The sequence below is a fragment of the Zea mays genome, chromosome 1, assembly GCF_902167145.1.
Source record: "Zea mays cultivar B73 chromosome 1, Zm-B73-REFERENCE-NAM-5.0, whole genome shotgun sequence".
NCBI classification, from domain to species: Eukaryota; Viridiplantae; Streptophyta; class Magnoliopsida; order Poales; family Poaceae; genus Zea; species Zea mays.
Window position 1 is genome coordinate 159,254,445 of NC_050096.1, and position 70,723 is coordinate 159,325,167.

General features: G+C 47.8%; 3 protein-coding genes and 2 long non-coding RNA genes across 13 annotated transcripts; 4 read left to right on the plus strand and 1 right to left on the minus strand.

Annotated features, from left to right (window-relative positions):
- The first annotated feature begins 21,778 nt into the window (after window positions 1-21,778).
- LOC100274710 (uncharacterized) lies at window positions 21,779-42,170 on the plus strand. 7 transcript variants are annotated; one of them, XM_035965262.1, is made up of 9 exons: window positions 21,824-21,962; window positions 25,129-25,540; window positions 32,703-33,008; window positions 33,091-33,184; window positions 34,004-34,122; window positions 34,194-34,286; window positions 35,658-35,717; window positions 40,845-40,930; window positions 41,514-42,169. In XM_035965262.1, exons 3-8 carry the CDS (start codon window positions 32,703-32,705, stop codon window positions 40,902-40,904), a joined length of 732 nt encoding a protein of 243 aa, XP_035821155.1. In that variant the 5' UTR covers window positions 21,824-21,962; window positions 25,129-25,540; the 3' UTR covers window positions 40,905-40,930; window positions 41,514-42,169. The 7 variants fall into 7 exon arrangements, with proteins under 7 accessions (XP_023157435.1, XP_035821159.1, XP_035821155.1 ...); XM_023301667.2 differs by lacking the exon at window positions 25,129-25,540 and having other exon boundaries at window positions 21,779-21,962; window positions 40,845-40,910; window positions 41,514-42,170; XM_035965264.1 differs by lacking the exon at window positions 25,129-25,540 and having other exon boundaries at window positions 32,684-33,008.
- On the minus strand, window positions 34,110-40,565 carry LOC118476065 (uncharacterized). Its single transcript, XR_004855368.1, has 2 exons — window positions 39,970-40,565; window positions 34,110-34,650 (listed from the first exon to the last, which is right to left on the minus strand). It is a non-coding gene; the product is annotated as an uncharacterized lncRNA (long non-coding RNA).
- Window positions 42,171-43,340: 1,170 nt separating the features above from the next.
- Window positions 43,341-45,510, plus strand: LOC103640013 (uncharacterized). The gene is made up of 3 exons (XM_008662682.3): window positions 43,341-44,004; window positions 44,566-44,871; window positions 44,953-45,510. Exons 1-3 carry the CDS (start codon window positions 43,498-43,500, stop codon window positions 45,508-45,510), a joined length of 1,371 nt encoding a protein of 456 aa, XP_008660904.1. The 5' UTR covers window positions 43,341-43,497.
- On the plus strand, window positions 45,316-47,290 carry LOC109943453 (uncharacterized). The gene has a single exon (XM_020546500.3). The coding sequence runs from the start codon at window positions 45,776-45,778 to the stop codon at window positions 46,994-46,996; it is 1,221 nt and encodes a 406-aa protein (XP_020402089.1). The 5' UTR covers window positions 45,316-45,775; the 3' UTR covers window positions 46,997-47,290.
- Window positions 47,291-50,943: 3,653 nt separating this feature from the next.
- Window positions 50,944-52,808, plus strand: LOC103640031 (uncharacterized). Of its 3 annotated transcripts, XR_559601.2 has the most exons (4): window positions 50,944-51,240; window positions 51,905-51,977; window positions 52,428-52,507; window positions 52,725-52,808. It is a non-coding gene; the product is annotated as an uncharacterized lncRNA (long non-coding RNA). The 3 variants fall into 3 exon arrangements; XR_559600.2 differs by lacking the exon at window positions 50,944-51,240 and having other exon boundaries at window positions 51,659-51,977; XR_559602.2 differs by lacking the exon at window positions 50,944-51,240 and having other exon boundaries at window positions 51,659-51,977; window positions 52,697-52,751.
- Window positions 52,809-70,723: the final 17,915 nt, after the last annotated feature.

A 70,723-nucleotide genomic window follows, 5' to 3' on the forward strand; every position in this document is an offset into this window, starting at 1 on the left:
TTCCCCTTGTTGTGGGACTCTCCCGATGGAGCTTTCCCGTGGCTTGTAGCGGGCTTCTCGCCGGTCACCATCTCCTTCTTGGCGTGATCTCCCGACATCACTTCGAGCGATAGGCTCTAATGAAGCACCATGCTCTGATAGAAATTGAAAGTCGCCTAGAGGGGGGTGAATAGGGCGAATCTGAAATTTATAAACTTAAGCACAACTACAAGCTGGGTTAGCGTTAGAAATATAAACGAGTCCGAGAGAGAGGGTGCAAAACAAATCGTGAGCAAATGAAGAGCGAGACACGATGATTTGTTTTACCGAGGTTCGATTCTTGCAAACTGTTGGGGGCCTTCGGCTTCCGAAGGTCCTCAAAAGTATGATTTAACAATGTTTCTGGAGTACAATGTGTGAACGGGTATCTTCGGACCTGAGTTAAAACCACAACGAAGCACAGAATGGGTATGGAGGATGGCACGGAGCCGAAGCTGTTTGTAGAAGAGCTTCGGCATGATAGCGGAAAGAGGAAACCGACTTAAAGAGGAAAAGACTATCTAGACCCCGATAGATTACTATAGAGTTATTATCAAAAGCAAAGGGCCTGGATGTAATTTTACATGGGCTGCGACCCGTGTCTATAAATAGGTGAACAGTACTCCCGTACTGCTCACGCTGACTTGGCATTCGCTTTTGCGTCATGCTTATACTTTTGCTTTCCTTCAAGCCGAAGGTACATTTGTAACTTGTTATCTTTTCTATAATAATAATTCATAGAAATGAGTTAACAATAATATTTAAATGTTTATGTTATTTCTCATACTTTATGTGAATCCTTTCTCGTTGTTTGTTGTACTGATGAAGGTTTGTCCTTCATAACCTTCGTCCGGAACTCAATATATCCTAAGGGAAATAATGCTTCGAAGGATGAAGGACTTTAACGTTTAACAATTTCTGTGTTGCCTTGTTCTTAATTCATAGTATTTGAGAACTAGTCCACAACACAAACCTACTCCCCATTGAGGTGGTCACAAAGACTGGGTCTCTTTCAACCCTTTCCCTCTCTCAAACGGTCACTTAGACCGAGTGAGCTTCTCTTCTCAATCAAACGGAACACGAAGTTCCCGCAAGGACCACCACACAATTGGTGTCTCTTGCCTTGGTTACAATTGAGTATGATCACAAGAAGAATGAGAAAGAAAAGAAGCAATCCAAGCGCAAGAGCTCAAATGAACACAACAAATCTCTCTCTCTAATCACTAAAGCTTTGTGTGGAGTTGGGAGAGGATTTGATCTCTGTCGGCGTTTCGACCCCGGGGGGTCCCTGGACCGACGAGTAAATTGTCGCCGCGTGTCCCAGCCCAGATGGGTCGGCGCGAGACGGAGCACGAAGGGGGGAAAAGGGAGACAGACAAAAGGGGAAACCCGCGACCTTCGTGTTGTCCTGCGCCCAGGTCGGGTGCGCTTGCAGTAGGGGGTTACAAGCGTCCGCGTGGGAGAGAGCGAGAGCCTTATACGCGCCGGCCCGTCCTCCCGCGCGACCAACCTTCTCGTACGAGAGCCCTGGACCTTCCTTTTATAGGCGTAAGGAGAGGGCCCAGGTGTACAATGGGGGATGTAGCAGTGTGCTAACGTGTCTAGCAGAGAGGAGCTAGAGCCCTAAGTACATGCCGTTGTGGCAGCCGGAGAGGTTTCAGCACCCTGTTCATGTGATGTCGTGGCCGTCGGAGGAGCGCTGGAGCCTTGCGGAAGGACAGCTGTCGGGGCTGTCAAGTCCTTGCTGACATCTCCTTGCTTCCGTAAGGGGTTGAGAGCCGCCGTCGTCATGGAGCACGCGGGGCGCCATCATTATTTGTTTACCGGGGTGAGCCAGATGGGACGCCGGTCTTGTTCCCCGTAGCCTGAGCTAGCTAGGGGTAGGGTAATGATGCCCCCCTGCGACGTGGTTGGTCCGAGCCCTAGGTCGGGCGAGGCGGAGGCTCCTCCGAGGTCGAGGTCGAGTCTGTCTTCTGGGGTCGAGGTCGAGTCCGAGCCCCGGGTCGGGCGAGGCGGAGTTCGTCGTCTTCCGGAGCCGAGGCTGAGTCCGAGCCCTGGGGTCGGGCGAGGCGGAGTTCGTCATCTTCCGGAGCCGAGGCTGAGTCCGAGCCCTGGGGTCGGGCGAGGCGGAGTTCGTCGTCTTCCGGAGCCGAGGCTGAGTCCGAGCCCTGGGGTCGGGCGAGGCGGAGTTCGTCGTCTTCCGGAGCCGAGGCTGAGTCCGAGCCCTGGGGTCGGGCGCGGCGGAGTTCGTCGTCTTCTGGAGCCGAGGCTGAGTCCGAGCCCTAGGATCGGGCGAGGCGGAGTTCGTCGTCTTCCGGAGCCGAGGCTGAGTCCGAGCCCTGGGGTCGGGCAAGGCGGAGTTCGTCGTCTTCCGGAGCCGAGGCTGAGCCTGAGCCCTGGGGTCGGGCAAGGCGGAGTCCATCGTCCGAGGCCGAGTCGGGGGCCGAGCCCTGGGATCGGGCGAGGCGGAACTTCCTATGGCACCCGAGGCCTGACTTGGCTGCTGTCAGCCTCACTCTGTCGAGTGGCACAACAGTCGGAGCGACGCAGGCGGCGCTGTCTTCTTGTCAGGTCGGTCGGTGGAGCGGCGAAGTGACTGCAGTCACTTCAGCTCTGTCGACTGAAGAGCGCACGTCAGGATAAGGTGTCAGGCCATCCTTGCATTAAATGCTCCTGCGATACGGTCGGTCGGCGTGGCGATCTGGCCAAGGTTGCTTCTCGGCGAAGACTGGGCCTCGGGCGAGCCGAAGGTGTGTCCGTTGCTTGAGGGGGCCCTCGGGCGAGACGTGAATCCTCCGGGGTCGGCTGCCCTTGCCCGAGGCTGGGCTCGGGCGAGGCGAGATCGTGTCCCTTGAGTGGACTGAGCCTTGACTTAATCGCACCCATCAGGCCTTTGCAGCTTTGTGCTGATGGGGGTTACCAGCTGAGATTAGGAGTCTTGGGGGTACCCCTAATTATGGTCCCCGACAGTAGCCCCCGAGCCTCGAAGGGAGTGTTGATACTCGCTTGGAGGCTTTTGTCGCACTTTTTTGCAAGGGGACCAGCCTTTCTCGGTTGCGTTTCGTTCCGGTGGGTGCGCGCGAGCGCACCCGCCGGGTGTAGCCCCCGAGGCCTCGGAGGAGTGATTTGACTCCTTCGAGGTCTTAGCGCGTTTCGTGATGCTTCAGCCGGTCTGGTTGTTCCCTCATGCAAACTGGTCGTAGCCCGGGTGCATAGTCGGGTCCCAAGTTCTCGGGCTGGTATGTTGACGTTGTCAACGATTTGGCCGGAGCCGGGTTTGCGAGAGCAGCCCCCGAGCCTCCGCACAGAGCGAGAGGACGGTCAAGGACAGACTCGGCTTTTTTACATATGCCCCTGCGTTGCCTTTCCGCAAGGAGGAGGGGGGAAGGCGCCATGTTGCCCTCGGAGGGCGCCGAACATGGTGTTTCCAGTGAGTTGCTAACGGGTAATCCGAGTGGACGCCCGTGCCCCGTTCGTTAGGGGTCGGCTAGTGGCCCGGAGGCGCGCTCCAAAAGTACCTGCGGGTGATTTGCCGGACCCGGTCCCCTTTTGACGGGGTCCGAGGGCTCGATGCCTCCCTCTGGTGGGATTCCGTTACAAAATCGTTCCCGTTGGTCTCGGAAATGTCCTAGGGTACCTCAGGAGCGTAGCCCGAGCCTTGGTTATGTATCGAACGTACCCAGGGTCATCCCTCACTCTGCGTCTGAGGCGGCTGTCGAACCCTTCGGGGGCCAGCCTACGAACCCCTGATCAGTAGTGGGCGCGGAGCCCGAGTGGCCTGAGGCGGCTGTTGAACCCTTCCGAGGGGCCAGCCTTCGAACCTCTGACCAGTAGTGGGCGCGGAGCCCGAGTGCTCTGAGGCGGCTGTTGAACCCTTCCGAGGGGCCAGCCTTCGAACCTCTGATCAGTAGGGGGGCTCGGGGCCCGTTTCCTTCGCGGAGAAGGATCCCTTTCGGAGTATCCCCTTTCCCGGTCCCTGTAGCAAGAGAGGGAAGGAGGAAGTGGAAAAGGATATGAAATCGAACGACGTGGCGCACCTTTTTTGACGCGCTCATCATGGCAGAGGTGAAGCGTCGCCTGCTTCGCCTACCAAAGGTGCCGCCTGTCCTGCCGCAGAGTTAATGCGACAGGACGAGTGGTTCGTGGGGCAGCCGTTGTGCGTGCGCGAGACGTTCAAGGAACGGGCGTCTCGCTTTGAGTTTTGAATCTCGCGGCGGGTTCGGGCGAAGTGTTGAATGGGTCTCGCCTGGGCCTTTATATATTTGGGAGAGGGACCGGTGACGGTTCTTTACTCTGCTGCTCGCCTCCCACTTAGGTTTTCGCAACCCGAGGGAATAGCTAGAGAAAGGAAACCGCGCACCCAGTCCTTTCCGCCACCACCTCTTCTGCTTGGTTGTAACGCCCCGAATTTTGCAGTTGAATTTTTTTCTTTTCTTTACTCGCCAAAATTCGGGCGTTACCTTTTCCTTTTCTTTTTCCCTTCGCTAAACCTTGACCTTTTCCAAAGTTCTAAGCGGGATTCGGTTTGGAATTCCCGTACGTATAAAAACCCTAAATACTTTATGTTGTTTGATGCACCATGCCGCCCTTGCATTTCTTTTGATTGCTTTGAAAGCGCAATTGCATTCATGTAGAAAGATCGGATTTCGAAAATGTGGAGAAGATCTTTTCTTTCTTTTTTTTCTCCCTCTCTTTTTCTCTCCTCTTTTCCTCTCTCTCCCGCGCCGTGGGCCGACCCCGGCCGGCCCAGGCCCCTGCGCGCCCCCCCCCCTTGGGCCCAATAGGCCCAGCCGCCCCCCCCCTCTTTCCCTTATTCCCTAACCCTCTCCCTCTCCCCCCCTCATTTTCTCCCTCCCCACCTAAGCCGCCGCCCCTACCCCCTACCCGCCCCCTGCCCTAGGTCGCCGCGCCGCCCCCTGCCGCCGGCCGCCCCTCGCCGTCGATCCCCGACACCGGTGAGCCCCCCCCCCCCTCCTCCCTCTCTCCCTCCTCCCCCTCTCCTCCCTCCCCTTCCCCTCGCCGCTCGGCCCCATGGCCGGTTCGGCCGCCCGCCCCACCCCGCCGGCTCGGCCGCTCGGCCGCCCCGCCCCCCTGCTCGGCCGGCTCGGCCGCCCCCTGCGCCGCCCGCCCTCGCCAGCCCGGCCGCCCGCCGCCGGCTCAGCCGCCCCGGCTCGGCCGCCCCTGCGCGCCCCGCCTAGGGCCGGTTCAACCGCCCTAGGGCCGGTTCAACCGCCCCCCCCCCCTTCTTTTTTTTATTATTTTTTTATTTTATTTTATTTACTTTCTGTGATCATAATTACTGTATTTTAAGTAGGCTAATCACTGTTCATGCTATGGGAAAATAGGAAGTTTAGTTTAAAATTCCGTTATGTTATTGATTCACGTAGTTAATTGTTTACCCTGTGCAATGTTGATCAACTAAAAGTGATTAGGTTTCCATCAGTATATATAAATATATATAACAGAATTATTTTGTTAAAAACCAATTGTGTCATTAGTGCATAAGATTTAACCCCCTGCGAGACCTTTCCCGTTTCTTTCTAACCATAACAAATGCGTTATCGAATGTCATACTTGATGCATATTCGCTTTATTTGTTATCTTGTATGGTGTACTGTTCTTTTGTATTAAATATGTGGATGTATGTATGTATGTTTGCGCTCGCATAGAGAACGATCCGGTCGAAGAGCCCGAGGAATTCGCAGGAGAAGCCCCTGAGCAGCAGTCGGTTGGTGGAGGCAAGTGTCCTTTGACCTATCTATGTCCTATTCATTCTTTAATTCACCTCCCGCATTACACATTTATACCTAAGGATTGACTAGCTTTTGTTATCCATGTCCTTGTTTACCTATTTGGGTCGGATTATTACTACTTAGTCGGATGCTATTGCTCAACTCTAATCAATGAACATGATGTGATTATCTATGATACGCTGTTTTCCCGTTCTTCTTTATGATTATACTTGTGGTTTTCAAGGGGGCTCGAGCGGTTTCTCGAGTGCCTCTCCGTAAGGACCTGTTCTATGGATGACCGCCCGGGAAAACAGTGCAACCATGAGGGTGGAATGGGGTGCCCTTAGCTGAATAATTAGAGGATCCGGGGTGTAGTTCACTTAGCCGTCGTGCCGTCAATGGGGCTCGGTGTATGCGGCTCGCTCTGCCAAGTTTGGGTTCGCCCCTTGGGGAGGAGTGCGGTGCATTTAGGAAACCTAACGGGTGGCTACAGCCCCGGGGAATCTTTGTAAAGGCTACGTAGTGATGCCCTGCTAGGCCACCTAGGTAGTGGTCAATGGGGAGTAGCTCTCTCCGGGCAGAAAGGGAATCACGGCTTGTGGGTAAAGTGCACAACCTCTGCAGAGTGTTATGAAACTGATATATCAGCCGTGCTCGCGGTTATGAGCGGCCAAGGGAGCTCCAGAGATTAGTGATACTTGATCAGAGACATTGTGGTACAGGTGGCAATGAGATTGATGGTTCTGGTTATGATTATGGTGTTGGTAAGTGGTATTCTTTCCGTTTGGAAAGGATACATCGGGTTAATAACTTGGGTAATGCTAAAACTTGGCTTTCTACTAGTAAATAATAATCTGACCAACTAAAAGCAACTGCTTGACTTATCCCCACATAAAGCTAGTCCACTACAGCCAAACAGGATACTTGCTGAGTATGTTGATGTGTACTCACCCTTGCTCTACACACCAAACCCCCCCCCCAGGTTGTCAGCATTGCAACCACTGCTCAGGCGAAGACGAAGCTGTGGAAGGAGACTTCCAGGAGTTCCAAGATTACGACGAGTTCTAGGTGTGGGTTAGCGGCAACCCCCAGTCGGCTGCCTGTGAAGGCCGCGTTATCTACGTTTCTTTTCCGCACTTTGATTTATTGTAAGAACTATATGGACGTCTCAGACGTATGATGTAATCGACTATTTCCCCTTTTAATACTATTTTGAGCACTGTGTGATGATGTCCATATTATGTAACTGCTGTGTACGTGAATAACTGATCCTGGCACGTACATGGTTCGCATTCGGTTTGCCTTCTAAAAACCGGGTGTGACATAAGTGGTATCAGAGCCGTGCTGACTGTAGGACCGCTAACCTAGAGTAGAATGGTCGTTCTAAGGATTATAGACCTCTGTCTCTTCCTTGACTTTGATATCCCTTCAAAAGTTGGTCCTACTGACCAAACCTATGTTCTACTACATATTATACCTTGCTAAAAAAATTGTGTTTCATTCTGATCCTTCGTTTACTTATTACTTGCTGGTCATATTAATTCTGTTCTCACCCTTCTGCTTGCGATGTCTTTTGTAGATGGCTCGACTTAGACACACTGCACGAAAGTCAGTCATCCCCTTCTTACCCTCCCGCCTTGCTGAGCGTCCGCTTCGCCGTCCCGTGGCCGGACAGTCCAGCCACTTGGAGAGACTACACCACCGCCTGCGTGAGGAGCAGGAGCGTCGACGACAGGAGCAGCAGAGCTCTTCCCTCTCGCTCCACCAGGAGATAGAGTCTGTGAGGAGCTGCTCCCCTGTGCTTCCTCTGGAGCCGCCCCCTGCACCACCACTGGGCGCCCCCGCCTCTGGAGTAGCTGCTGGAGGAGACCCAGACGACGGAGATGGCGACGACAGCTCGAGCCACGACACCGACTTCTCTGCTAACCCTGAGCCGGAAGGATGGGTTGCTCGACCCATCACTCGCGACGCTGCTCGCGGGTGTCACTTCCACGATGCGCTCGACACCCTGCTACGTCGGGCATTTGACCGGCATACTTGGTCCGTCGAGTATCGCTGTGTGGTCTACCAGCATAGTCGCGGGGTCTACCCGGACCGCTGGGAGGCAACTTGCTTGGTGCGCTGCCCGGAGGACAGTCTCCAGGGTGCAGAGGCCTGTTCAGAGCACTATTCTATCTCTGAGCGGGACTCAGCTGAGGCAGCCATGCAAGATGCTGCACGGCGTGCGCTTTCGCACTACTGCTCGGTTTTCGGTGGGGCAGCTGACGGTCTTGACCTGAAGTATTACCCCCGCCGTTCATCTGGCAGCACAGGAGGCGTGATTGTCTCACCTGTCGGTGAGGGCGATCCTAGGTTGAGCAGCACAGTCAACCTAGCCGCCGTGCTAAACACGGAGCTGGACCATGCATTAGACGAGCTGAGTAGGGCTCGTGCTGAGATCGCCCTGCTGCGGGCTGAGCGCGCGGAACGTCGTTATCTGGACGGTGGTTCCCCCGCTCCCGTTGGGACTCAGCACCCGTACCGCTCACCTCAGCGTGGACACCAGTCTTATGGCAATCCCGCCTGCAAGACCAAGATAAACCTAGAACCATAGATCGTTAGAGTTGGATCTTGTAATTAATACGAAATAAATATATACATGGAAGCTTCAGTCTTAGTGTTAGTCTCGCTCTTAGTTAGTCTTAGTTAGACAGGGCAGTTTGCTATATCCTGTGCATTTATGTTTGTCATGATGAACTATGTTTGGTTTGGATCTTTGTAATGATTGTCACCAGAGTGTGGGTATCCCCCTGCATTTTGGTTTACATACTATGTCAATAAAGTTAGTTATATAGTTGGGAAACCCATTATTCTCCTTTCCTCTTTATCTGAGAAGCTGTGTGGTCTGTGTTGGAGAATCAGTGAAGATGCTCATCTGTTCAGTGCTGTTGGAGAATTCTATACTCTTTTCTTATGCTGCAAGCTTTGCCAGATCAGTTCTGATGTGTGGTTGCGTTCTGCAGATGTCAGAGAACAGGCGCAGAGGAGGAAGGCGTGCTCAGCAGGAGCGAGCCGCTCCGCAGGATGAGGTGCCCCAGCAGCAACACCTGCCGCCCCCGCCCCCGATGTCGATTGAGCAGATGTTTCTGATGCAGACTCAGGCAGTTCAAGCCATCGGTCAGACTCTGGCCGCCATTCAGCAGCAGCAGCAGCAGCAACAGCAGCAAGCACCACCCCAGCCTCAGATGCCTCAGATGCCTAGAGACAAGCGTGCTGAATTCATGAGAGGTCATCCACCAACGTTCGCTCACTCTTCTGACCCCATGGATGCTGAAGATTGGCTGCGCACTGTGGAGCGGGAGTTGCATACCGCTCAGTGCGATGACAGAGAGAAAGTCTTGTATGGTCCCCGTCTGTTGAGAGGAGCAGCCCAGTCATGGTGGGAGTCTTACCTCGCCACCCATGCCAACCCCGACACTATCACCTGGGAAGAATTCAGAGGTAGCTTTCGTCAGTACCATGTCCCTGCAGGTCTGATGACAGTTAAGAAGGAGGAATTCCTGGCCCTCAAGCAAGGGCCATTGTCTGTCAGTGAGTACCGGGACAAGTTTCTGCAATTGTCTCGCTATGCTCCTGAAAATGTCAACACCGATGCCAAGCGACAGTACCGTTTCCTGAGAGGCTTGGTTGACCCTCTACAGTATCAGCTGATGAACCACACCTTCCCGACATTCCAGCACCTGATTGACAGAGCAATCATGACAGAGAGAAAGCGCAAGGAGATGGAAGATCGTAAGCGCAAGATCAGTGGACCCCAGCCTGGAAGCAGCAGCCGTCCCCGTTTCTCAGGCAATCAACCTCAGCAGTTCAGGCAGAACCAGCGTCCACCTCAGCAGCATCAGCAGCGTCAGCAGTATCAGCAGTTCCAAAGGCAGTACCCTCAGAATCAGTACCAGAACCGTCAGAGCAATCAGTCAGGAGGTCAGTTTCAAAAGCAGAATCAGCAAGCACCTCGTCTTCCTGCCCCAGCAAATCAGCAGAACAGTCAGGCAGCACCAGCTCAGGTTGGAAACAGGGCATGTTTCCACTGTGGAGAGCAAGGCCATTGGGTGATGCAATGTCCGAAGAAGGCAGCCCAGCAGTAGTCAGGCCCCAATGCCCCAGCGAAGCAGAATGTGCCTCAGCCTGGAGCAGGCAATCGCTCTCAGCAGCGCTATAATCATGGAAGATTGAATCACTTGGAGGCTGAAGCAGTTAAGGAGACCCCCGACATGATAGTAGGTATGTTCCCAGTCGACTCCCATATTGCAGAAGTGTTATTTGATACTGGAGCAACACATTCTTTCATTACTGCATCATGGGTAGAAGCACATAATCTTCCAACTACTACCATGTTAACCCCCATTCAAATTGACTCAGCCGGTGGTAGAATTCGAGCTGATAGCATTTGTTTAAATGTAAGTGTGGAAATAAGGGGGATAGCGTTTCCCGCCAACCTTATAGTAATGGGTACTCAGGGAATAGATGTCATCCTAGGGATGAATTGGTTAGATAAGTATCAGGCAGTTATCAGTTGTGATAAAAGGACAATCAAGTTGGTGTCCCCACTAGGAGAGGAAGTGGTGACCGAGTTAGTCCCACCTGAGCCAAAGAAAAGAAGTTGTTATCAGATGGCTGTCGATAGCAGTGAAGCAGACCCAATTGAGAGTATCAAGGTTGTGTCTGAATTCCCAGATGTGTTTCCAAAGGACTTACCGGGTATGCCACCAGAGCGGAAAGTTGAATTTGCTATAGAGCTTCTTCCTGGAACCGCCCCTATCTTCAAGAGAGCTTACAGAATATCTGGACCAGAGTTGGATGAACTTAAGAAGCAAATTGATGAGCTGTCAGAGAAAGGTTACATTCGGCCAAGCACCTCGCCTTGGGCCGCTCCTGTCTTGTTCGTAGAAAAGAAAGATGGCACCAAGAGGATGTGTATCGATTATCGAGCTTTGAATGAGGTCACGATCAAGAACAAGTATCCCTTGCCCAGAATAGAAGATCTGTTCGACCAGTTGAGAGGAGCCAGTGTGTTCTCCAAGATTGATCTGAGGTCAGGTTATCATCAGCTCAGGATCCGACCTTCGGACATTCCGAAGACGGCATTCATTACCAAGTATGGTTTATATGAGTTCACAGTGATGTCTTTTGGTTTGACCAATGCGCCAGCATTCTTCATGAACTTGATGAACAGTGTATTCATGGATTATCTTGATAAGTTCGTGGTGGTATTCATTGATGACATTCTGGTTTATTCTCAAAGTGAAGAAGAGCATGCAGATCATTTGAGGATGGTATTGCAGAGATTGCGAGAGCACCAGTTGTATGCAAAGTTGAGCAAGTGTGAGTTCTGGATCAGTGAAGTCCTGTTCTTGGGTCACATAATCAACAAGGAAGGATTGGCTGTGGATCCGAAGAAAGTGGCAGACATTCTAAACTGGAAAGCGCCAACGGATGCTCGAGGAATCAAGAGCTTCATTGGAATGGCCGGATATTATCGGCGATTCATTGAAGGGTTTTCGAAGATTGCGAAGCCAATGACAGCGTTGCTAGGCAACAAGGTTGAGTTCAAGTGGACCCAGAAATGCCAAGAGGCCTTTGAAGCGCTGAAAGAGAAGTTGACTACAGCGCCTGTCCTAGTCTTGCCTGATGTGCACAAGCCCTTCTCGGTGTATTGCGATGCTTGTTACACAGGTTTGGGATGTGTGTTGATGCAAGAGGGAAGAGTTGTGGCTTACTCGTCCCGACAGTTGAAGGTTCATGAGAAGAACTACCCAATCCATGATCTAGAGTTGGCAGCAGTGGTTCACGCACTGAAGACATGGAGGCACTATCTGTATGGACAGAAATGCGATGTTTACACAGACCACAAGAGTCTGAAGTACATATTCACTCAGTCAGAGTTGAACATGAGGCAACGAAGATGGTTAGAGTTGATCAAAGACTATGAGTTGGAGATTCATTACCATCCAGGCAAAGCAAACGTAGTGGCAGATGCTTTGAGCAGAAAGAGTCAAGTCAATCTGATGGTCGCTCGCCCGATGCCTTATGAGTTGGCCAAGGAGTTTGACAGGTTGAGTCTCGGATTTCTGAACAATTCGCGAGGAATTACAGTTGAGTTGGAACCTACCCTGGAGCGCGAAATCAAAGAAGCGCAGAAGAATGATGAAAAGATCAGTGAGATTCGGCGATTGATTCTAGATGGCAGAGGCAAAGATTTTCGAGAAGATGCAGAAGGTGTGGTATGGTTCAAAGACCGCTTGTGTGTTCCCAATGTCCAGTCTATTCGGGAGTTGATTCTTAAGGAAGCTCATGAGACAGCTTATTCGATTCACCCTGGCAGTGAGAAGATGTATCAGGATCTGAAGAAGAAATTCTGGTGGTACGGAATGAAAAGAGAAATCGCAGAGCATGTGGCTATGTGCGATAGTTGTCGAAGAATTAAGGCAGAACACCAGAGACCAGCTGGATTGTTGCAACCGTTGCAGATCCCTCAGTGGAAATGGGATGAAATTGGTATGGATTTCATAGTCGGATTGCCTCGCACTCGAGCCGGCTACGATTCCATCTGGGTAGTAGTGGACCGTTTGACCAAGTCAGCCCACTTCATACCTGTCAAGACCAATTACAACAGTGCAGTATTGGCAGAGTTGTACATGTCTCGGATCGTTTGTCTTCATGGTGTGCCAAAGAAGATAGTGTCAGACAGAGGAACGCAGTTCACCTCTCATTTCTGGCAGCAGTTGCATGAAGCCTTGGGCACGCATCTGAATTTCAGTTCAGCTTATCACCCGCAGACAGATGGTCAGACTGAAAGAACCAATCAAATTCTTGAAGATATGTTGAGAGCCTGTGCGTTGCAAGATCAGTCCGGATGGGACAAGAGATTGCCTTATGCGGAGTTTTCCTATAACAACAGTTATCAGGCCAGTTTGAAGATGTCACCATTTCAGGCGCTTTATGGAAGGAGTTGCAGAACTCCGTTGCAATGGGATCAGCCTGGAGAGAAGCAAGTGTTTGGGCCAGACATTCTGCTTGAAGCCGAAGAGAACATCAAGATGGTCCGAGAGAATCTGAAGATAGCGCAATCGAGGCAGCGAAGCTATGCAGACACAAGAAGAAGAGAGCTGAGTTTCGAAGTCGGAGACTTTGTTTATCTGAAGGTGTCACCGATCAGAGGAGTCAGAAGGTTCGGAGTGAAAGGCAAGCTAGCACCCCGCTACATTGGTCCGTATCAGGTTCTTGCAAGACGAGGAGAAGTGGCTTATCAGCTCAGTTTGCCAGAGAATTTGTCTGCTGTGCATAATGTCTTTCATGTGTCTCAGTTGAAGAAGTGCTTGCGTGTGCCGGAAGAGCAGTTGCCAGTGGAAGGTCTTGAGGTCCAGGAGGACTTGACCTATGTTGAGAAGCCAGCTCAGATCCTTGAGGTTGCAGATAGAGTCACCCGAAGGAAGACCGTCAGAATGTGCAAAGTCAGATGGAGTCACCACTCTGAAGAAGAAGCAACCTGGGAGCGTGAAGATGATCTGATGGCCAAGTACCCGGAGCTCTTTGCTAGCCAGCCCTGAATCTCGAGGGCGAGATTCTTTTAAGGGGGATAGGTTTGTAACGCCCCGAATTTTGCAGTTGAATTTTTTTCTTTTCTTTACTCGCCAAAATTCGGGCGTTACCTTTTCCTTTTCTTTTTCCCTTCGCTAAACCTTGACCTTTTCCAAAGTTCTAAGCGGGATTCGGTTTGGAATTCCCGTACGTATAAAAACCCTAAATACTTTATGTTGTTTGATGCACCATGCCGCCCTTGCATTTCTTTTGATTGCTTTGAAAGCGCAATTGCATTCATGTAGAAAGATCGGATTTCGAAAATGTGGAGAAGATCTTTTCTTTCTTTTTTTTCTCCCTCTCTTTTTCTCTCCTCTTTTCCTCTCTCTCCCGCGCCGTGGGCCGACCCCGGCCGGCCCAGGCCCCTGCGCGCCCCCCCCCTTGGGCCCAATAGGCCCAGCCGCCCCCCCCCCTCTTTCCCTTATTCCCTAACCCTCTCCCTCTCCCCCCCTCATTTTCTCCCTCCCCACCTAAGCCGCCGCCCCTACCCCCTACCCGCCCCCTGCCCTAGGTCGCCGCGCCGCCCCCTGCCGCCGGCCGCCCCTCGCCGTCGATCCCCGACACCGGTGAGCCCCCCCCCCCCTCCTCCCTCTCTCCCTCCTCCCCCTCTCCTCCCTCCCCTTCCCCTCGCCGCTCGGCCCCATGGCCGGTTCGGCCGCCCGCCCCACCCCGCCGGCTCGGCCGCTCGGCCGCCCCGCCCCCCTGCTCGGCCGGCTCGGCCGCCCCCTGCGCCGCCCGCCCTCGCCAGCCCGGCCGCCCGCCGCCGGCTCAGCCGCCCCGGCTCGGCCGCCCCTGCGCGCCCCGCCTAGGGCCGGTTCAACCGCCCTAGGGCCGGTTCAACCGCCCCCCCCCTTCTTTTTTTTATTATTTTTTTATTTTATTTTATTTACTTTCTGTGATCATAATTACTGTATTTTAAGTAGGCTAATCACTGTTCATGCTATGGGAAAATAGGAAGTTTAGTTTAAAATTCCGTTATGTTATTGATTCACGTAGTTAATTGTTTACCCTGTGCAATGTTGATCAACTAAAAGTGATTAGGTTTCCATCAGTATATATAAATATATATAACAGAATTATTTTGTTAAAAACCAATTGTGTCATTAGTGCATAAGATTTAACCCCCTGCGAGACCTTTCCCGTTTCTTTCTAACCATAACAAATGCGTTATCGAATGTCATACTTGATGCATATTCGCTTTATTTGTTATCTTGTATGGTGTACTGTTCTTTTGTATTAAATATGTGGATGTATGTATGTATGTTTGCGCTCGCATAGAGAACGATCCGGTCGAAGAGCCCGAGGAATTCGCAGGAGAAGCCCCTGAGCAGCAGTCGGTTGGTGGAGGCAAGTGTCCTTTGACCTATCTATGTCCTATTCATTCTTTAATTCACCTCCCGCATTACACATTTATACCTAAGGATTGACTAGCTTTTGTTATCCATGTCCTTGTTTACCTATTTGGGTCGGATTATTACTACTTAGTCGGATGCTATTGCTCAACTCTAATCAATGAACATGATGTGATTATCTATGATACGCTGTTTTCCCGTTCTTCTTTATGATTATACTTGTGGTTTTCAAGGGGGCTCGAGCGGTTTCTCGAGTGCCTCTCCGTAAGGACCTGTTCTATGGATGACCGCCCGGGAAAACAGTGCAACCATGAGGGTGGAATGGGGTGCCCTTAGCTGAATAATTAGAGGATCCGGGGTGTAGTTCACTTAGCCGTCGTGCCGTCAATGGGGCTCGGTGTATGCGGCTCGCTCTGCCAAGTTTGGGTTCGCCCCTTGGGGAGGAGTGCGGTGCATTTAGGAAACCTAACGGGTGGCTACAGCCCCGGGGAATCTTTGTAAAGGCTACGTAGTGATGCCCTGCTAGGCCACCTAGGTAGTGGTCAATGGGGAGTAGCTCTCTCCGGGCAGAAAGGGAATCACGGCTTGTGGGTAAAGTGCACAACCTCTGCAGAGTGTTATGAAACTGATATATCAGCCGTGCTCGCGGTTATGAGCGGCCAAGGGAGCTCCAGAGATTAGTGATACTTGATCAGAGACATTGTGGTACAGGTGGCAATGAGATTGATGGTTCTGGTTATGATTATGGTGTTGGTAAGTGGTATTCTTTCCGTTTGGAAAGGATACATCGGGTTAATAACTTGGGTAATGCTAAAACTTGGCTTTCTACTAGTAAATAATAATCTGACCAACTAAAAGCAACTGCTTGACTTATCCCCACATAAAGCTAGTCCACTACAGCCAAACAGGATACTTGCTGAGTATGTTGATGTGTACTCACCCTTGCTCTACACACCAAACCCCCCCCAGGTTGTCAGCATTGCAACCACTGCTCAGGCGAAGACGAAGCTGTGGAAGGAGACTTCCAGGAGTTCCAAGATTACGACGAGTTCTAGGTGTGGGTTAGCGGCAACCCCCAGTCGGCTGCCTGTGAAGGCCGCGTTATCTACGTTTCTTTTCCGCACTTTGATTTATTGTAAGAACTATATGGACGTCTCAGACGTATGATGTAATCGACTATTTCCCCTTTTAATACTATTTTGAGCACTGTGTGATGATGTCCATATTATGTAACTGCTGTGTACGTGAATAACTGATCCTGGCACGTACATGGTTCGCATTCGGTTTGCCTTCTAAAAACCGGGTGTGACATTGGTGATGGCCGACCGGGTGACCATTGTTTCACCGCGCGACCCGTGGCCTTTCTCCACCGTCACGGTGGATGACCTGGAGGCCCTTGTTGCTGAGGGTTTGCTTCACCCTCTCTCCGGTGACTCGCAGCCGGAGTGGATGGCCCCTCCGAGAAGAGCTGCCTCGTCCCCGCCGCCGGGGTATGTGGTGAGCTTCGTCTCCTTTCACGAGCGGGGGGTCGGAGTGCCGGCAAGCCGATTTATGCGGGCGATTCTGCACGTCTACAGGGTGGAGCTGCACAACCTTAGTCCCAACTCCATCTCGCAAGCCGCCATCTTCGCGGCGGTTTGTGAAGGATACTTGGGGATTGACCCTCAGTGGGACCTGTGGACCCATCTCTTCTCCACGGAGCTTTTTGCCTCGCCGACAGGGGAAAGAAGGGTTCGCATGGCGGTGCGGGCCGGTGGCTGCATCCTCCAGCTGAGGCAGGCGCGGGCGCTATAGTACATCCCTGCCATCCTCACGTCTTCGAACAAAGGGTGGCAGCGCTGGTGGTTTTATCTCCGAAATGACGACGGGAGGCTCCCGTCGTTTTCTCAGCGAGTGGTGACCGCCGCCGCCGATAACTGGCGCTACGGGACCCCGCGCGACAGACAGAAGAATCTCCAGCCCCTTCTGAAGGCCCTGGAGGAGCTGCGAGAAGGAGGGCTCACCGCCGCAGGGGTGGTTGCCGCCATTCATCGCCGAAGGGTGCTCCCCTTGACGGAGCGGCGGCTGCCGCTTTGGGAGATGACGCCGGGGGTCGACTTGGAGGGTTTGCGGATGTCCTCGGATCCCCTTCCCGTAGACGACCTCCACAGGCGGGTAGCCGGCACAGTAGGGAAACCAGACACCGGCGCCCTTTCCCAGCTCTTGATGCGTCCCGATCGCGGGTGTGTGTCCCTGGTGAGTGTCCGCTCCCTCTTTCTTCTTGTGTCGGATTGCCCTTGATTCTCACAGCCGAGACTTTTCGTTCGTTTCCAGGAGGTAGGGGCTCACAAGCCTTCCCTGCCACCGGTCCCGGAGGACGCGGTGGACCGAGCTGCACGGAGGGTCGCCGCGGAGAAGAGGAAGGAGAAGAAGGACGCGAAGAAGGCTCGGGCCCGCGAGCGGACGCGGGCTCGGGACGCCTTGGAAAGGCTCCGTCGTTGGCAGGAGAGGGATGGGCTCCCGAGGGAGCCGTCGCCGGAGACGCCTGACGACGACGACGATGAAGACGATGATGAAGACGACGACATGGCTGCCCGCCTCAGCCTCCGCCCGGATCTGAGGCTGGGCCAGGGGTCGTCAAGCCAGCCCCCGAGCGGGCTGGTGCCGTCGGTATCTGGGGCCGGGACGTCGGGGTCCCGGTCCGAAGAGCGGGGGCAGACCGAGGGGGTACTTGACCCCTCGGCCGAGGTAGTTGAGGTGACCCCGAGGAGTCAGGCCGAGCTGCCTGTTCCCCGAGAACTATTGCCCGTGCCGACTGCGCAGGAGGGCGATCCTCGGGTCGTCGTGGCTGCGCCTGGACAGTCCGTCCCTCGGGTGCCTCGGGCGCCCAAGGCGAGGACGGTACCGAAGCCGGCAGCGGGGTAGACCTCGGTGGTACCTTCGGGGATCGAGATTCGAGAGACCTCCCCACAGGCACGATTGATCATGGCCCGGAGTGGGTAAGTATCTTAGGATATCTTCGTCCTGGCTCCTCCTTCATATGTCCTGATCCTGATTTTCCCTTTCTCCTTAGCAAGCGGAGGCACGGTTCGACCGGTCTGGCTCCCCGGAAGGTCCTCAAGACGGCGTCAGCTTCTACAGCTAGTGCCGCGCCGGGCCTCGCCGGCTAGCTGACCCCCTCGCAAGACGCCCCACAACGGGGGGCTTAGGCGGCACCAGTTGCCGTGGGGCGAGCTCCCGAGGCTGACTCCTCTGTCGAGGTGGCCGTCGCGCTAGGGGAGGCTGCTGGCGCAGCTGTGGCCTCGGGCCCACCAGACATGTCGCTGGCGCTGGCACCGGCTGCTGCCGAGGCCGTTGCCGTTCTGGCCGTGGAGTCACCCGTCGCCGCCGATGCTGCGATGGCCGAGGCGTCGCTACTTGGTGCCTCGGAGGAGGGGGCACGGAACCGCGACCCGTCCCGGGGAGCGGCAACCTTGTCCCCGTGCGGCGCGGTCCCGACGGGCGGCGTCAGTTGCTCCGGTTCCAGACCCGTGGGGCCTCAGATCCCCTCTTCGTTCTTGACGATGAGCGAGAGGAGCAGTCTTGGGACGGGCTTCGCGAGTGTGTCGAGGCAACGGTGGGGTCGCTTCGGTCGACCTTGGAGGTCCTTTGCAGGGACGTTCCCAATATCCTCCAGGTAATGATTTCAAGCATACCTTTCACGTGATTAAGGCGTTCTTTGTGACGCCTCGTTTCCTTCCCTCAGGATCTGACGGATCTGAGCACTGCCAAGTCGTTGTTCATCCGCCGCGAGGCCGATGTCTAGGGTTCGCTGCGGTCCCTGAGGACCACGCTTGTCAGGGCTACCGAGCGCCTCTCCCAATGGAGCGCCGAGGTGGCGGACCTTCGATTGCTCTGTGTCGATCTAGGAGCAGAGGAAGCAGAGGCACGCGCAGAGGCGCAGCGACAGCAGTTGGAGCTTGGCCAGGTCATCGGCGAGCGGGACCGATCTCGGGGCCGGGCCGCCGAGGCTGAAAGCCGGGCTGAGGCTCTTGGAGTCCAGTTAGCCGAGGCGTCTGCTCGGGCCGGGGCCTTTGCGGCAGACCTAGCCGTGGCCCAAGCCACGTCCTCGGAGCAACGCGCCCGAGCTGAAGGTATGTCTTGGCTGTTTTAAGATTTTGATTCGGCTTCGTTCCTCAACTCGTGTTTGAAGTCTTCCGCTTCGGCTGTTCGCAGAGCTCGAGTCTGCCCTTGATAAGTCCGCCAAGGCGCTTGCTCAGGCGGCAGAGCACAGGGAGGCCGACCACGCGGCCATGTCCGAGGCCATCTCGGCCTTCTGCCGGGTCTTTGGCTTCGACGATGTCCCCTCGGGAAGCTCCCCTCAAAGTCGCCTGCAGGCCTTGGGTGACCATGCGCGCGGCAGACTCCGCGAGGCGCTGCATCACAGTGTCAGGCGGGCCTTCGCCGTGCTCGCTTCCCACTATGACGTGGATCTGGAGCGGGTCAGCGAGGGGTATTGCCTTCCTGACGAAGATGAAGCTACCCTGGCCGAAGTCCAGAGGCTTGACGCGGCCGCCGCGGGCCCAAGCACGGTGCTGGCGACCACCTTCGAGGCAGAGATCCTCTCGCTTGCGCCGTCGTTCGAGGCCGGGGCGGATCTCGCCGAGGGTGGAGACGAAGCCGAGGGCGCGGCTCCTTCTCCGGGCGACGCCTGATTCTGCCGGAGCAGTTTATTTTGAATGCATGTGTGTCTTTTGCGGCTGCCGAGGCCCGAACACTTTATCATCGTAATATAAGGTTGTGTCTCTTTTCCTCCTGTTTTGCGTATCTGAACTCGTTCGTCAGTAGCAGGATTGCTTACCCAAGTAAGAGTTATTTTTCGTGGTAGGCGACGAGTGAGGTATCCGTATCCCAGAGGCGTAGGAATCCCTCGGCTCGGTCGGCCTTGCCACTTACATGCACCCTTATTCGTTTCTTGGGGTCCTGTTATTGATATAGCCGGGAGACGCGAAAGTCTTTTTGATGGAAGACTTTTTTCGAGGAAAATTTTGACGTAGAGGGGGTTCCCCCCCTTCTAGCCCCCGAGGGAGGGTCGGGCTTTGCCGAGGCAAGGCTGACCCTTCCTTGATGGTTAGACTTTGTATGTGAACGAGGTGTACGAACAACTTGAAAGCATCTTAAGGGTAGAAGCGACGTAGTTGTCGGATGTTCCAAGCCCCGGGTCGGGCGAGGTGGAGACCGTCGTCCGAGACCAAGGCTGAGTCCGAGCCCTGGGGTCGGGCGAGGCAGAGTTCGTCGTCTTCCAGAGCCGAGGCTGAGTCCGAGCCCTGGGTCGGGCGAGGCGGAGTTTGTCGTCTTCCGGAGCCGAGGCTGAGTCCGAGCCCTGGGGTCGGGCGAGGCGGAGTTCGTCGTCTTCCGGAGCCGAGGCTGAGTCCGAGCCTTGGGTCGGCCGAGACGGAGTTCGTCGTCTTCCGGAGCCGAGGCTGAGTCCGAGCCCTGGGGTCGGGCGAGGCGAAGTTCGTCGTCTTCCGGAGCCGAGGCTGAGCCCAAGCCCTGGGGTCGGGCGAGGCGGAGTCCATCGTCCGAGGCCGAGTCGGGGGCTAAGCCCTGGGGTCGGGCGAGGCGGAACTTCCTATGGCGCCCGAGGCCTGACTTGGCTGCTGTCAGCCTCACTCTATCGAGTGGCACAGCAGTCGGAGCGACGCAGGCGGCACTGTCTTCTTGTCAGGTCGGTCAGTGGAGCGGCGAAGTGACTGCGGTCACTTCGGCTCTGTCGACTGAAGAGCGCGCGTCAGGATAAGGTGTCAGGCCATCCTTGCATTAAATGCTCCTGCGATACGGTCGGTCGACGTGGTGATCTGGCCAAGGTTGCTTCTCGGCGAAGACTGGGCCTCGGGCAAGCCGAAGGTGTGTCCGTTGCTTGAGGGGGCCCTCGGGCGAGACGTGAATCCTCCGGGGTCGGCTGCCCTTGCCCGAGGCTGGGCTCGGGCGAGGCGAGATCGTGTCCCTTGAGTGGACTGAGCCTTGATTTAATAGCACCCATCAGGCCTTTGCAGCTTTGTGTTGATGGGGGTTACCAGCTGAGATTAGGAGTCTTGGGGGTACCCCTAATTATGGTCCCCGACAATCTCTTTGGTGTGTCTTGTATTGAATGCTATAGCTCTTGTAAGGTGTAGAAGTGTAGAAACTTGGATGCCATTGAATGTGGGTGGTTGGGGTATTTATAGCCCCAACCACCAAAAATGGCCGTTGGAAGACTGCTGTCGCATGGCGCACCGGACAGTCCGGTGCGCCACCGGACACTGTCCGGTGCGCCAGCCACGTCAGCCAGCTGTTGGAGTTCGACCGTTGGAGCTCTGACTTGTGGGGCCTCTCGGCTGTCCGGTGGTGCACCGGACAAGTCCTGTAGACTGTCCGGTGCGCCAACTGCGCGTGCTCTGACTCTGGGGCGCACTGTAGCACATTGAATACGGTTGCAGTCGACCGTTGCGCGCGAAGTAGTCGTTGCTCCACTGGCACACCGGACAGTCCAGTGTGCACCGGACAGTCCGGTGAATTATAGCGGAGCGCCCTCTGATTTTACCGAAGGTAGCGAGTTCTGCTTCGAGTGCCCTGGTGCATCGGACACTGTCCGGTGGCACACCGGACAGTCCGGTGCGCCAGACCAGGGTGCCTTTGGGATCTCTTTAGCTCTCTTTGTTTGAACTCTTTCTTGGTCTTTTTATTGGCATATTGTGAACCTTTGTCACCTGTAAAACTTATAGACTAGAGCAAACTAGTTAGTCCAATTATTTGTGTTGGGCAATTCAACCACCAAAATCAATTAGGAAAAATGTGTAAGCCTAATTCCCTTTCACGTAGCTTTGGGACTGGTTCAGCCTTCGTCCTGACCATGATTTTCATATTGTGTACAGCTTCATTCCAAGTCCGAAGGTTCTGTATATATATTACAATTGAGAAACATTGTTAATCATGTTTTTAGGACCTTCCGAAAACGAAGGCCCCAACAGATAGTTTTTGTTTCGTACTCTATCCGAATCTAAGGTTATACTATCAAGATATCACTCGTATCCATTTTAAATATAAAATTAAACCAATCCGTACGCGAGAAAATTGAATATTTATACTACCCGTACACAGCACGAACGGGTATAGTCGGGCCGTTTTCACCCCTAGTGCCATCCCTCCCTCCGGGGTGCGGACCTTCCTGGAGTTCTTTCCATCAGCCGACCACCGGTTCCGAATTCCGACACGACATCGCCAAATTCCTGGAGGCCAAAACGCGGTAAGCTCCGCCCTCGCTCCACTGCTCCTGTTGCAACCCTATCAAGCTCGCCCTCCACTTGACTTCTGGTCCGTGATGAGGCGGACACGGCCGCACGAGCAACCAGCCGCCTACCAACACAACACTTGCGTGCGGCCCTGCTCACTCGCCTGCAAATTTGACCTCGCTTCCGTTCCTATTCGACGCGGTCCTCGCGTGGGAGGGGTTTTAGATGCTATGAGCGGCTTGTGTGGAGTGTGCAATTAGAATCTTATCTTATTACTACTAGCGAAGTGGTTGCGCAGTAACCTGCCAGTTTCGGACCTAGTGTAGCATGTTTTGGAAATTTGCTGCTAATATTCCTGTGAATCACAGGAATATTTGCTGCTAAAATAATCACAGGCTGTGTGTTCGAACCAGAATTGAGCGGCGGACTGTCCGGCCCTGAGGCCGGACGGTCCGCGGTCCGGACGGTCCGCGCCTGTGGGCCGGACGGTCCGCACGTGCGCAGAACAGATTAGGGTTCCGAGTTTTGTGCTACGGTTGTTAGCTATATTCGCGGGATTAGCTCGGAATCAGTTGTGTAAAGGGTCCAGCCCCCTCCTCTATAAATAGAGAGGTCTACGGCCGATTTGTAATCATCAACAATCGAATCAATACAACTTTTATTCGCATTTTATCCTAGGAGTAGTTCTAGTCTAGTTTAGGTTTAGCCTCCCAATCCCCAAATTCTTCGTCTCTCTTCGGCTCTACGTCGATTAGAGGAGTCTAGGTCGGCCGGCCCGAGCCTAGACACCACCTAGGATCTCTCCTCCCCGACGGGGTCCCTCCCGGGAGCGAGATCCAGGCCGCCGCCGGCGACTTCCGCCGCCTCTGCGTACGCGCGGACCGTCCGGCCCCCAGGGCGCGGACCGTCCGGCCGTCAGGCAGAGAAGCCCTAGCCGCGCACCAGGCCGCGGACCGTCCGGCCCCAGGCCGCGGACAGTCCGCCCCTGCGCAGAGAGTATCACCGCGCCTCGCAACAGGCCGCGGACCGTCCGGCCCCGCGCGCGGACCGTCCGCACCTGTGCAGAGAGCACCGCCACCGGTTCTTCTTGAGTATTTGGCGCTCCGAAAAGGCGTCAACATACTTTTTGGCGACTCCGCTGGGGAGAGCATATCTAAGCTCATCAAATCGGCCCTCAATGGCCGGTTCAAGGGATAGCTCTGATATTTCCCCAAGCAACATCATAGAGCCGACTTGGGAAACCTTGTCGGCTGACGAGCAGCTCCAGTTCGAAAAGCACAAGGAGCGGATGATCCAGGAGGCGAAAGCGAAGTTCTTGGCCAACTTCAAAGTGGACAGGAACAACAAGGTCGTCCGACATCGAGCGACGGATCCGGCTTCGCTCCAACCCACGCCAGATATCCCCAATGTAAGTAATACCAACGATCTGCAATCTCTTAGAAATTATGTAGAAGATCAGCGTGAACAAATGCAGAACATCATAGGGGGTATGCAAAGCGATCTTAAGAGACTAGTACGTGCATTTGATAAATCTAGTACCGCAAATTTTCCTTCGCGCGAGGTTGAGTTAGGAGATAACGCGTGTAACACATCGGCTACAGGTTGTCACGACTAGTCACAACCCCTTTATGGGATGCCGATGGACACATACCCTAAGCAACCGCAAATCGGCAGCAAATCAGCCGATCTGCACATGCCCGGACCGTCCGCACGTGAGCGCGGACCGTCCAGGCCAGCAACAGTCGGGCCTATTTTTAATGAGTTACCTAGATATGCGCCCGAGCCACCACACACGGCACAGAACCCAAACTACCCAGTCGGACCATCCGCGTACAACGACGGACGGTCCGCACATAATCACGGACGGTCCGGGCCAATGACCGGACAGTCCGCACACGACCTTTTTGAGGAGGATTGCTACCTGAATCCTCACCCGTCCCAGCAACACTTCCCATCGCACTATACAATGCATCAACCTATTAATTCGAGATCTAGAACCCAGGAAAACTTTCCGGCCCCACCTAGAAGGCCGGAAAGGAACGATCAAACATACGAACCATATAAGGCAAGTGGCAATGCACCACGTAGCTCAAACCAATGGGGGAACGACAACATACCAACATGCAACCAACCCCACCTATGTTTGACCAGAGAGCCGGTGGTCTTGCACCGGCTGCCATTGATATAGTGAGGGAAGAAATAGCCGGGGCGTTCCGAGATAAGCTCGGAGTAAGCATGGTCCCTGGGGGGCAATCATATCGGAAACCTTATGACAGCCGATTTGATCACCACCCATACCCACAGGGAACCAGGATACCCGAATTCGCAAAATTTTCGGGTGATCAAGGGAAAAACACACGCGAACATATAGGCCAGTTCTTAGCACAATTGGGAGAATTGGCCGACACAGAGGCATTTCGCGTACGTTTATTTTCATTATCGCTAACAGGAACCGCGTTTGCATGGTATGCCACTTTACCTCCTAATTCCATTTCATCATGGGGGGATCTAGAACAAAAATTTCATGATCATTTTTTCTCCGGTGACTATGAGTTGGATTTGGTAGATTTAGTGTCGTTGCGACAGACAAAAGATGAATCGGTTAATGATTACATCCGGAGATTCCGAGATACAAGAAACCGATGCTTTCAAATTCATTTAGCAGAGAAACAGCTAGTAGGATTAGCCTTTAATGGTCTACGATATTATTTAAAAGAAAGATTAGAAGGCATCCAATTTTTTACACTAGCACAGTTACACCAGAGAGCTTTGGCTTGCGAAAGCCGGAGCAAAGAAACTGCTAAAACAATGCGTCACAACGTACATATAGTAGAATGCGACCAAAGTAGCTCAGATGACGAATCAGCAGAAGTGTACGCTGCTGAAATGGTTTGGCCAAAACAGGCCAAATCTTCGGCTTGTGCCTCCTTACAGCCGGTTCAAAAGAAACGGCAAGAGTAGGTTAAGTTTACGTTTAATGTTGGTAAGTGTGATAGAATATTTGATGAATTACTAAAAAATGGTAATATTAAAATAAATCACACTGTTCCATCCGCCGACGAGCTAAAACGTCGTGCGTACTGCAAGTGGCATAACTCATTTTCTCATGCCACTAATGATTGTAATGTATTTCGGCGACAGATTCAATCGGCCATTAACGAAGGACGATTGAAATTTCAGGAAATGCAGGTGGATACAGAGCCCTTTCCGATGAGCATGATTGACTTCGAGGGCAAGAAAGTCCTGATTCGGCCAAATACAGCTGATAAAGGCAAAGGCAAGTAAACAATCATCGGCAATGCTAAAAGGGCCGATGAGGATTGTAAAGCTTCTTGCAGGAAAGTGGTGGCCGAGAAGACTCCCGATGGAGGGGAGACCCTAAAGGTGACCATCACAGCCTCTAGCACTGGGGGGCAAGCGCAGACGGGAAGACAGTTGCGGGAACCCGTGCTGCGCATCACGGACAGTCCGCCGTACAGACGCGGACGGTCCGACGCTTCGCCGGACGGTCCGGAGGACTCTAGCGGACAGTCCGGCCGTGCTCAGGACCCGCAGCGACCACGTACCTTCAAACCACGACGACCCGAGATAGGTACGTGGAAAACAAATACATTTAAAGCAGCTGGTCGGCTGATGAAGCCTGGCCCGACTTTCGATCAATTGTTGTCTAAATACGTGAAAAAGAAGGCCGGCCCCAGTGACCGGCCACCAAAGCGACCCCGCTCACCCATTCATGAGCAACGTCAGGTCAGGCCGATTGGACCACCTCACCAATCGGAAGAAATGAAAGGTCCTATCGTACAATTGAGACCTAACATACCGACATGGACCCCTCCACCCCCTTATCCATCTATGCCATATCCATACACATACTTACCTCCACCATATGTCCCAAATCAGATGTGGGGCATGCCACCATATCCATTTGGGATGCCTCAGTACCCCGCCTGGGGGGCACCCCAAACATCCGTTTTTGATAGGTTGGCGCCGCCAGTGCAAGACCGATTGAGCGCTGCTGAATCTGGTCACCAGGCACAGGCCCAACAAGATTGCCGGACTACTCGACCTCCTAGGCCGACCAATCCGGCAGGGGGGCATATGCCTGTAGCAACTCAAAGAACAACGAAAAAAGACATCATCAAAATAGGCACTGCAGATGTTGTCATACAGGGGGACAATAAAGGGCCGATGATTTTTGGTGAATCGGCCAACGCAACCAAAAGGGATAACACAACCAAAAAGGATACGACTATCGTCAAAACAGCCGATCCAAAATACTCCATGCCTCGATGGTGCCCGGCGGGATTGACACGATCACAAAAGAGAAAATTACAGCGCCTAAGAGTGAAGGAGAGCCAGGAGAAAGAGGCGGAAAAGATATTCAATGACACGCATCCACTATACCCGCCACCGCAAAAGAAATGGAGACCAAAGGCCGTCGAGAAAAAACAAACGGCCACGGAAATAGAAAGTCAACCTGCACCAGGCGCGGACCGTCCGGCCCCTGCGCACGGACCGTCCGGCTTTCACCAGGAAGCGTCTGGACAACCTGCACCAGGCGCGGACCGTCCGGCCTCCGCGCGCGGACCGTCCGCCGTTCACCAGGAGGCCTCCGACGACACGACAACATCAATGGAGGAGGACGACCTGCTGGGAGAAGACCTGGTCGACTACGAGGCTTCTCCAGAACGCCCAGGTATGGATGTAAATATCATTACATTTTCTGCTGATTGTACTATTATCGGCGACGATGAACCTGTTGTTGCCCAGTTTGATTTTGGTCCTAAAGAAGCCGCCTTTACTAAACCAAAGGAATCGGTAAACCATTTAAAGCCGCTCTTCGTGCGCGGCCACATTGATGGGATACCGATTGCTAGGATGTTGGTAGATGGAGGGGCGGCTGTAAATCTAATGCCTTATTCATTGTACAGAAAGTTAGGTAAACAAGATGACGAACTTGTCAAGACCAACATGACCCTCAGCGGTGTTGGAACTGATAGTTCGATCAAAGCCAGGGGAGTCACGTCCGTTGAATTAACCATCGGGACTAAGACCCTTGCTGCTGCATTCTTCGTCGCTGATGTAGAAGGAAATTACAGTTTAATCCTAGGCAGAGATTGGATTCACGCCAATCAATGTATACCTTCTACATTACATCAAATGCTGATACAATGGGTAGACGATGACATAGAACAAGTACATGCTGATGTATCGGCCTGCATCGCTGTGGCCGATGCCCCTGTACTCTGGACTTATGAGACTGCTACATGTCTCACAGGAGTAGACTTTTCTGATTATCAATTCATAAGTATAGATAAGAAAGGTTTCATTCCTGTAATGCTAGAGCCGATGGAGAATCGGCTAAATCCTAAATAAAGTTAAATGATGAATACACACAAAGTTCATGAGTCTTTGGTCACGGACAGTTCGGCCGCTAAGGCCGGATGGTCTGGTCTTTCACAAAAGAGTTCGGACTTTAAGACCGAACATCTACCACAGCGAAAAGACAGTATTACGGATGATCCGGTCCCCGAGACCGGAAAGTCCGCCATCACACAAAGATCATCTGATTCCTCTGTGGGGGACATGATAGAGGAATTCAGAGATCTTGATAAACTAGGACAGGGGTTTACATCGGCCGATCCTTTGGAGGAGATTGACATAGGAGATGGTAAAACTCCAAGGCCGACTTTTGTAAACAAGACCCTGGAGACCGATTCTAGAAATGAGATGATCGGTCTATTGAAGGAATACTCAGATTGTTTTGCTTGGAATTACACTGAAATGCCTGGACTAAACCGAGAAATTGTCGAACATCGGCTGCCTATTAAGCCTGGTTTCAGACCTTTCAAGCAGAAAGCTAGAACATTTCGTCCAGATCTTCTCCCACGAATCAAGGACGAAATCCACCGGCTGCTAGAAGCTAATTTTATTAGACCTTGCAGATACGCAGAGTGGGTCTCCAATATTGTGCCGGTGGAAAAGAAGGAGTCAGGTAAGCTTAGAGTATGCATTGATTTTCGTAATTTAAATAAAGCAACTCCTAAAGATGAATATCCCATGCCCATAGCCGACACATTAATCAATAATGCATCAGGAAATAGAATTATTAGCTTCCTTGATGGTAATGCCGGATATAATCAGATTTTCATGGCCGAAGAAGATGCGTCTAAAACGGCCTTTATATGTCCAGGCTTCATTGGTTTATTTGAATGGGTTGTCATGACATTCGGTCTTAAAAATGCTGGTGCTACTTATCAGAGGGCTATGAATCTGATCTTCCATGAGTTGTTAGGAAACACTGTGGAAGTCTACATTGATGATATTGTAGTCAAATCGGCTGAGTTTAGTTCTCATATAGCTGATTTGCGCAAAGCCTTTGATAAAATGCGTCGGTATGGTTTAAAAATGAACCCACGTAAATGTGCTTTTGGAGTGTCGGCTGGTAAGTTTTTAGGATTTGTCATCCATGAACATGGTATAGAAATAGACCCTGACCGAATCAAGTCTATTCGGAATGTGGGGCCTCCGACGTGTAAGGTCGAAGTGCAGAGGTTTCTCGGCAAGGTGAATTATTTACGAAGGTTTATTTCTAACCTAGCCGGGAAGATTGATGCGTTCACCCCTATTCTTCGGCTCAAGAATGATGCCGAATTCGCCTGGGGGGCAGAACAACAAGAAGCATTTGATCTCATCAAAAAATACTTATCTTCGGCTCCCGTATTAAAAGCACCACGAGCAGGAGTACCATTCCGATTATACATTGCAGCTGAGGATAAGGTCATTGGGGCTGTTCTGACACAAGAAACCGAGGGGAAGGAGCATGTGGTGACATATCTAAGCCGAAGGTTGGTGGATGCTGAAACAAGGTACACTTTTATTGAAAAGTTATGCTTATGCTTGTTTTTTGCATGCACCAAATGTAGATGCTATTTATTGTCTAGTCATTGCACTGTTTCTGGTCAAGCCGATGTGATCAAATACATGTTGCATAACCCAATTATGAGTGGTAGAATTGGTAAGTGGGCTTATGCACTCGTAGAATATGACTTGGCCTATGAACCATTGAAATCTATGAAGGGCCAAGTCATAGCGGATTTCATTGTAGAACATCGGGTTAATGATATTCATGAACTAGACATGTCATACCTCACTATTACTCCTTGGACTTTATATTTTGATGGATCGGTTTGCAATGAAGGGCAAGGAATTGGCATTGTGCTTGTTTCACCAAGTAATGTCTCCTTTGACTTCTCTAGCCGATTGAAAACGTATTGCACTAATAATCAAGCTGAATATGAGGCCCTCCTATTCGGTTTAGAACTGTTAAATGGTATGGGAGTAAAACATGTGAAGGTATTTGGTGATTCTCAGCTGGTTGTCCAACAAGTGTTAGAAGAATATCAATGTCTTGATGGTACTCTAAATAGTTATCTTGAGAAATGTTGGAGCATAATCCATTCTTTTGATGAATTCAGTATTCAGCATATTTCTAGAGTTGAGAATCATAGAGCTAACAACTTGGCACAAGATGCATCGGGTTATCGGATAAAGAGAGGGAAATTTCACAAAACTGAAAATCTGATAACCAGTGCAGAGCCAAAATCCCAGGTCGCGGACCGTCCGCGTGTTGACGCCGGACCGTCCGAGGTTACTAGAAAGGTCCTCTTAATCGATTCGGCTGACAATGAAGCCGATACAAGTGATTGGAGGATACCTATACTTAATTATTTGCAAAATCCCAATATCAGGACAGATAAGAACATTCGGCGAACAGCTTTCAAGTATGTTTTGATGAGTGATGAACTTTACCGCCGAACGGTTAATGATATCCTGCTTAAGTGCTTGGGCCCAGATGATGCTATATTAGCCATGGCCGAAGTACATGAAGGAATTTGTGGTACCCATCAATCAGCTCCAAAGATGAAGTGGTTGTTGCGAAGGTCTGGTTTTTATTGGCCTAGTATGACAGCTGATTGTTTCAAGTACTACAAGGGGTGCCAAGTGTGTCAAAAATTCGACGACCTACAGTTGGTCCCTGCAGCCGAATTACATCCTATCATCAAGCCTTGGCCATTCAGAGGATGGGGATTAGACTTTATTGGAGAAATTCATCCTTCATCATCAAAGGGGCATCGGTTTGTGTTAGTTGCCACTGACTATTTCACCAAATGGACTGAAGCCGTTGCTCTAAAGAACATGACGCACAAGGAGGTAATTGAGTTCATAACTGAGCATATTATTCATAGATTCGGCATTCCCCAGACCTTGACTACAGATCAAGGTACTTCTTTTATGTCAAAGGAGGTACGTGAATTTGCTGAATTATACAGAATTAAGCTGCTTAATTCGTCTCCATATTATGCTTAGGCCAATGGACAGGCCGAGTCTAGTAATAGGACGTTGATTAATTTGATAAAGAAAAAGGTATCTGATAATCCTAGACATTGGCATAAGATTTTGTCTGAAGCTTTATGGGCTCATAGAATATCTAAGCATAGTGCTACTAAAGTATCTCCTTTTGAGCTTGTCTATGGGCAGGAAGCAGTGTTACCTGTGGAAATAAGTTTGAACGCTGTCAGGTTTGCCAGACAAAATGATCTAACTGCTACTGATTATTATAATTCAATGATGGATAATATTGATGAGGTGACCGACAAGAGGATGATAGCTTTGGGAGCAATAGAAAAGGACAAAATCATGGTAGCCAGGGCCTACAACAAGAAGGTCAAAGCAAAATCATTCCAAGTAGGAGACTTGGTGTGGAAGACCATTCTACCTCTGAGGAATAAAGACCGAAAGTTCGGGAAATGATCGCCAAGCTGGGAGGGTCCTTATAAAGTGAAGCAGGTGATGTCTGGTAACGCTTATTTGCTACAAACATTACAAGGCAAGGATTTACCTAAGGCTTTGAATGGGCGTTTCCTCAAACAGTACCATCCTAGTATGTGGCAAGATGCCTAAGAAAACCGATGTAATCACATCGAGTTAGTTGCTTTTGGTTCGCCCAGCTCCACCAAAAGGCAGGGGGGCATATGTTCGAACCAGAATTGAGCGGCGGACTGTCCGGCCCTGAGGCCGGACGGTCCGCGGTCCGGACGGTCCGCGCCTGTGGGCCGGACGGTCCGCACGTGCGCAGAACAGATTAGGGTTCCGAGTTTTGTGCTACGGTTGTTAGCTATATTCGCGGGATTAGCTCGGAATCAGTTGTGTAAAGGGTCCAGCCCCCTCCTCTATAAATAGAGAGGTCTACAGCCGATTTGTAATCATCAACAATCGAATCAATACAACTTTTATTCGCATTTTATCCTAGGAGTAGTTCTAGTCTAGTTTAGGTTTAGCCTCCCAATCCCCAAATTCTTCGTCTCTCTTCGGCTCTACGTCGATTAGAGGAGTCTAGGTCGGCCGGCCCGAGCCTAGACACCACCTAGGATCTCTCCTCCCCGACGGGGTCCCTCCCGGGAGCGAGATCCAGGCCGCCGCCGGCGACTTCCGCCACCTCTGCGTACGCGCGGACCGTCCGGCCCCCAGGGCGTGGACCGTCCGGCCGTCAGGCAGAGAAGCCCTAGCCGCGCACCAGGCCGCGGACCGTCCGGCCCCAGGCCGCGGACAGTCCGCCCTGCGCAGAGAGTATCACCGCGCCTCGCACCAGGCCGCGGACCGTCCGGCCCCGCGCGCGGACCGTCCGCACCTGTGCAGAGAGCACCGCCACCGGTTCTTCTTGAGTATTTGGCGCTCCGAAAAGGCGTCAACACTGTGATTATTTTGGAGTTGTTGTATTGATGCTCGATTCAATTCATTCTGGCCCTGACTTTGTTTAAATTTAAACGAAGGGTGGTGAAAAAATAACTGGCCTCCTTTCACTGTGTACTATTGGCTTCACTGTTTCAGTGGTTCCTTCTGGGAGTTTTTATTTTTATTATTATCTTTCCAACTCTGCTTCCTAGGAGCACACGAGTAGTCGGAAGCATGATTTGTGCACTATATGAAGGCCTACGTAGGGCTGAAAGTTAGCAGATTTCTGATCTAGTAAACTGGTTTAACTGCAGCTTATTTGTTTGTACTGCAGAGTGAGATGTCATTAAAGGTTGCAGTTTGTTTCAGTGTGAACTTTTGCTTCAACTAATATGGTGTTACATCCACAAATATATATGCTGAAAATGTATACTTAAGTCTTGGTTTAGTACTCGAAACATGGCTTTAGTTGCAGACTGCAGGTACTCATGGATGATTGGTTTGCTACCATGGTCAATTATGTTCACATATTACAACTTCACAACTTTTGCTTGCTGATATGCTTGAGCTTGAATAGTCTGGTGTTCATTTTCCACAAATTTACATGGCAGGTCTTCTAATAATCAAAGTTTTCTCAAATGGTATGCCTGTCGCTAAAAGTTCATTAAAACTATTCAGTGACAGGAGTCACACAGGATTTTTTTGTGCCAACGAGCTGTTGCTTTCTATAAACATTTTTGCAGAATGCAGATTACAATTATGCAACAAAATGTGTTTGATACAACTTTTATTTACTAAAATGTGATACATGGGTTTTAATTGTGTCGTTCTTAAAAATGTAATTACTGTAAACTTTCAAGAAAGCAACATACTGCTGCACTTCTGCATCATTTAATGTATCTGTCATCTGATGCATAATTTTACATTCAAATTTCCTCAGATTCTGATGGGCCTAATAAAAAATGATTTGGCTAGCAACTTAATATACATTTTTATTTAGCAGTGCTTATGAATTGCAGATGGAACTCCCAGATGAAAGAGTACAAGTAGATGCACTGGAGAGACACTTACTAGCTGGTTTATCTTCAAACGACTATGATGGAAGTTTTGAGGATGAGGTCCTCTATGATGCATCATTTGCAGAAATGGAAGATAATTTTGTCAAGTATCAAATTGCTCAGTGGACTTTATTATCTCTATTACTAATCGTAGCTTGGGGAGTAGGTGTGCTCATGCTACTTTACTTACCTATTGGGGTATATGTATGTCGAAGAGACTTTCGCTCGAGGAAGCTGTACTTGACACCGCATGCTGTTATTTACAAGGTATTTGCATGTTAAATGGTATATGGTTTTATGCTCATGCTATTGGTTTATTATTTTGCTCCATGATCTAATCCTAATCCAGGTAAACAAGCCTTTTGCTTTTCCTTGTTTTGGAGTTTCCAAAAAGGAGAAATATTGGATCCTCCCTTCAATTTCCGATGTTGTTGTTGAGCAAGGTAAGACCGATGCTATGCTGAAGAAACGTGTCAGTGATGGGTCATGAAAAATATCATACGCTTTCAACTCACATTTTGCATGAATTGATGCCGGAAACCATTTATAAAATCAATGGTCTTATTGCTTATATTGTTTTAGGTGTTTTGGAGTGAAAATGACATGAGTTAAAAAAAAACTAAAATTCCTAATAACAGACCAAAATCCCCTACACGATTAGTTACAAAAGTTTTTTTGACAACCACTCGCTGCAATTGGCCGCGTAAACCAAAAGCCTATCAATAAATAGGAACACATTCCGACAAGTTCCCAAAAAATTTTTGTATCAAATTGGAACTAGTAACCAATCCTAACATGGAAGTATTAAAAAAACTTATATAAACAAAAAATCTCAAATATCCTTATCGTGAGACATATAATCGTCACTATAAATAAGAACTAAGATGTTTTAGTCTATTTCCAGTCATCCACCACTGTTAATGTTCATGTGTACGAATAACTTTCTAAAAACATTAAGAGGATATAAGGCATTAGAGTCTACACTGTACGATCTAGATTTGGGTTGGGGATAAACTACACTGTACTAATCAAGTATTCTTTTTACTAAAAACTTGGCCACCACAGAATCTGTCCTTTTTCATATATATGTTTATGCTTTTTTTCTTAAAGTCCATCTTCATCTACCATCTTTACAGGAGAAAACCCTACCTCGTTTTGTTTTTCTCATTTGCATTAAATAGTTTGTTCATCATAATTGTTAGTGAGAACAGTCTTTTCCCACTAATTCAAGTATTTGTTACATGTTCACGTGATTTCTGTAGATTATCTCCAATCCATTTTTGGTGTATATTCGATCAGGATTGAGAATATTAGTGTCAGAAAGCCTCCTAGTTGTGATGTAAAAATTACTGGGGTTGCTCATCCACATGATTTCAGGAAGGTACTTAGATTAATTGTCTCACTTGATCTCTAGTTTTTTGTTGAAACTAAGTTTTGGATCTACTTATTCAGGCCGTTGTAGTCCATCTTTTGAACACTAGGAATCAAAAAACATCATCGGATGACCAACAGAGCACAAATTTGAATTATGCAGCTAGTTCTTCGGTATGTCTTCAGCTAAGTTGCCTCATTTGCTCTTCTGGTGCTGAAAATTGTACATTTCATTGTTTCATCATAGCTATTGGAACTGTGAGACACCAACATCAACTTTTCCGAATTTGTGTCACCCATATCAGCTACTAGACATTGTTTCCAAAATGTTTGTGAGTTCTGCTGAAAATCTGGGTATCATATTGCATTATTCTGATGTAAGCTTGTACGCAATGTGGGTAAAGACCATAGAGAGATACTGACCCTGATGGTTTGGAAGTATTGGGCTTAGAGTATAACTTGCATGCCATGGAGATGAAGAAATTCAGTTGAAAACTCCTGCTGATTCATATTTGCTTCATAAGACCAGGATACAATTCTGTGCTTTATAGGGACAACCTGATTAGGACTTAAGAAATCATTTGCAAAAAGGGAATTTTCTCTCTCAATGATAGAAATAGGTAACTAGGAAACTTATAGGCTAGGCTGCTTATTTCTACAATAATCCAGCAATATCATTATTTTCATTGACTACACTGGTAGTGTTTGTGCAAAAGATCATTTTTTTTTGCACACAACAGTTGTAGACCTAAAAACATGCAGCACTCATGATAGTTTGATGCCACATTTGATCAATCACTGGACTTGGAATATAAGTTTATTACTTTATTTCACTCAAACTGGAAATGGTTGCACTGAACTACTGAATCTTGATTGTCACCAGCCCCCCCCCCCCCCCCCCCCCCCCCAGTTGCTCGTATTATGCACCAGCAGACTCTGTCAGTAACTGTATATTTCTAATGTCAAGATCCAACAATGTGATGGTCCCTATATTTGTCAATTATAAAGAAAACCCCTGTATTTTGAATTTCTTGTTGGTTTGAACTTTTGAAACTAGATCATTTTTTGACAAATAACATGGAAATGAATATGTTGTATATACAATGTAACATTTTTTCACAACATGCTTAGACTAAATATAGAAGGACGAACCTAGTGCAGTGGTGAGAGTTGTCTCACACTATCACTAAATCACTAGGTCGCGGGTTTGAAGCAGGCTCCACATTTGCGGGAGAAGGCTTGTCTCGGTTTATCCCTTCTTCAGACCCCACTCCACTCTCACTAAGTCACTAGGTCAAGGGTTCGAAGTAGCCTATCCACATTTGTGGGAGAAGGCTTGCCTCGGTTTATCACTTTCCCAGACTCCACTAATGTGGGGATCTCTAGCATTGGGTCTGCCCTTTATGCTTAGGCTAAATATATGAATCTTGCACTTATCTGATAAACCACATTCCTGTATTTGTGGTTACATAGTCAATTTTGATAAGCTCTTTGTGCTTCACTCTGCTATCTAAGGTTTAAAAGTACATATATTTATGTTTTCAGGAGGCTTCTCTTGGAGATTTGATGCTAGAGAAGCTTGATGAAGTTGAAATCTCTGTAAAGGTGAAAGTTGCAGAAATGCTTTGCATTGCTTTAATTACCAACAAATGTAGACTGATGTAGGTAGTGCCACTGATTGTGAAGGAAAATATAAAAGCTTCAGAAGGCATAATAACTTCAGATGCATAACTTAACGGTTAAGTGCTTGTTCTGCCATCGGATACATGTCTTATTATCTCAAAGTTGATTGATGTAGGTCCTTTAATGGACTTTCAATATTTAGAGCTTGAGACCTTGAGCTCAGTGCTGAAGCTTTTTGTTAGCGTAACTGTGTATTACCTCTCTGTGATGGGCCTTGGCCCATATACTTGGCTATATTAATATATCCCTAGCCCACAAATAGGGCTAGGGTTTCAGTTCTCTTAACATGGTATCCAACTAGGTTTTTTTTGTCTTCCTCCACTAGCCGCCACCCCCTCCCCCTGCCGCCGCCAGGACCACCCTCCCTCGTCGGCATGCCTACCCTCTTCCCCGGCGGCGGCATGGACCGTGTCTGTCATCCTCCCAGCTTTTCCAACCTCCCCCAACGTCTTTCCCTCTTGCATCGGCACCCCTGCTCACGAACGAGGAGGTGACATCCATCTTCGTCGGCATCGCGCCCGCCCTCAGCTGTCGCGCGGACACTGCCCCCGCTATCACTAGCACGCCACCGCGGCTCCGCCCTCGTTCTCCCCAGTGGTGTTGTCCCCGCCCCTGCCCTCCCTTCGGTGGCGTGGACGCAACCACTGTCCCTGCCCTCACCAGCAGCGGCACAACCCCTCCACACACCCTCCCTTGCATTGTCGCGCCTCCCGCCCTTGCCCACGGTGGCGTGGCCCCCACCCTCCTCTGCAACACCATTGCTTGGGCAGTCACCTCTTCCCTCTATAGCCCCCGTGTCGCCGGCAACCAATAGCCCCCTGGCTAGCGTGCCGATGTCCTCCAGTCCGTGGCCACCTACAACCCGCTCCTCTTTCCCTTCACTGTGTGGTCCTTCATGGCGGATGCGCCTCTCTTGCGGCCGGATCTCCTGACCGCGCTGAGCCCCACCACTCTTGTGCTTGTGCTCCCTGCTGCGCCGATCCCCCCACCTCCCGCACTTCCTACTGCGGCTTGTTCGGACTTCGCCTTGGCCCCCTCGACGTTACTGCCGCTCATTGTCACTGTCGCCAAGGCCACCATGGCTGCCGCTCGAGATCGCGAACACGTCGTGGCCCTTGCCTAGGAGCATGGGCTCACCGCGGCGGATGCCCTTGCCTCCTAGCTGGCGGAGGTCGAGCGCCACCTCCACGGCTCCTCCATCGCCGACCCCTCTCTGGCGGCCCTAGTGCCCCCATCTCCCTCAGGGTTCGACGTCGTGTCATCGCCACCCTCCACGCTCAGGCGACTTGTGTCTAGAACATTCGGTCGCTTGTCTTCGTCGTCCTTGATCCGGTGTCCACCCACTACACCTGCTGGCGTGACCAGGTGCTCATCACTCTAGTGCCACGCCCTTAATGACCATGTCCTCGTCGACGCCGCCTCCCCGCTGCTTCCGTCATAGCACCGGATGGACAACGTGGTCCTATCGTGGATCCTCGGAACGCTCATCGTCGAGCTTTAGGACATCATCCGCGAGCGAGGGCACCTCTCGCCAGGCCTTAGTTGCCCTCGAGGTCCGGTTCCTCGACAACTGGGAGGCTCGCGCCCTCCATCCCGATGCCTCTTTCCGACTGTTCTCCTAGGGGACCTCTTCGTCAGTGATTATTGTCGTTGGATGAAGGGCATGGCAGACTCCCTTCGCGACCTCGGCGAGCTCGTCCTCGACCGCACCCTCGTCCTCAACCTTCTATGTGGTCTTAGTCGACACTATGACTACCTGAAGGCCCTCATCAAGCGGTCTATGTCGTTCCCCTCCTTCCACGATGTTCGTAACGAGCTACTTCTCGAGGAGCTCACCATGGACGCCGAGTCCCCCACATCCGCCACGATGCTCTACAACGCGTCCTTCCCTAGCCATGCCCATTCGCACTTCGACGACCGGGGAGAGGGGGGCTGCACGCCCTCCTGCCGCCCCCACTGCCCCTGGAGGTCTTCGCCAGGCTCCCAGCTTCGACAGCGGTCGTTGGTCCCGCAAGGGCGTCCATGGGGCGGTGGCCCTCCCCATGGTAGCCCCATCGGTCGAGGCGGTAGTCCCACGTAGCCGTCTCTCTACAACCCCTGGACCAGGACCATCTCCATGACCGGGCCCGGCATGAGTACTTCCTCGTCACGCTCCCACAATCGGCTCTATTAACTACACCCTCCTATGGTGCCCCATCGGCTTCGGCGCCCACTCTACCGTACCCGTCGTCGGCTCCGCCTCTCCTCCCCGCCTCCAGGGACCCCCCGCCTTGGCCACTTGGTTCCCATTGGGTGGCGGTTGGGACCAGGCATCCCTCGCCGCCTCGTTCAGCACCATGGCTGACATTGCCCCCACCTCTTCAGATTGGGTGGTCGACTTCGGCGCCTCCTATCACACCACTCATGTTGCTGACACGTTACCTCACTCTCATCCATTCTTTCCATCCTCTATTATTATAAGAAACAGTTCCACCCTCTCGGTCACCTCAGTCGGTGACTTGGTTCTTCCAAGTCCGTTCTACCTCAAAATTGTTCTTGTTGCTCCTCACATCATTCAGGCCTTCTTTCTGTTCGTCGGTCTACCACCGACAACTCTTGTTCCATTGAGTTTGACCCTTTTGGTTTATCAGTGAAGGATCTGACTACCAGGACCCTTCTCGCTCGTTGTGACAGCTTGGGGCTGTTGTACACACTCTGGCTACCCGCTTCCTCCACCGTCGCGTCTTCCTTGCATGCTTTGGCTACTACCACTTCGTCCATCACTTGGCATCGTCGTCTCAAACACCCTAGGCTCGATTCCATGTCCAAGCTATCTAGCCGTTCAGACATCTTGTAGCAAGAGCCATTTTGATAGTCTATGCCATGCTTGTCAGCTAGGCTGCTATGCTCGCCCCCCTTTCTCTAGTTCCTCCTCTCGGGTTGATCAGGCCTTTGATCTTGTACATTGTGATCTATGGACTTCTCATGTTTTCAACCTTTCAGATTATGAATATTACTTGGTGATTGTGGATGACCTTTTCCATTGCGATTGAAGTAGGATACTTTCCACACTCTTTCGCACTTTTTTGCTTGGGTCTCCACCCAGTTCGGCCGCCTGGTTTGTGCTCTCCAGTGCGACAATGGTTGCGAGTTCAACAACTCCACCTCACGCTCTTTCTTCCTCTCTCACGGGGTTCAACTATGGCTCTCGTGCCCCTACACCTCCCCTTAGAACGGTCGGGCCAAACACATGATCCACATCACCACCAACATGATTCGTTGCCTTCTTTTCCAAACGTCTCTTCCTGCCAACTATTGGGTGGAGGCACTAAATACTATCACCCATCTCAACCGCCTGCCCTCCAAGGAGGTCAGTCATCCCACTCCTTTCTTCGCCCTCTTCGGCATCGCCCGTTCCTATATGCACCTCCGCGTTTTTGGCTGTGCCTGCTACCGAACACCTACGACATCGCTCCCCACAAACTTTCGCCCAATCCACTCGTTGCCTTTTCCTCAGGTACTCCCCTGACCACAAGGGGTACCGGTGCCTCGACCTTCTCACCCACCACATCATCTCTCGACATGTCGTTTTCGATGAGGATGTTTTTCCCTTGCTAGCTCCTCCCCATCTCTCGACCTCGATTGTCTCGTCGATGTCAATCCCGTCGACGTACCTTCTCTTCCCCTGCCCTTGGTCCTAGCGACCTCTTCTGCGTCGTGCGTGGTCTCGTTCCCGCCCTCTGCACCAAGTGTGGCCACGTCGCCTTTGCCTATGCCGCACGTGGCCCCGTTGCCTCCATCCATGCCACACGCGGCCTCACCTCTCCAACCACCGATCCCGCCTGCGTCTACTAGCGGCGTGTGCGGCCTACTCCCTCGGTCCCCTCCGTCGATCCAGCCCGTGCCTCGGCCCGCTCGCGTGACGAGCTGCTGGTGCACCATCCGACCGCTATCCATCGTGACCCGTGCGATTTCAAGTCGGGCGACCAGCTGGTCGTCCCAGAGGACCGACCAGGCGCCTAATTGAGATTAGGGCGACGATTAGGACGACTAATCGGCCCTAGAGCAGAAGGCAAGAACTAGAGACTGCAGAATGCACTGGTGCTGTGATGGTAAGAACCAAGAAGGCAAGAACTAGAGATGATGCCGGTGATGATAGAAAAGGGGGAGGAGGTAGGATGGGAGCAGGGGCAACCTTCAGATGACGAGCTCATCTCGTCAATCGTCAGTTCGTCTTCGTCACTGGTGCTGGTCAGGAGACGACGCTGGTGACCTGGAGTCCTGGAGACGCCAGAAGTGGATGTGGAGCCGGCGCAGGTGGACTGGAGGATCCGCCGATGAATACACTGGAGACTGGACGGCCGCCGCTGGACGATGGGCAGGGGCACAGGCAGGTCTTGAGTTATGGCTAGGGTTTCAGTTGCACTGGATGGCCGCCACTGTTTATGTGACTGTAGATGGGCCGAAAAAACAATAAAGCCCAATAGTAAACCCTAGCCATCACTAAACCCTAGCCGCCACTGGACTGGACGTCCAGAAACCCTCTAATCGGACGCTTAATTGACGATCTGGACGCTTAATCGGACGATCTAGACGACCAGAAAGTCCAATCGAGTCGTCCAGCTAATTGGCCACTTTTAGGTGACCAGGCCGACTAATAGCAGAGGCGCCACGTCCACCCGATGGTGACACGTCGTTCGGCCGGTGTTCTCCGACCAGTTGACCGGCTGGTTCTCATGGCCACCACTGCTCCGACTCCCTCACATGTCCCCTTCTCCGTCTGTACCGTGCTCGCTGATCCCCACTGGCGTCACGCTATGGAGTACGCGGCCCTGCTGGCCAACCACATCTAGGATTTGATGTGTCCCCCTATCACCAACGTGGTCATCAGCAAATGGATCTTCCGTCATAAGCCAAGTCCGACGTCTCCCTAGATCGGTACAAGGCACGTTGGGTCCTTGGGGTGGGGGGGGGGGGGGGGTGATGTGTTTGATATAATAGATTTCAGCGGTTCATTTTTGCTGGTGTTGGTTCTCCTCAGTCTGTAACATGAATTTCTTTTTGACTCAGAAAATGCAAGCACTGCTACAGGGGCCTGAAATTTCCAAGTTTAAGACCACATCAGGTTGACTCCATGTATGTTGACATTTTCACAGGTATCCTAAGTATAATCCAGCTGGCTTCACTATGCTGTGAAATAGTCTGCGAGTATCCAGGACTTCTAGTGTCATGTATTCGTCTTGTGTAGTCCTTGGCTCTCAAGTCTCAATGTTAGTTTCACTTGCGTTTCATCGTAGCTACTGCAGCTGAATCCATGGCTCAGCCCTGTTGCATAAAATTTGTCAGATTTCCTTGATATCATTACCATTTACTAAAACTATCCAAGTGGGATCCCTTGCACGTGCTAGATAAACCATTTTTCCTTATGATTATTGACTTCCACTGTTCCAGAATGTACAGCGTACTGAAAAGCATTCTTTACCATGTTTTCAGACGGTCACTTTCTTTGCTACATGTATGGTTTTCAGTCACAAATCACAATCCAATAGCTGTACTCTCTCTGTCCCAAAAGAATGCAATTCTGAGGCTGAGACTAGTCAAACTTTCTCAAATGTGCATATTTTATAGAAAAAATATCAACATCTATGTCTTCAAATAGATTTACTGCAAAAGTATATTTTATAACCAATCTAATGATGCTTATTTGATATAAAAGATGTTATATTTTTCTGTGTGTAGGTGATTGAAGTTGAAATTGTTTGACTCCTTGGGAAATGAGAATTGCGTTCTTTTTGGAAGTACTAGGGAGTACATACCAAAATTTTGGGCATGTTCAGCTATTGGCTGCGGCAGCAGCTGTACAGCCATTCAGCAACTGTAGCACATGCAGCATCCAATCAGCAGCTGGCACCTCAGCAAACAGCCGCTTATACGCACAGGGAACAGGCCTTTACTGCAGAAGTCGCATTTGTGCAGGAGTCATCAGGTTATGAAATGTAATGACTATGTGTTTTTGTTTCTAATAAATAACGACGCAACTGTAACTACCAAAAAAAAAGTTCTGTTAAAGAATGCAGTAACCAGCACATACCCTCCTCTTGTTCAGTAAATATCAGCCAAAGTGCCAAATCCAAACTAAAGTTATCAAGACATCTGGCTGTGGCTGCCTGAAAAACTACTTGGTGCTTTTCGACCCAGATGCTAGCTCCACAGTCAAAAGGCTTTGGTGTATCCTAATCTGATGGACTACAGTTCCAACACGTGGTTCACTGAACCTCATAAGTGTCTAGTCGCTTCATCTAACCACAGGGAGGCTGACTGACTGCTTGACTTGTGTCCCTTGTTCTCCATTCTGTATTCACACACTACACTACTACAGTATTTCCTTTTTTTTTCTCTCTCTCTCGCTTTAGGTTAGAGGACCACTCCTCGATATTAGTCTCCTATTCTCCTGGCTGCATGATCTCAAATTGCAATCTTTTGGGGGTGTCCTTGTCCTGGCCTGATGTATGAGGAGCAGAAGAATGGACCAGGCCATTATAAGCTAGTTTATTGATTTGGTGCTTATGCTTATGCCTGCATTGCTTGTTACCTTTATGTCCTGTCAAGGCGTGGGTTAAGCACATAGTGGTTCATGAATTGTGTCGGTATGGCAATCTTTTGGTCTGTCACCCGTCATATGGCACCACAACCAACCAGAGTTCAATATCAAATCAAGCTCTAGTACGCAGCCACCGGTGTGTGGGCTCCAGCGCCATCAGAAGGCATCTGGTCTCATTTCACCTGAAACCAGGACGGGTTTCCTGGCACCCGTGATCACTACCACTAGCACTAGCTACATAAAGACTGGAGCAGATGATGACAGGTTTTCTTTCTATTTGTTTGAGGTTTTTAGTGTTGAACGAACAAGATGTGGCTGGTGCTGATCGACCCCTCTTTAATTTTTTGCTCTGGTGGCTGTCGGCATCGCCCGTCGTGGTTGCTGCTGCCGCCTGCCGGTAGCAGTTCGGCAGCTGGCTGGTGCAAACATTTTCGCAGTGGCTGCATGTATGTATGAATATATAATTAAGCGTGCTTGTAACTTTGTCATCGTCGTATGTTTCGTCCCCGCACATTATTTCGGTACAAGTTCTAACAGATTGTCAGCCGATAAAAAACATATGTTAGTCGGTATATTGTTTTAGCGCTAAACCGTGTCGGTATAAATATGCTCTGCCGCTATAAGTTTATGCCGACGCTACTTAGGCCCTGTTTGGTTCCATAGGACTAATGTTTAGTCCATATCTTTTAGTCCTTTTTAGTCCCTAATTCTCCAAACACAAGGACTAATAGAGGGACTAAACCAGTTTAGTCTCTAGTCCCTTCCAGGGCTCCTAAATGGGACTAAACGCAAAAAATTCCTCTCCTGCCCTCGAGCAGCCGCAGCAGCCCGCGCGCAGCAGCCCACGGCAAAAAACCTAGCCGCCGCAGCAGCCCGCGCGCGCTCGGCAAAAGACCCTAGCCGCCGGCCACCGCAGCAGCCCGCGCGCGCTCGTCAAAAAACCGCAGCAGCAGCAGCGGCCAGCCTCGCGGGTGTGGCGGCGTCCGCGCTGCGCTTGCCTGTGGCTGAGTCCCAGGGGTGCCTGCGGCGGAAGGGTGTCGCGGGGTGCCTGCGGCGTTCTTTTTTCTGTCCCAGAAGCAAAGCAGCAGCGCTCGCCCCTTCTTCTCCGCCGCCGGTCGCAAGATGGAGAACCACCGCAACTTCAGGGACTTCTTATCCCAAGGTTGCTCTTCATCGACGTCCAGGGGCCGCACTGGTCATGAAGCTCCCGAGGACGACGACTTTGGCACCTTCTCGCAGTCGCCGTTTGCTCTGCCACCACGCATCAATGTCCCAGCACCTCGCAGCCGCATTGAAGCTCTTGATCTGAACTCCCAGTCCCAGGGTACCGATTTTCCATATCTCTCATCCTACCAAGATGTTCTCCAGTCAGGTGATGGTGGATCCGACCTAGGTTTGCCTCCTCTTGGTCGTGGTAGATCAGCGCGCACACTATTTCAATCCACCAGAACCATTTCAGCTCCTATTTCTCATGCCCGAGGTCCAATTCGAGGTTGCCGTGGAGTTAGGGGGAGAGGCACTAGTAGTCGTGGTGGAGGTCGATCTGCTATTTCTGCACCTATTGACCCTGTCCTCATTGAAGATTTTGGAGATGAACCAACCAATGAAATGGATTCTCGAGCTTCTGTGGTAAGAAAATTTTTCATGTCTTGATTACAATGTTTTACTGTGTTTGCTATAATGAATTGTATGTGCCTCAAGTGGTCATTAAACAAGATCTGTATGTTCATCACACATGAGTTACTCTATTTAAGTACTATTTCTGTTTTTATTTGATGAATTCAGTTTCATCATCTATTAGTTCATCACACATGAATTTAAGGGTGCACTGTGATCTGTGATTAAACGTGATTCTTTTGTTATTGATGCACCACTTTGCAAATTATAGTGTTTCTATACTCCCCTATTCCTTTGCAAGCAACACATGAATTTCATACATGTTAATGGTCCTAACCGTGGAGGGCATGTTACAGGAATTCATGCTTATTAATTATATACATAAAATTAGTTGGTCACTTATCAATCTGATTTATAATATAACTTACGGCATTGCAAATTCCAGAATCCTTTTAATATCTAATAAAGGAAATTGTCAAAAATTCCAGCATTCCCATTAGCAAAAAAACTATAGTGATTTATAATGATTGTTTTTAACTTTTGTTCATATTCCGTGGTTGTTACATACAAAAGCCTCGTTTTGACAAGGCCAATTGGAATGAAGAGAACACACAAATATTCTGTGATTTATGTGTTGACCAAATTAGAGCTGGGAACTGTCTAAATGGTACAATGACAACCAGAGGATACAACCTGATAAAGGAAGAATTCTTTTCTAAGACAGGACTCAGACACGACACCAAACAATTTAAGAATAGATGGACTCAGTGTAAGGCCTTGTACTCTTTTTGGTTGTTTCTTAACAATCAAAGTGGGTTAGGAAGAAGGGCTGATGGTGTAGTTATAGCTTCAGATTCATTCTGGAAGACTCACACAGAGGTTAGTGCACTGGTGTCATATATCTCTGTACATGAAGCCCTTACAACTGATAGCTAAAATGTGTGTTACCTTTTATTGCAGAAAAGAAAAGAGTGCAGGAAGTTTCAACATGCGATTCCTACATACATGGAACAATTAGCAGAAATGTTCCATGGAATTGTTGTTGATGGGTCTAGTTCTTGTATCCCTGGTGATGTACACAGACCATCACAAGAAGTATATGAAGAACAAGAAGAAAATGGAGATGGGGAAGACCTTTTGAATTCTAGTACCCCTAGTAGCAGAGGAAAGAGGAGCTTTACCAGTACAGCACGTAGTCCACCTAAAAAAAGCAAAAGTCCTATGGTAAAGATGTTTAAAGGACTAATCAATGAAATGCAGCTATCAAGGAATGCAGACACTGATGTTTTTAACCAACTAAAAACTATCCAAGAAAACAAAAGTTTAGAAGCCATTGATCAGTTCAATTCTTGTCTAGACTTGGCAGTAGAATCTGGAGCTGACAAGGAGTCAGATGAGTACTTTGTGGCAACCAAACTATTCAAGGATGAGTACAATAGAGCTATTTTCAATCGCTTTGATACTGCAACACAAAGGATGAAGTGGCTACAAAGGTTTTGCAAGGAATATTTTGGTTGAAGGTTATTGTGTGGCTTTTAGCACAAATTATGTGAGAACTATGTGTCATGTGTCTGTGTTTTGAACTCTATGTGAGAATCGTGTCATATGTCTTTGTTTTGAACTCTATGTGAGAATTGTGTCATGTGTCTATGTGCCTATCATTTATCCAGTTTGCAACTGAGTTCCATTTAATTTTGTATTCCCTGATTATACAACTGTGTCATGTGTCTATGTGCTGCATATTTTTTTTGTTAATGTGTTGATCTCTTTTCCTGTGATAATTATGAAGGTTGAGGCATCTGATGATCTGCTACAAGCAGCAATGTTACTAAGGTTGCGTAGCAAGAGGCGAAGATACATAGCAGCTACAACCATTATGATTGGTATGTACCACTTTGAGACTTACATGAACAAATCATCATACAGGGAACCAACTGAAACTGGTTATGCATGGGTTATGAGAACACTAGGAAATAGAACAAGTTGCTACAACATGTTTAGGATGAGCAGAACCGTGTTTGAAAACTTGCATACTGTTCTTGTTGAGACATATGGGTTGAAAAGCACTAGAAAAATGTCATCAGTAGAGGCTTTGGGGATGTTTCTATGGATTTGTGGAGCTCCTCAGTCACTTAGGCAGGCAGAAAATCGATTTTGTAGGTCTATAGAAACCTGTAGTCGAAAATTTGACAAAGTCCTTACTAGTTTGAACAAATTGGCAGCTGACATAATAAGACCAATAGACCTAGAGTTTAAAACTATTCATGCAAGGCTACAATCACCTAGATTTGCACCTTTCTTTGACAATTGCATTGGAGCCATTGATGGCACACATATCCCAGTTGTGGTTCCAATTAGCAAAGTAGTGCAACACACTGGCAGGCATGGGTACACTACACAAAATGTTTTGGCCATTTGTGATTTCGATATGAGATTTACTTTTGTTGTGGCTGGATGGCCGGGGTCAGTTCACGACATGAGAGTGTTTAAAGATGCAATTGAGAAATATGGAGATAAGTTTCCACATCCTCCTGAAGGGAAATTCTACCTTGTGGACTCAGGTTACCCAAACCGTAAAGGTTACCTTGCTCCTTACAAAGGTACAAAATACCATCTGCCAGAATTCCGAAATGGTCCGATGCCAGGCGGTAAAAAGGAGAATTTCAATTACGCACATTCTTCTCTTAGAAATGTTATTGAGAGGTCATTTGGTGTGTTGAAAATGAAATGGAGGATTCTATTGAATCTCCCTAGTTATCCAATGCCAAAACAAAGCAAAATAATTATGGGATGCATGGCACTTCATAATTTTATTAGAGAGAGTTATCTGGGAGACAAGGACTTTGATTTGTGTGACCATGATGAGAATTATGTTCCTGAAATTGGTGAGTCATCTACTGCCGGTGCAATTAGTCAAGACGTCGTTTCAGTTCAAGGTGAAGACGACTACAATATGAATGAATTTCGAGAATGGATATGTGATGGTTTGTTTAGTAGAATGTAAAATGCATTGTGTGTAATAAATTTGTGTATCGTTCTGGACTGTTCTATTATTTGAAACTCATTTGTGGCAGCTTCTCAGTTTGGCATTTGGAATATTTGAAATATATTTAAAATATATTTGTGGTTTGTTCATATTGGATGCAATGAAACGAGAGAGATCTTGTAATTTTTGCTTCTGTTGTGCAAGCAGTTGCAGTTTCCTTTTGGTGGCATTTGATTTATAATATATTTCACAGTCGCATTTGTAAACAGTCGTATTTGAAATATATTTCAGTTCACAGGTGTTTGTATTTCAGTTTCAAATATATTTCAGTTTCAAATATATGCTCAGCAGCACAGTTCAGTTCAGCAACACAGTTTCAGCTCAGCGCACAGTCTTATTTGCAAGCAGCAGGGGCAGGGGCAAGAGTGAGGGCATTTTGGTATTTGTATACTGCTTTAACTGTGTTTAGCTCATGTTTAGTCTCTAGAACCAAACAGGGTAGGGACTAAAGATTAGTCTCTTGACTAAACTTTAGTCCTAGGACTAATAAAACCAAACAGCGCCTTACAGCGTAAAAAAAGGTTCGTCGGTGTAACTGTATAGTAACTAATAGTATGTTGTTATAAAGGTTTACACTAAGCTAGTTGCTATAAAGGTTTACACTGACTGTAAGTAAGTCGTTGTACTCAGGCTGCGTCTACAGTGAATATAGACGGCGATGGCTTGCTATTGTATATAGCAGGATATATATACACAGCTTTTCTGTAATTAAGCCGGGAGTTTCACTTTCTGCGCGTAAAGTCGTGTACAGTTGAGAGGGAGCAATCATGCATATTGTAACTTGGGAAAGATCCACTTGGTGATCAGATTAATTAAGCAAGTCACTCGCTACCTTGCAACTGATGATGCCACCAACATCACATACGTACTGATAAATGATCGATACAAGACCTCTACTGTTTGCAACGGGGATGGCTGTCCTGTCTCCTGTGGCTTGATTGCCAATATAGCAATTTTTCCAATTTGCTTCTAAAAGCGTTTTTCCCTTGCATCTAGCAATATTTTTTTATTTTTCACCAAAACTATTTAATTAGGGGTATCTAGATTACGTCCCTAAAAACACGCTTAATCCTAAGACCACCATCAAGACACGCTTAATGCTGACCGAGGTCTCCTCTCCCCAAAATCGTTCTGCCTCAGCCCGTCTCGGGAAAGGAAGACAACTCCGAAGCAGGACTCAGCCGAAGTCCCTTGGGGACAGGAGCATTCAATGCGTATACCGACACCATGTAGAGTTGCAAGTGAACAAGAGCAACAAGACCGTGGTCCTGTCAAACTTCACCAACTACGATGACGCATGCGGCGACTGTTCCCGCACGCCGCCTGCCAACTCCCGATGGGATGCAGATACGTCAAGAGTGCAGGCTGACCCTCGGGCGTAAACTCTGCTTCGCCCGAAGTCAAGCTTAGCCTCGGGACAAACTCCGCCTCGCCCGAGCCCCGCCTCGGCTGCCTGCTCCCCGCGAATCCTGCGGGAGACCACTCGTTCAACCATGCCTCGCGCATCTTCGAATCCTTGAACGGGCTTGGTCACTACCTCGGGCAGACTTCTGTCTCGCCCGAGCCCGGCTTTGGCCTCGATGTCAGCAACGGAAAGGCGCCCAACATCACCGTAAATTGTAGAGCTTACGTATTACTCCAGGACTTTTTGCCATACTCAGTGCTATGTCAACCAATAGGACATGGGCAACCTCCTTGTCAGGGGGGGGCTCGGGTATGTGATCGAGCCATCGGCTCTGGCCTCGGCTCTCAACGAAAATCGGGGGTCTCCACCAAGCAAAAGTCAACAGCAAGTACAATGCCATGCTCCAGGCCATACCGTTTACAAGGGCTCGGCTACGCCTCCTCACCGTACGCGGCCAACTCCGGTACTCATGGCGGCCCTCCTTGGGGCTATAAATAGGACAGCCTACGGCTTCAGGGAGAAAAGGGCGAACATTTCACGATTTTCTCCTCCACCACGATATTGGCACTTGCCTCAATTAACCCTAGAGACTTGGGATCATTTCCTCTCCCTCTCAGCTTGAATTCCCTACTACAAGCACTTAGGTACAAGTAATATAAGTCACCCCTCTACTAGAAGTATGACCTCTTCCCTGAGCCAAGATAAAAACTTGTGTCATCTTGCATCATTTATCTAAGTCAGAGCATGCAATATTATTTCATTAGTTGATAAGATCCTCGGGTCTAGACATCGAAGTTATTTGTTTGAGTGAATCAGATAGCCTGAATAATCCAGACCTTTTCCTTTTTGTTTTCGTTCTTCCTTGTCTCGTCGTGTTTTGATGCTGGTGCGGGCCTACCTAGCTAGCTTTCTGTATACACACACCCAACCCATCTAGCCTTGCCTTTGATTAAGAGCGTGTTTGATTTGTAGGGACTAATGTTTAGTCCCTTCATTTTATTCCTTTTTAGTGTATAAATTGTTAAATATATAAACTAAAATAAAGTTTTAGTTTCTATATTTGACAATTTTTAAACTAAAATAGAATAAAATATAGGGACTAAACATTAGTCCCTAGAAACCAAACACTCCCTAATTATTATTCTCGACAATTTATTATAAACAGTGGCCAGCACAAGTCAAAATCTGTCGCCGTTGATCCTGCCAGCCACGGACCATGACGAGGGTCGCTAAAATGTCTCCCTCGTTTTTTTAGCTAGGCTATCCTGTGGGCAGGCAGGCGCAACCTTTCTGCAGCGATAAAGTGGCTGCTTGGTCATCCCTTTTGACTCGTTGCACATGGCATCATTTGTTCCCTCTTGACTCAGAATCTTGGGATGATAATGTACTTGTGGCTAATAATTTCGGTGTACGGCTTGGCTTTAATATATACCGGTTTCTATTATTTCTGTAGTGTTTTTGTCTCTATGAATTGTATTGCAGCTGCAGCAGTCTAAACAGTCAGTTTTAATCTGAAGCGAACAATATTTTATATGCATCTGGCTTGACTAGCTAGCGCTCGCTTTCGTTGGACACTTTGTTCTTAGCAGGGCTCTGGAAAGCTGGATTGTTCTCTAAGAACCAGAGAAGGATAGGAGTAGAGGACTGTTTTTACACTACACGACGGTTGATCTTTAGCGACCCTTATTAGGTACCAACTGTTGGTTGCTAAAGGTTAGGGACCGACGGTCAGTCGCTAAATCCTTTTGTAACAACGGTCGGTTGGTCGCTAAAAGTCTAGAAATTTAACAACTTATGGTTGGTCGCTATAGATGTCGTCGGGGACTAGCGGTGGGTCGCTATAGAGCAAGGATCACTATCAAATCTTATAGCCTGAACGTACCTGTAGATGTTAGTGACTAAAAATTAATTAAAACAAGTAAACATTGATCACTAAATTGCGTGGTGATTTATTTCTTTTTAATATTGCTTGTATGTTTATTTCATGGTTTGTTTATGTATGGACATGACTATAGTATACAACTGTGTTCTTTGTGCTTATATGATATTAGATTCGAGTTGAAAGTCGTTTCAAATATTTATTATTTATTTGCATTCGTAATAATTTATTCAAATGTTTATTATTTATTTGGTAAATTTTACACCCGTGAACCGAACTGGGGGGCGGTCTCCGACCACTGGTAGGGCTGGGCATTTTACACCCGTGAACCGAACCCGAACCGAAATAGACCGAATTGGTTGGTTTTTTGGGTTTCGGTTTTCGGGTTCGGTCCACAGATCGTACCTATTCGGTTATCGAGTTAGGGTTCGCGAGTTAGGGTTCGGTTTTTATATCGCGTAACCCGAATAGAAAAAAAAAACCGAACACACATCACTCACCAGTCAGCCCAATAGCCACTTGGCCCACTTAGCCAGCCACAGCCCAGTCACCTGGTCGTTCACTGCTCGGCCGCCGCCTGCAATCACTGCTAGTCCGCAGGCAACCGAGAGCCCGACTCCACCAGCCAACCCTAGAGCCTCTCCAGTCTCCACTGCTCGGCCGCCGCCTGCCGCAGCCCGCCGTCCACTGGTCCCGCCTCCCGGCGTCCGCTCCACGCCTCCACTGCTCCCGGCGTCCGCTCCATTGCTACCATCGTCCGGCGTTCTGCTCCTGCGCCCTCCCTTTGATTCGTTGCCAGTTGTAGTGTCCGGGCAGATTTGAGCTGTGGCAGCAAGCAAGGATTGACGAAGCGTGCGTTCCCATCGCACCACCATGGGCTACACAGAGATCGACATCCGCCCCTCTGGGAGCGGCAAGGTACCGACCCCCTGCCCTTACAACTCCTAGAGCTCTACCCCTCACGCTGACCTTAGGGAGACAGGATGGTTTGCTCGCCTACTAGAGGACATGCTCTGATGGTGTTCCCTCTGCTACCATTTTTAGTTCTTGCTTGTTTCAATCAGGCATATTAGGTTTTGTACTAATCTGCTAGGGTTTTGCTTCACCTACGAGGCAATTTCCTTCTTCTCTGTTTTGGTTGGGGTTGGGTGGGATTAAGTTTGGTTAAACAATTCCCCTTTTGGATTAGAGGGGACATAGGATAATGAACTAATTTGCCAACTCAAGCCCCTGCTGTACACATGATTTAATCTTGGGTTACAGCACATGTACATGTACCTTTTAGATCGCTTGCAATTCTCCTGTACTGTGCATGGAGTCTCCTGTTATTTTTGTAAAGTGTATGTTCTACATTTTGAAATAGAACTGGATTGTGCATATTTTGTTCTACATGTAAAGTGTATGTTCTACATGTACCTTTTAGATCGCTTGCAATATGATTTATTTTAACACATATTTGAAATAGAACTGGATTGTGCATATTTTGTAAAGTGTATGTTCTACATTTTGTAATTCGTATTATTCATTTTTCCTTTAGTTTTTCTCTTTCTACAACTCCTGTCTCTTTACAATCAAATTTCAGATGTGATAGATATTAGTATGAAAGATAAAAACTAGAATGCTATGCCTGTCAGAGGAGCTTTCTTCAGTTTCAGGTACTGCTCTGCTTTATTAGTCATCCAGCCGATGGATAATTTCTATACGTGTATCACCCCTGCACTTTCAAACACTTATGTTCATTGTTTCCAATCACATAATTTTTTTTCTTCTCTTAGATTTACTATGTGGTTGTGGTCTCAGTTTGGTTTGTAGGTTAATTTGTATACTCATGTGATTTTAGTTTTTCCGTGTATTTTATGTTCATTTAGTATGTCTTAATTTAGTTACTTTCAATTCTTGATGCTAATAATATGGATAGATTGCGACACTACTTTCTGGCTTGAGCAGAAATGAGTTTGTTGTATATAGCAGAATATAGTTGTCGTAGCTGGCAACAATGACCGCTCTTTGGATGATCTGAAAACTATTCTGTAGTCAGGTAGTTAAATATAGCTGAATATACATTATTATGTTTTATTAATCTTATTTGTTTTTTCTATCAAAAGAACACACCTCTCCATCTTTCGGTGCTTGGTGGATCACCGTCTAAACGATCCACCACCAGAACCGCCCAACCCCAAGATAGGTATGTGCAGGTTCAACTACTCATTTAGATATTGGTACAACCTGTAATAGACTTTGGTACAATAGGATTTGGAAAATGAATATCATTTTAAGTCCAAAAATGTTTTTGTTGAATGTTCATTAAGCTATAGTGAAGAGTAAACTTAGCATTTCTTTTCTATATCTCTCCCTCGTGCTCATGTCGCTGCAGTCTCCTCCATCCAACCTTTCCTACGCAGGCAGCTCCATCTCAGTCGTTGTACCCGTTCAATTCACACCAAGTGTCATTCTTCACTAGAGTGTCATTCTTCACTTTATGATTCCATGGTTTGAATGACCAATCATTTATGATGTTCGTGCTCGACTGATTCCTTGTACTATGGTATTCAATATAAGGTATTCAATATTTTCATTCATGCTGCTGAGGATGAGGTTTATATCTTATCTTGTTTATGTTTATATTTATATGAGCCATCAACTTAATGATGATTAACCTTGATTGCACCAGCTGAAGTTGGTGCATAAGTTTTGCCTCGCACTAATTTGATGTACTTTTTTCTAGGGTGTTCTGGACAAAGAAAGCTTGTACCTTAAAACAGGAGGATACAAGAAGCTGGAGTGGTTGTCTAAAGGCTTTTGAACTGCTTGAAGCATTAGTGTAGCTTTGGTGATTTTGTGACTGATCAGCTCTGGAGCAGCTAGAGTGATGTAGTTGTGGGCTTTTGAACAATAGCTGGAGTGATATGAAACATTAGTGATGTAGTTGTGGGCTTTTGAACTGCTTCAAGCTGGAGTGATGTCGCTGTGTTGCTTTTGTGACTGATCATCTCTGGAGCTTTTGTGAATGATCTAACTAGCTATATGTAAATGATCTAGTTGTGAATGGTATTATAATTGTGATGATTTTGTGAATATATAATTGTGGTGCTTTTGTGTTTATGTGATGGATCTATGACTGTGGTATACTGATTAACTGTGTATGTCTTTATGGTTTGTGTATAAAAATCTGTGATTTGTGGTGCTTAATTAAATATATATTATTATTACTAACAACTGTAAAAAGGGCGACTTTCTGTTGGTTGCTAAATGTATAGTATGACGACTTACAGTTGGTTGCTAAATCTATAGTACAGCAACCCATGGTTGGTCGCTAAATATACAATATTAGCAACGGACGGTCGGTCGCTAAAAAGATGTCGGTCGCTAAAGCCTTTAGCGACGGCACTTACAGCGACCATCTTTATGGGTCGCTAAAAGTTTTTAGCGACCAACCGTAGATCGCTGAAGGCCGTTTTAGCAACCAACCGTAGGTCGCTGTAAGTGAACCGTCGTGTAGTGTTACTTGTGATGTTTGTGATGTTTTAGACAACTAATGATTATTTATGTGTCCTTGGGACCATGCATGCATGATACGGTTGGGCAGGAAAGGGGTATATCTCCTTAAACTACTCACATACTTCCTCGCGTCTCAAAACAAATCAACTTTCAAATTTTATTGTAAGGATTTTTCTAAAGAATTTTTATTTTCTCAAGAAAATTAGTTTATTTTCCTTTGGAAAAATTGAAATCCCTTAGAAAAATAATGTTCTCAAACTAGCCCTAAAGTTAGACTTAATATGCTCGATCAAAATTTATGGTAAATAGAGCGCCAACAACGTTATAGAGCACCGGTGCTACCTTATAAAATATATCTCCTTAGTATATTTACACCCGGTTGTCATAGAATACGTGGAATCAAGTCACTATCGTGCAAAAAAACTGCTGTCGGAGATCCTTGTATTCTTGCTGATAAACTTTTTTTTTACTGACTACCTTGGGCGTATCTTCATTATTATTATATATTCAAGGTACGCTGCCGTGCTTCTAGCTCGAACCATACGAGCTTCCTTCGTCCATGCATCAACTACTGCATGCACGTTTAAAATTGTACGCCGTTTAATTAAATTTTGTCGCTTGTGAATGTGTACATGTTTGGCAGCTAGCTTCCTGCATTATATATTGGCATCGTGCTGCTTTTTTTTCCCCCCTCCCATCTTCCGGTCGTAGGCTCTGGATTGTTCTACATGAACGAACTGTACAGGGATTTGTTTCTGCGTTAAAAATAAAGTGAAGACGAGAGTGGTTTAAACCTAGCCCTGATCCCACATCGATTCGCGGGCGTTGTCACTGTCGTCGTCTCGTCGATCGGAGTCGTCGTAGCACCCCGCGCGCGCTACTAGCCTACTAGTACAAACAGTTCCGTTGAATGCGGCATGCAGGCTTCCAGTACCAATTGGACATACTAGCTATAGTCCATGTCGAAGCTTCCTTCAGGTATTAGAGCATCACTAATAGACTCTATATTTTGGAAAACAACACCCCATCTATATTTTGCATGCTTTTATTGCTTACACCATATATAGATACACCAAATTACTCCCATTCATTTCGCATCCCATTTTTATCTCTTCTGTCCATAAGAAAAACATAAATAGATAAACGAGTGTTATTTCCTAATAAAGACTGTCTTAAAGTAGTGCTGTTTTGTAGATTCTCCCCCGGATTTGTATGCACACAAAACATTTGTTTTGAGAATTGTTGTCTGGAGCGTTCAATAACTCCAACCGCGCGCGTGGATCGTGGTAACCAGTAACCTTACGGTGCTGACGGAAGCTAAGTTTGGGCATGCCTATGCTAATAGCTAGCAGTAGTATGGATTACTCTTATCATGTGGATTAATCAATTTCTTTGGTGCCACCTCGCAATCACACGACGATCTTTTACGGTCGTGAAATAATATTCTACGCGGCAGTAGCAGCCGCCTCCCGTGTCGGCACTCGGCGCCTAAAGTTTGCAGCCGAACGCTTTGGGCACACGGACAAAAGCAGTGGCCATCGATCTGACCCTTTTTCTTGGAGGTGCACGTACCTCTCGACCCCTACCGCCTTCTAACAGCTTCAATAACATATTTCTCTCCAATTCACAGACCGTACACAATTAAGATTCAATAAATAAACTATATAAACACACATGTCATCTCAACATGGTAACATGGAAGGTGTAGGGAGCCGAGGATCGCTTGGGAAGTGGCGGGAGAAGGTGACCGGCGCAAAGAAAAGAAAACAAAAAAAAATATTGTTTGCATCCGAGCGTTTTGCGTACGGACAAAAGAGTTGCCATCACAGCATGACCCTTTTTCTTGGAAAAGGCGCAGGTACGTATCCTCTCGACCCCTGCCGTGCCATCTCGGAAGCTCAGCGTCTTCTCGACACGCTCACGCCGATCGCCGCGCACTTGGAACAGGGAAGCGAAAAGGCTAGCATGTTCGTCCTTTAGTATACTGTATACACATATATGTTTAGTGATATCCTTTCGCGCCCAATTGTAGCGCTATTCTCTAGCAAATATAGAACTTTCGACCAGTTTTTAGCTCTAGCGTGAGCTACCATTCTCTACCTTTTAATTTATAATTCATTTAAATTTTTTATTCTAAATTTGATCAACTTTTTTTATTCAAAACAAATTATAATTATTATTAGTTTTTATTGTAATATCATTTAACATACAATATATTTAAAGTATAAATTTATTTTTTTCATTTTTTCGAAAAATTGAGTAAGATGAGCAAACTTGGTAAAATAAATTAAATAAATTATAAATTAGGACGGAGTGAGATGGCAATGAATAAGGTACCCAATGGGCATCCAAAGTCATACCTATACACACTAGAGAGAAAAAATGCTCTAAAAATTACGCCATACCTATGCCCACCATAGGTACTAACATTATAGTAAACATGATCATTTGAACCGCAAAAATAAGTACCAACAAAAAGTTAAAACTCGTACCTCATCATTATTGAAAGATGCACATATTATCTTTGTGCACAAATTTATCGATCCCAACATAATTTTATCACAACTTCAACTACATTTAATATTAAATGGCAACATCATACCATCAAATCATATAAAATATAGCGTTGATAGTAAAGCACAGTCTCGTAGTCCATATTGAGTCATTGCATACTAGTAGGAGATAGGGAAAGAGAGACGCTGGTGGGCTAGTACCAATGTAACCCATAGCATGTACAGTATCGCCCAGTAGGAGGCGAGAGCGGGGCGGCTGGTGGGTGGGAGCAGCCCGATAGGCGGTCCTATCACTGCCCGACGAGAGCGGCGATATCGCCCTGCTCTTGCCCGTGCTAGAGCGCGTCCCTAGGCGAGAGGGAGGGGCGAGGCGGGCGGCGCGTTGACGACGGTGAGACGTGGGCGAGAGCGAGGGGGCAACAGTGAGGTGGTAGCTTCTAATTGGTGCATGTGTGCTAGTTGTTGCAATTAATTATTTTTGACCGTTTGGAGTCCAAAAATTTGAAATAAATTGCAAAAAATTATAAATTTCATCCTCAATCCATCTATGTGTTTTTATTTGAATTTGTTGAAGGGAAAATTCCTCCGGCCGAGTGGCGGAGTGCACCGCCCTGATCCTAAAATGAGGAGGGGCTAGGGATTGGCTGATTAGCTGGAAGAGCTCGAGAACACAAGGATTAGAGTGGTTCGGACTGCCGGAGCGTAATACCCGACATCCACTGCGAGTTGTATTGCTTTGAGAGTCGAGAGTCTACAGAGAGCCTGAGTTGGAACTCACTCGCCCCCCCTCTACCGTGTGTGTGCCCTCCCTTTTATAGCCCAAGGGAGGCACGTACATGGTGACCGAGCCCCGACAAGTGGGCCCAATTACCTATTGCTAGATATAGAGTAAGTGTAGTGGCGGCTCGTAGAGATCAGATATCTCCTCTTGGTGTAGATCTCCTGGCTCGTCCTGCCCTTACCCCGACTAATCAGAGCAGGCGCAGGTGTAGGTTGCGACGTAGGCTGATGCGCTACGATATGTAGGGGTGCTTAGACGGCGTCATCCTATCTTCTCCGCCTGTTTCCCTTTGCCTTGGTAACGCGTGGGCTACAGTGGGAGTCATAATGATAGCAGCCCAAGCGGCGTAGGGAGTCAAAGATCTTGCCTCGGTAACGAGCGAGTTACTGTGTGGCCTACATACTGCGGACACATCGTCTGCCACTAGGGCGGACAGGTATATGTCTCGTCCTACTAACTATAAGCCTATAGCCTTATACAGAGAACAAAAAATCATAGTACCTCAATGGAAGGCATGGTCACATAGATGTGAAGGTCACCTCCATCATTCACTGCCTCCATCATGGTGATGCACTGTGAGCTAAATATGCAATTGCACACCGAAACTCATGCAAGCTATCAATTGCAAATATGATGACAACACAATCAGCATGCATCTAAAGAAAAAAGGGCAGCGAAAAAAAGACGGAGATGGCAATTTGAATCTTGAACATATGAAGGTCAAATTAACAGAGGAACACATTTAACTGTCTGATAGAAAGTAGAAAAAGAAGATAAGGTGAATGAGGAATGATTGTATCCCAACTAAACAGATAACAGATGGTATGCGTAGACAAGATGTGACCATTTGTCATCCCAATTGTCTCAATATGGAAGAATCATCAGTGTCATGTTTTTTTCATATTTATATTTTCACATACACCTAGTTTTAAATTATTAATCAAGAGAATAATGGATAAATGTCGATTTTACCCAACCTCAGCGAGTGCAGTATAGCGGAGCTTCTTTACAGTATTGGATTGGAACCACCATGATAACTAAGCAACATTTCACACAAAGGATAAGGCTAAGGGGATCGGATCACCTTGAACTGCACCATGGTACCTAAAACGACCTGCACCACATCGAGCGCTTCTCTTTAGATATGATTCAGTGGGATCTACTAGGAACTGCAAGTACCTGGTATGGCTTCCCTTCAGAGGCATCGTCATTCTTATACCCAAGCAGTGGAGGATTTGGGTGCAGGTTGGTCGGTGACTGCAGGATGCGTGGGTCGACGTCGTCTCCATGGAAGGCAGGGCATGGATAGCGGTGAGGATGAGGGGATGCATGCGGGTTGGTGTCGTCTCCATGGAAGGAAGGGTGTGGATTGCGGCGAGGACGAGGGGATGCACGCGGGTCGCGCGCCATCTTCATGGAAGGCAGGGCGTGGATATCGGCGAGGATGAGGGGTGCGCGCGGGTCGGTGTCGTCTCCATGGAAGGTAGGGTGTGGATTGCGGCGAGGACAAGGGGATGCACGCGGGTCGCGCGTCGTCTCCATGGAAGGCAGGGCGTCGGGTCCATGGAAGGCATGTCACACCTAGATTTAAGGGGCAAACCCGGACGTGAATCAAATGTGTGCTAGGATCAAGTCTCACATATATGATGACTCATGGTACAGAAACGAATGTCACATCTTTACTGTATAATAGGAGTTCGGTACAAAATAACTAAATAATTACATCATACGAAGACAACGATCCAGCAACTATAGTTGACTGGGAGACGACGACCTAGGTCTCTCACGAACTCATCGCAGCATCCTTCATGCTCCTTATCTAGCAGTACCTTTTCTTGACCTAGGGAAATATGAGTATAGTAAGGGTGAGCTCACATATGTTCATCGCTCAACAAGTTGTGGGGAATAATGTGCACGAGCTCACTTACGGTGGGGCTCATGTGAAGTGTAAGGCTTACCAAAGAAGATGGTTAAAACTGAGCATTGCTTTTAAAGTTGGTCCAAGTTTTATTAGCAGTTACTAAGTATAAGTAGATACCAACCCAATTAAATAAGAGATCACAATTGATAAAAACACTCACAATGCAATGCAATGCAAATGACAAATTAAGTTTAGTTCTATAAATTGCTCATATGAGGGTCCGAGCTGCTCATGACCGGGAGCATGACTGATATACTAGTTTTACACTCTCCAGAGGTTGCGCATCTTTACTCACAAGTCGTGTTACCCATTTGCCATGGGGTCATGAATCCCATACATCTCTACCGAGGAGACGAGGCAGGGTAGCACTACGAGGCCTTTACGAAGTTCCACTAGCTTTAGAAAACCCGCTACGGTTTCTGAGAAGGGCAATATAGGAATCCCTCGTCCAAAAAGCCATCGTAGCATGATCGACCCGAAAACCTCCCTATACCGTAGCTCCTCTACCGCCCTTGCCTCTTTCGGGTAAGGTAGTCCTCCACTAGCTTTCCTAATTAGTCAGTTAAGGGCGTCCCATACCACCCTTGTGGTAGCACTGTTTTCCTGGGTGGTTCTCCATGTTCCAACTAACATGATGATCCTATCATGAACAATAATTAAAACGACAACAAAACTGAAACATGGTCATAATATAACATTAATTTCCCAAAACCAGGTAGAGCAATACCAAATCTACCCAATAGTTCTCTTGTTTGCAAGGTATGGGATAAACAATACTAGGGAAACCTATTAGGTCCCATCAAATTAACCTGAGCATGTCATAGTGATTAACAGGAACATTATTAGGTAAAAGAGTGATCAAGGGCACAACTTGCCTTAGACTCGAGATCCCAAGTATTTCTCCAAGCTAGTCTTCAGATTTCTCGTGACCTCACTGCTACTCGTAGCAATACATACAAATAGGCAAGGAGTACATAAACATAATAGTACAACAAACATGAGAACAAACAGCGTAAGAATATTCTACGCGCTGCTACGAGATCATGGGTTCGAGAATCACTAAAATCGGAGTTACGGTTGAAAAGATATGGTTTTCGAAAGATCCAGTGGTTTAACAGTAAAAATATATTCTCTATAATTAATATAAAGCATATGAGAGGAATATTATAACTAATTCTAAGTTATAACTTGAGTAGTGATCACATCTTAGTCAGATTATGATTATAGTCAGGTTGACTTGACTAGATTGATTAATCAACTAACATAAGCTAAATAAATATCTAATTATAAAAGTATGCAAAATGATAGAAATAATGTTTTTAATGTGTAAACAATTTTATTACGAAACTAACACAATTTGAACGGAGCAAAACAGAGTTAAAACGAAAGAGATATGGATTTTACCATTTTCTGGAATTATTTTTATCCTAAAAGCAATTTCAGATTTAATTTGATAAAAATAAGAGTTCTTCTGGTCTGCGGATGAAAATCTAGAAATGTCAGGGTTATTTCTATAAATTTTGGGACCTACTGGTAATATTATTTCTATAGTTACAGACTGCGGGTTTATTTGAACAGAGTCCAGGGTCTCTTTAGAAAATTTACCACACCGCAGGAGATATTTTCACATACACCTAGTTTTAAATTATTAATCAAGAGAATAATGGATAAATGTCGATTTTACCCAACCTCAGCGAGTGCAGTATAGCGGAGCTTCTTTACAGTATTGGATTGGAACCACCATGATAACTAAGCAACATTTCACACAAAGGATAAGGCTAAGGGGATCGGATCACCTTGAACTGCACCACGGTACCTGAAACGACCTGCACCACATCGAGCGCTTCTCTTTAGATATGATTCAGTGGGATCTACTAGGAACTGCAAGTACCTGGTATGGCTTCCCTTCAGAGGCATCGTCATTCTTATACCCAAGCAGTGGAGGATTTGGGTGCAGGTTGGTCGGTGGCTGCAGGATGCGTGGGTCGACGTCATCTCCATGGAAGGCAGGGCATGGATAGCGGTGAGGATGAGGGGATGCATGCGGGTCGGTGTCGTCTCCATGGAAGGAAGGGTGTGGATTGCGGCGAGGACGAGGGGATGCATGCGGGTCGCGCGCCATCTTCATGGAAGGCAGGGCGTGGATATCGGCGAGGACGAGGGGTGCGCGCGGATCGGTGTCGTCTCCATGGAAGGCAGGGTGTGGATTGCGGCGAGGACAAGGGGATGCACGCGGGTCGCGCGTCGTCTCCATGGAAGGCAGGGCGTCGGGTCCATGGAAGGCATGTCACACCTGGATTTAAGGGGCAAACCCGGACGTGAATCAAATGTGTGCTAGGATCAAGTCTCACATATATGATGACTCATGGTACAGAAACGAATGTCACATCTTTACTATAGAATAGGAGTTCGGTACAAAATAACTAAATAATTACATCATACGAAGACAACGATCCAGCAACTATAGTTGACTGGGAGACGACGACCTAGGTCTCTCACGAACTCATCGCAGCATCCTTCATGCTCCTTATCTAGCAGTACCTTTTCTTGACCTAGGGAAATATGAGTATAGTAAGGGTGAGCTCACATATGTTCATCGCTCAACAAGTTGTGGGGAATAATGTGCACGAGCTCACTTACGGTGGGGCTCATGTGAAGTGTAAGGCTTACCAAAGAAGATGGTTAAAACTGAGCATTGCTTTTAAAGTTGGTCCAAGTTTTATTAGCAGTTACTAAGTATAAGTAGATACCAACCCAATTAAATAAGAGATCACAATTGATAAAAACACTCACAATGCAATGCAATGCAAATGACAAATTAAGTTTAGTTCTATAAATTGCTCATGTGAGGGTCCGAGCTGCTCATGACCGTGAGCATGACTGATATACTAGTTTTACACTCTCCAGAGGTTGCGCATCTTTACTCACAAGTCGTGTTACCCATTTGCCACGGGGTCATGAATCCCATACATCTCTACCGAGGAGACGAGGCGGGGTAGCACTATGGGAGACGCCCTGGCATCAAGGATGGCATTGGCTTCCAAAAGGGGGACAATGTCAAACTTAATGCCTCAGGATAACAAGGGTTACATTTTGTACCCTGCCGGTTATCCCGAGAGCAAAATTAGGAGAATTCATTCTAGGAAGTCTCACTCTGGCCCTAATCATGCTTTTATGTATAAGGGTGAGACATCTAGCTCTAGGCAACCAACCCGTGCCAAGTTGCCTAAGAAGAAAACTCCTGCTGCATCAAATGAACCTAGAATTTCATTTAAGACATTTGATGCATCCTATGTTTTAACTAACAAATCCGGCAAGGTAGTTGCCAAGTTTGTTGGGGGCAAACACAAGGGCTCCAAGACTTGTGTTTGGGTACCCAAAGTTCTTGTTTCTAATGCTAAAGGACCCAAAACCGTTTGGGTACCTAAAGTCAAGAACTAAAATTGTTTTGTAGGTTTATGCATCCGGGGGCTCAAGTTGGATCATCGATAGCGGGTGCACAAACCACATGAACGGGGAGAAGAAAATGTTCTCCTCTTATGAGAAAAACCAAGATCCCCAACGAGCTATCACATTCGGGGATGGAAACCAAGGTTTGGTCAAAGGTTTGGGTAAAATAGCTATATCTCCTGACCATTCCATTTCCAATGTTTTTCTTGTTGATTCATTAGATTACAATTTGCTTTCTGTATCTCAATTATGCAAAATGGGCTACAACTGTCTATTTACTGATGTAGGTGTCACTGTCTTTAGAAGGAGTGATGATTCAATAGCATTTAAGGGAGTGTTAGAGGGTCAGCTATACTTGGTAGATTTTGATAGAGCTGAACTCGACACTTGCTTAATTGCTAAGACTAACATGGGTTGGCTCTGGCACCGCCGACTAGCCCATGTTGGAATGAAGAATCTTCATAAGCTTCTAAAGGGGGAGCACATTTTAGGATTAACAAATGTTCATTTTGAGAAAGACGGGATTTGTAGCGCATGCCAAGCAGGGAAGCAAGTTGGTGTTCATCATCCGCATAAGAACATCATGACGACTGACAGGCCACTGGAGCTCCTACACATGGATTTATTCGGCCCGATCGCTTACATAAGCATCGGCGGGAGTAAGTACTGTCTAGTTATTGTGGATGATTATTCTCGCTTCACTTGGGTATTCTTTTTGCAGGAAAAATCTCAAACCCAAGAGACCTTAAAGGGATTCTTGAGACGGGCTCAAAATGAGTTCGGCTTAAGGATCAAGAAAATAAGAAGCGACAACGGGACGGAGTTCAAGAACTCTCAAATTGAAGGCTTCCTTGAGGAGGAGGGCATCAAGCATGATTTCTCTTCTCCCTACACGCCACAACAAAATGGTGTAGTGGAGAGGAAGAATAGAACTCTATTGGACATGGCGAGGACCATGCTTGATGAATACGAGACATCGGATCGGTTTTGGGCCGAGGAGGTCAACACCGCCTGCTACGCCATCAACCGGTTATATCTACACCGAATCCTCAAGAAGACATCATACGAACTCCTAACCGGTAAAAAGCCCAATATTTCATATTTTAGAGTCTTTGGTAGCAAATGCTTTATTCTTGTTAAAAGAGGTAGAAAATCTAAATTTGCTCCTAAGACTGTAGAAGGCTTTTTACTAGGATATGATTCAAACACAAGGGCATATAGAGTCTTTAACAAGTCCTCTAGACAAGTTGAAGTTTCTTGTGACGTTGTGTTTGATGAGACTAACGACTCTCAAGTAGAGCAAGTTGATCTTGATGAGATAGGTGATGAAGAGGCTCCGTGCATCGCGCTAAGGAACATGTCCATTGGGGATGTGTGTCCTAAGGAATCCGAAGAGCCCATTCAAGCACAAGATCAACCATCCTCCTCCACGCAAGCATCTCCACATGAGGACGATGCTCAAGTTGATGAAGGAGAAAATCAAAATGATGAGCCACCTCAAGATGACGGCAATGATCAAGGGGGAGATGCAAATGATCAAGATAAGGAGGATGAAGAACCAAGACCGCCACACCAAAGAGTCCACCAAGCAATCCAACGAGATCACCCCGTCGACACCATCCTCGACGAAATTCATAAGGGGGTAACCACTAGATCTCGTGTTGCACATTTTTGTGAGCATTACTCTTTTGTTTCCTCTATTGAGCCACACAGGGTAGAGGAAGCACTTCAAGATTCAGTTTGGGTGGTGGCAATGCAAGAGGAGCTCAACAACTTCACTAGGAACGAGGTATGGCATTTAGTTCCACGTCCTAATCAAAATATTGTAGGAACCAAATGGGTCTTCCGCAACAAGCAAGATGAGCATGGTGTGGTGACAAGGAACAAAGCTCGACTTGTGGCCAAGGGATACTCCCAAGTCGAAGGTTTGGATTTTGGTGAAACCTATGCACCCGTAGCTAGGCTTGAGTCAATTTGTATATTATTAGCCTATGCTACTTACCATGGCTTCAAGCTTTACCAAATGGATGTGAAGAGTGCCTTCCTCAATGGACCAATCAAGGAAGAGGTCTATGTTGAGCAACCTCCCAGCTTTGAAGACAGTGAGTATCCTAACCATGTCTATAGGCTCTCTAAGGCGCTTTATGGGCTCAAGCAAGCCCCAAGAGTATGGTATGAATGCCTAAGAGATTTCCTTATTGCTAATGGCTTCAAAGTCGGCAAGGGCGATCCTACTTTATTTACTAAGACTCTTGCAAATGATTTGTTCGTATGCCAAATTTATGTTGATGATATTATATTTGGGTCTACTAACGAATCTACATGTGAGGAATTTAGTAGGATCATGACACAGAAATTCGAGATGTCAATGATGGGGGAGTTGAAGTATTTCTTGGGATTTCAAGTTAAGCAACTCCAAGAGGGCACCTTCATTAGCCAAACGAAGTATACTCAAGACATTCTAAACAAGTTTGGAATGAAGGATGCAAAGCCCATCAAGACACCCATGGGAACCAATGGGCATCTTGACCTCGAGACGGAAGGTAAATCCGTCGATCAAAAGGTATACAGGTCGATGATAGGTTCATTACTCTATTTATGTGCATCTCGACCAGACATTATGCTTTCCGTATGCATGTGTGCAAGATTTCAAGCCGACCCTAAGGAAGCTCACCTTACGGCCGTAAAACGAATCTTGAGATATTTGGCTTATACTCCTAAGTTTGGGCTTTGGTACCCTCGGGGATCCACATTTGATTTAATTGGTTATTCCGATGCCGATGGGACAGGGTGTAAAATTAATAGAAAGAGCACATCGGGGACTTGCCAGTTCTTGGGAAGATCCTTGGTGTCTTGGGCTTCAAAGAAGCAAAATTTTGTGGCTCTTTCAACCGCCGAAGCCGAGTATATTGACGTAGGCCATTGTTGCGCGCAATTGCTTTGGATGAGGCAAACCCTTAGGGACTATGGTTACAAATTAACCAAAGTTCCTCTTCTATGTGATAATGAGAGTGCAATCCGCATGGCGGATAATCCCGTTGAGCATAGCCGCACTAAACACATAGCCATTCGGTATCATTTTCTAAGGGGTCACCAACAAAAGGGGGATATCGAGATTGCATATATTAACACTAAAGATCAATTAGTCGATATCTTTACCAAGCCACTAGATGAACAAACTTTTACCAAACTTAGGCATGAGCTAAATATTCTTGATTCTAGAAATTTCTTTTGATGTTTTGCACACATCGCTCATAAATATACCTTTGATCTCGTCTCTTTTATATATGCTATGACTAATGTGTTTTCATGTATATTTCAAACCTAGTCATAGGTATATTGAAAGGGAATTGGAGTCTTCGGCAAAGACAAGGCTTCCACTCCGCTTCATCGACTCATTCATCCTTCACCGTCGCTCCACCTCTCCAACTTTGGTATAATCTTCACTCCTTTATTTTTGACCAAAGGGGGAGAAAGTAGTTTAAAAAGGGCTTATATTTCACTCAAACATCCGTTTTTGGCGATTCATGCCAAAGGGGGAGAGTATTAAGCCCAAAACAAAAGGACCGCACCACCACCAAATTTTAAAACTTATGATTTTCAAAATTGGTATCTCATTATGTTCTAAAGGGGGAGAAAGTAGCACCTTCAAAAAATGGTATCTTAAAACCCTCTTGAACACTAAGAGGAGAATTTTATTGAAGGGGAATTTTGTTTAGTCAAAGGAAAAAGCATTTGAAACAGGGGGAGAAAATTTCAAATCTTGAAAATGCTTCTCAAAATCTTACTCATTTACCTTTGACTACTTGCAAAAGAAATTTAAAAAGAATTTACAAAAGTATTTGCAAAAACAAAACATGTGGTGCAAGCGTGGTCCAAAATATTGAGAATATAAAGAAACAATCCATGCATATCTTATGAGAATTTATATTGGCTCAATTCTAAGTAATCTTTGCACTTACATTTTGCAAACTAGTTCAATTATGCACTTTTCTACTTGCTTTGGTTTGTGTTGGCATCAATCACCAAAAAGGGGGAGATTGAAAGGGAATTAGGCTTCCACCTCTTTCCTATTTAATTTTGGTGGTTGAATTGCCCAACACAAATAACTAGACTATCTAGTTTGCTCTAGTCTATAAGTTCTACAGGTGCCAAAGGTTCACAAAAAGTCAATAAAAAGACCAAGAATGGGTTCAAACAAAGAGAGCAAGGGACAACCGAAGTGTGCCCTGGTATGGCGCACCGGACTGTCCGGTGTGCCACCGGACAGTGTCTGGTGCACCAGGGAACTCGACGCCCAACTCTTCACCTTTGGGAATGTTCAGAGGAGCTCCGCTATAATTCACCGGACTGTCCGGTGCACCACCGGACAGTGTCTAGTGCCCCAAGGGAGAGCAACTCTGAACTCGCCAGCTTCGGGAATCCGCTCCGCTATAATTCACCGGACAGTGTCCGGTGCACACCGGACTGTCCGGTGTGACAGCGGAGCAACGGCTACTTCGCGCGCAATGGTCGACTGCAACGCATTAAATGCGCGCCTGCGGGCGCAGAAGAGCAGAGCACGCGCGCGGTGGCACACCGGACAGCCAGGCGGTCCCACAAGACAGAGCTCCAACGGTCGGAACCCAATGGCCTGATGACGTGGCTGGCGCATCGGACTGTCCGGTGCGCCCGTCGACAGCAGCCTCCACCAACGGTCAAGTTTGGTGGTTGGGGCTATAAATACCCCAACCACCCCACATTCAAGTCATCCAAGTTTTTCACCTTCCAACTACTTACAAGAGCTCTAGCATTTAATTCTAGACACACCAAAGAGATCAAATCCTCTCCCAATTTCACTCAAAGCTTTAGTGATTAGAGAGAGTGATTGTTGTGTTCATTTGAGCTCTTGCGCTTGGGTTGCTTCTTTTTCTCATTCTTTCTTGCGATCATCTCAATTGTAATCAAGGCAAGAGACACCAATTGTGTGGTGGTCCTTGCGGGGAAGTTTGGTTCCCGTTTGATTGAGAAGAGAAGCTCACTCGGTTCGAGGGACCGTTTGAGAGAGGGAAAGGGTTGAAAGAGACCCGGTCTTTGTGACCACCTCAATGGGGAGTAGGTTTGAGAGAACCAAACCTCGGTAAAACAAATCCTTGTGTCTCACTTCTTTATTCGCTTGCGATTTGTTTTACGCCGTCTCTCAGACTCGCATTATATTTCTAACGCTAACCCGGCTTGTAGTTGTGATTAACTTTGTAAATTTCAGTTTCGCCCTATTCACCCTCCCCTCTAGGCGACTTTCATCGATCGGATTGCGATTTTGGCGGCGGCTTCGGTCTCAGGATTTCCATTGGGCTTGCTGGGAGAGAACCCTAACAAGGCTAGCCCGCGCGCCACCCACACAGGCAAAAGAAAAATGAGGGAAGTGAATGGGCCTGCGCAGAGGCATCCATACTGGGCCAAGGCGCGAGGCAGGGAAGTGGACAGCTGACACGACGGGCCTACCAGTCAGCACACATCCCCGGTGTGTCTGGGCTTGAAACTGGGCCATGGTCAAAGGAACCGAGCCGGAAAGAATTTGTTCTTTTTTCTGTCTTCCTTCTCTATTTTTCTAATTTCTATTTTATTTTCAAAGTCAACCTCAAACTTCAAATTCGATGTTTTGGTCAGAGGAATAACTAAATTCTTATAAGATCATTTTTATTAAATCTTTTCTGGAACTTATTTAACTTAGGATAGGTAACTTCAATGGTGACAAAAATCTTTAAAAGACACTCTAACCTAATATTTTGTGGAGTATTTTACTAAAAGCTCATCATAGGATTTTCAGTTGTTACAAGGCATGGCGTGGATTGCATCAAGGAGATCGTGTGGATAGCGTGCCTTTCATGCTGCATTCTGTTGGGGGTCTTCTTCTTCGCCGAAGGTCCTCTAAGCAAAAACACCTTCGGTAGGGAAATACATAAGCAGGTGTGACATGAAGATGTAAGCCGAAGCTACGATCGAAGGAGCTTCGGCATGGTAACATGCTAAAGACGAAGGACGATACCGACTTAAAGAGGAAAAGACTGTGTAACCCCTGTTAATTTGTATTGTAATTATAATTAGTTGCTAGGGACACGGATATAATTTTGTCCGGGCTGTGTCCCATGCCTATAAATAGATGAACGGTACCTCTGTACTGTTCACGCTGACTTGTAATCATTCTTGCATCACTCTTGTACTTCCATCTTCTATCAAACCGAAGGTACAAATGTAATATAAACATTATCGATGTTTATTCATATTTATAAAATGAGAATATAAATAATCTAATGATTTGATATGATTGTTTATATTCTTTATATGTTTCATATGTTTCTATTTACATCTTTGTTCATCAAAATGATGAAGGTATGCCCTTCATGACCTTCGTCTGAGGATCATTATATCCTAAGGGAAATAATGCTTCGAAGGACGAAGGTTCTAATCGTTAACAATTGTGTTGCTTTGTTCTTGATGTATAGCATTCGAGAACAAAGACCAACATTGGCACCCACCTTCGGTGAACTCACTTCCACAGTTGTGACGATGGCTTTGTACAACAACCAAGCTGTAGCACCTTCGCCCACGAAGCTGGTGCTCCCAATCACAGGTGGTTCAAGCTCAGAACCATCCAACAAGAAGCAGAAGAAGGAAGCACAAAGAAGAGTCCAGTATGTTGGGGTGCAAGGACCCTTCATCAAATCCAAGTGGTCTCACATTCCAATTACCTTCTCCCAGGAAGATCTTCAGCTCAAAGATTATTCTCACAATGATGCCATGGTTATATCTTGTTTCATCAAGGGATTTCTGGTCCATAATGTTCTGGTTGACACAGGCAGCGCGGTGGACATCATCTTTGCAAAGGCTTTTAGGCAAATGCAATAGCCAGAAGACAAAATACATGATGCAACAAACCCTCTTTGTGGCTTTGGAGGAAGACAGATTGTGGCGCTTGGCAAGATAACATTGTCGGTGACCTTCGGTTACGTCCATAACACAAGAACTAAACAGGTTGTCTTTGATATTGTTGATATGGAGTATCCATACAATGCAATCATTGGTCGAGGGATGCTTAATGCCTTCGAAGCAATACTTCATCCAGCATATTTATGCATGAAGATACCTTCAAAACAAGGGCCCATTGCTGTTCACGGGAGTCAACAAGCTGCCAGGAGGGCTGAAGGGAGTTGGACAGATTCAAAGGCTATCCATAATATAGATGAAGCCAAAGCTTATTAGTAGTATAAGCACAAAAGAGAGAAGACTGCTTCAGCAGATCAGCCGAAGCCTATGCCCTTGTGTGAAGACATAGCAGACCAAAAGGTATTGCTGGGATCACACCTATCTAGTGAACAGGAAAAGACTCTACTAAGATTCTTGTTCAACAACACAGATGTCTTCGCTTGGATAGCTAATGATCTATGTGGTGTCAATAGAGACGTCATTGAACATTCACTCAATGTGGATCCATCCTTTAGACCAAGAAAGCAGAGGCTTCGGAAAATGTCTAATGATAAAGCTGAAGGTGCACAAAATGAAGTAAAGAGACTTCTCAGTGCCAGTGTCATCATAGAAGTAACATATCCAGAGTGGCTGGCTAACACTGTTATGGTGAAGAAAGCTAATGGGAAATGGAGAATATGTATTGATTTTACAGACCTCAACAAAGCATGTCCGAAGGATGAGCTCCCTTTACCAAGAATAGACTCCCTTGTAGATGTAGCAGCTTCTTCAAAACTCATGAGCCTATTGGACTGCTACTCAGGCTATCACCAAATTTGGATGAAGAAAGAGGATGAGCCAAAGACAAGCTTCATAACTCCTAGCAGCACCTATTGCTACCTTCGGATGCCCGAGGGGCTCAAAAATGCTGGAGGAAGCTTCAGCAGGATGGCTGCCAAGGTTCTTCACTCTCAAATAGGCAAGAATGTGCTAACTTATGTTGATGACATCATAGTGAAAAGCACAAAACAAGAGAACTATGTTGCTGATTTGCAAGAAACATTTGCTAATTTCAGACAGGCTGGTCTTAAGTTAAATCCAAAAAAATGTGTCTTTAGAGTGAAGAAGGGCAAGTTCCTTGGCTACCTGGTATCGACAAAGGGTATTGAAGCTAACCCAAGCAAAATCGAAGCTATCCTTCAGATGGAACCACCAAATTCAAGAAAGGGGGCTCAGAGATTAGCAGGAAGGCTGGCATCATTGAACATATTTATTTCAAGGTCAGCAGAGAGG

Coding starts and splice junctions, on each gene's coding strand:
- LOC100274710 (XM_023301671.1), top strand. Junction 33,009..33,090: donor CGCATGCTGTTATTTACAAG/GTATTTGCATGT, acceptor ATCCTAATCCAG/GTAAACAAGCCTTTTGCTTT. Junction 34,123..34,193: donor ATCCACATGATTTCAGGAAG/GTACTTAGATTA, acceptor CTACTTATTCAG/GCCGTTGTAGTCCATCTTTT.
- LOC103640013 (XM_008662682.3), top strand. CDS start 43,498: ATGGAGAACCACCGCAACTTCAGGGACTTCTTATCCCAAGGTTGCTCT. Junction 44,005..44,565: donor TGGATTCTCGAGCTTCTGTG/GTAAGAAAATTT, acceptor TACATACAAAAG/CCTCGTTTTGACAAGGCCAA. Junction 44,872..44,952: donor TCTGGAAGACTCACACAGAG/GTTAGTGCACTG, acceptor CTTTTATTGCAG/AAAAGAAAAGAGTGCAGGAA.
- LOC109943453 (XM_020546500.3), top strand. CDS start 45,776: ATGAAGGTTGAGGCATCTGATGATCTGCTACAAGCAGCAATGTTACTA.